This window comes from Salarias fasciatus, chromosome 11 (assembly GCF_902148845.1).
Source record: "Salarias fasciatus chromosome 11, fSalaFa1.1, whole genome shotgun sequence".
NCBI lineage: Eukaryota > Metazoa > Chordata > Actinopteri > Blenniiformes > Blenniidae > Salarias > Salarias fasciatus.
Window position 1 is genome coordinate 35,771,456 of NC_043755.1, and position 71,540 is coordinate 35,842,995.

Here is a 71,540-nt window from a genome sequence, read left to right on the forward strand (position 1 = left end):
TGTTGGCTGGGGTCAAAACGGGGAACCTGCTCACCAAAGAGGGTTATTCCCCGGCTGCCATAGTCCAAGCAGGCCTGCCCCTGGTGCAGGAATGGGTGACCCAGAATAACCGCGGTGCTTTCAGCAGTGTTGGCCATGATGAAATTCACCGGAATGGTTCTGCTACCAACATGCACAGGCAGGACGACTTCCCCGAGGACAGCCAGGCCGTCTGGCCCAATGCCCTGTAAAACCCGTGCCATGGATGGCAGGACTGGGGGTTTAAAATCTGGGGGAATGCGGTTGAAGTGGTGTTGAGGCAGTACGTTCCTCTGTGCTCCAGAGTCTAACAAAGCACATAATTCAAGTCCATGAATCCATATCCTAACACACATCTCACTTGCTGCAGACTTGGAGAGGATAACCACTGTACTGGCATCAGGAGCTGGATTTAGGCTTGTGTGGTAGGATGGGTGTGTCTGGTGTTGTTCTCCATCTATTGGCTGGGGGCGCTATAAAAACCCCTCGTACGTCTGTGTCGTCCTCTGGTTCTTGCACTTCTGGGTTGGTGCTGACTGGTGGCGGTGTTCCATGAGAGCAGTATCGCGATGGCTCCGGGGGAGCGTGCCAAGCGCATGCCGCAGCAGCTGTAGATCGGGCGCGTGGGTCCTGATGGTCCGGTGCTGGTCTGAGCATTTGCCCCGCTAACGGATGTAGGAAGCGGTTCTGCCCTGTTCGAACCCTGTTTCCAGCACAGGCACACCACGGCTGTCTTTGTCTTTGTTCGTCCTGGAGCTGCTGTCATGTTAAATGTTTTCCTGTGTCGTGTCCTCGGTACAGTGGCGTGTTGGTGTGGGCCAGCCCAACCACGCACAGGACTTTCGACTGAAATGAAGCACTCGTCTGTAAATTAAGGTTTTTTTGTAAAGATAATTTAACCGAATTCAACAAATAAGAGAATAAATTATTTTCAACTGGGAACCTCTGTACTCCTTTTGTCAACCGGTGAACCTGTGTGTCCTTCTGTGTCACTGGGAAAGCTGAGAGGAATAATTACAATCTTCCAAATTGACCAGACACACCACTCTGTTACACTTGCATTAGTGGGAGGTCATGCTGGTTGATGGGGTGAGGGGCAGGCTCTCTGCAGGTGTTCCACACCAGAGCAGTTGTGACATCTGACATCGTCTGTTTTTGACCTTCTGTACTTGTTTTTGTGTGGTTGGCCCCTCTGATAGAATTTCGGCACCCCTGGTGGTGAGTGGGCAAGTGTTCGGGGACCTCTTCCCTCTGTTCACTCACTGTAGCACATACAGGTTCATGGAGAGCAGCCACTCGGGTCCCTTGAGTCGTGGAGCCCCGTCCACCCGGACGCATCAGCTGTGTGACAGCCCTGGCAGCCCTCTTAGTGGTCTCATACCTGTGCGAGATCTCGTAGGCCCTGGCCAGGGTGCGGGGGCGATCTTCCAGCAGCTTTTGCACCACCTCAGCATCTGCCAAAGAATTAGTGAAGATTTCCACACCAATACGGTCCTGCTCCTGCTCAGACCGGTCAGCATATGCAATGGAGACTTTCTCATAGATGTCATCTCTGAGTGCGTGCAGGGCCTCACCTGGTCTCCGAACCCTCTGTCTCAGCTCAGTGCCTACGGCTGCTGCATGTTCAGAGCAGGGCCCGTAGGCAGCTTCTATCTCATCAACAATGCGCAGGTAACTCCACCTGGAAGACTGCGGGTTCTTATGAACAATTGCACCAGCTGCTCCAGTCAGGCTGAACCTCAGCTGGACGGCCGTAGTATTTTCAGTCCAGTGGTTAGCTTTAGCACAGGTTTCAAACTGATACAAAAAGTCTCTCCATGAACTTGATCCATCAAACTGGCCTGGCTGCAGCGTAGGGATTCTTTCTCTCACACACTGTTCATTATCACTGTCTTCTGTGTCATCAATGTAGTTTACTCTACGTGAAGGGCAGAGCCAGATTAAGACACTGACGTGCCCCTGGGCAAGTTCTTTCAAAGTGCCCCCTCTAAGCTAAAATTCTGATGCCTACAAAATCCTAAAGCACTTATTGCCCCCCAAAACACACATTTAGTGTTAGAACAGGAGCAAGTACCCTGGTCTAAGCTGATCTATGAGCCCTCCGGTTGCATAGAAAGTAACCCACTGTTTGACTCAAAGAAAGCAGCCACTCTGAAAACTTCAAATACCGTATAAAAATCTTGAATTTGGGTAAACATATAAAGGAGGCTAAATAACAGGGACAGTGATACTGAAGGCAGTTCAAAACTTTTTGCTTTAATTATTTCATTGCAGTCACAGTTCATGGACAAAAAAAAAGATAAAATCTGAAATAATCAGCAATTTGCCTGAAAATGCTCAAAGCATTTTCATTATCAAACAAACAGTCATTCTCACAACAAGAAAAAGGACTAGTTCAGAATTCTAAGAGCGACAGTTATTTTTAGATGTCCATGTTTCTTAAGTGCATTTTTTCAGTAGATAATAATAATAATGATAATAATAATAATCTAATCACGAGTTAACCAATTTATGGGAAACGCTCATAAGTGCAAACATAAAGCCCATGACATGTGGACCATTATTGTTGACAACCACTTTTTATCGGTTCAACCCGGTTACAAGAGGAACAATTTCACTTCTTTCTTTTACTGAAAAAACGGTGCATCGCATCATTGAACATATCACCACGTCTGGCTTTTTCTCACAAAATGCAGAGAGCCTGCACTTCAGGCGCCCTTCTTCTTCTGTGGTGTCTGTGTAAAATAAGGTTGAAGATGCAAACAGCACACCTAGTGGCATGAAGTGCAAATGCAGTCATGGCGTCGTACTATTGAATGCCGAATACTGACTGCATGTAAAGCATCACATTGATGCTAGCCGGGTAGTCGTGGGGCCCCATTAGGTAGGTTCCCGACGTGTCATTGTAAATTATCCGGGGATTTCAAGTTGTGTCGCTGATATCCGCCGTCTGTCGGGGCCCCCCTACCAGCAACTAACCGCTGAGCACTCGGAAAGGGCCCCATGAGGGGGGTTTTCGACACGCTGTCGTTGCAGCGTCTAGCTAGCGCCTTTAATTTGTCATTGAAATTGACTGATGTCAGCCGTCCCTCGGGACCCCCTTCAGCCAGTAGCGGCGCCTCTGGCTGGAGAGAAGCAGCTGCTGCTCATTCCGCCTCGGATTTAAACAAACAAACAAACAAACAAAAATCCTCGGCAGTGGATTTCACCAAAAGAGGGCCCGTGGGTTTTCATAACCCACCAACCCTATGTAAGTTACGCCTCTGCTCTGGTTATGCGGCTACTGCTGTTTGCCCCTGTAGGTCTCGGGCCCCTGGGCAATTGCCCAGTTGCCCTAATGGTTAATCCGGCCTTGGTGAAGGGGTGTATCTTGGCACAGAGCTGGCTCGCCCAGCCTCATGATGGCTGGCCTCCCACAGTCCATTAGCATTAATGGGCGACAGAGCTGTGCAGCGTGGTGGTGAGGTGTGGCTCTGCCTTACTGGTGCACAGCTGGCTTGTACAGGGCCTAGCACACACGGTGTTGAATGTGGCATATTTACATGAAGGGGCTGTGGTGATGGGGAGACAGGTGGCGAGCATGGGGCCCCGCAGTGAACGTTCCCAGGTGTGAGTGGAGGAGCAGGGTTGCTACCAGCAGCAATAGCAGTTTGTGTGTGATCATCTTCAATATCTCTCAACACTGCAGCGAATGGGGTAGATGTAACATAGTTGTGACGGGTGAAATGGGAGCAATGGGACGCACACTCACCGCCAGCAGCCGTCTCAGATGTTAGGAAAGGGTTGATGGATGGAGAGGTGGGGTTTGCGAACGGTCCTGCTGTCTTGCGTAGCGCCGTTGGAGCGTATCCCACCTGCTCACTAGATGCTAGCGTTAGCTCCATGCTAACGGCAAAAGGGTTAGTACTTTGTCCATATAGATGTACGTCTCCCAGCTGGGCGCTGTTCATGTCCGCTTGCATACTCCTTATTAAGTCCGGCAAAAATGGGTTGGTGATAGGGATGAGCCTAATACTCGTTTTAAACGAGTACTCGTTACGGATAATGCATTTTTTCTGAATCCGAGCACAGCCCGAGCATTGTCTGTCATTATTTGTAGTCGTGCTGATGGGAGATCCTCATTGGTCCTTCATTCTGCTCCGTGCTCCACCGAGACGGCAGGATCCTGATGAGAGAAGCCAGTCGGAGCTGATAAATTAAATATGCGGTATTTTATTTCTTTTTAGCTGCATTGTGCCTGAGGAAAACCTTATAAGGTCGAAGCGTCGAGCGATTGTGCACGCTCTGGGTTTTTTTTTCGGGGGTTTTTAAGTTTCGTTTTCCCTCGCGTTTTTTTCCCCCCCTTATTTCTCTTCTTTTTCATAATAATTTGGGCTTGTGCTCCACTGGGAGGCTGTGATCTGTGGGAGAGAGATGATAACTGGACCGAGGTCCACGTCCCGGTCATGTCCTGGCGCTGCAACCGCGGACAGGACCAGGAAGCTCAGCAGGGGGGATGAGAGGTTTCTCTGGACGCCGGGGAGATTCCGGTGGGGATCATGGGGGGGGGCATTCATACAATTAAAATATTCATGTTCTGACTCAATAAAAAACACTTGTTCTGTAAATAGTTCCTTTACTATTGTGACCAAAAATATTCAAATTTTATTTCTGAGGGTTTTGTGTGAATAAAAAATCATTTATATTACTTTAAAAATAGTCATGTTCTGACTAAAATAAAATAAAAAAAATCTGTACATTGTATCACTGAGACTGTTCTGTAAATAGTTTTCAAATGAAGAATCAATATAGCAACTTCTGAGCAAATATATCAATTTCAGACTTAAAATAGTGTACCAAATTCTGCCCCAGCCCGTTTCCAGTTAAACCACGCCCACTTCCGGTTTAGACCACGCCCCCTTCGAGTACAGATACGGATACAGATAATTTGGATGGGTAAACAGATACAGATACAGATAGTGGTGTACTCGCTCATCCCTAGTTGGTGATTGGATACGTCACTCCATAAACTGCGACTTCTGGGGTCGCGGTGATGCTGCCAGCTGTGCCTGTGGCCGCCATGTCCACTGCCGATTGCCGATTAGATTCCCCCCAAGCCGCCAAAACTTCGGTCCTCATAAAAACAAAGAAATATGATCCCGGACGAGCCCCCAGTGTTACCTCCTCAGCTTCTGTGGCTCCTAACCCGTGGTACGGAACCGCTGAAATAGACCGGGTCTCTGCACCCAGAATGGCTCGTGTTGGTAACTTGCTGTCCAGTTATTCCTGTCATATAAGGAGGCAGAAGTCTTGCTCCAAAAAGGACTTTATTGTCACAAAAACACCGCCGTCGCCAATTTAAATACAGAAAAACAGTGGGCCAATTTGGGCCAAAAACAAACAGTGCAGCTCTCATGAGACACCGCCGAACCTCCCATCTTTTTCCGGAATCCAACCACATTACCCACAATTCCCTCGCTCTTAAATAGCCAGATGCCCAGGCCAGTAACAATTGGTATTTGAAACTGATTCAGTGTAAATGTTTGTTTTTCATTGGAAAGTGGATTTTGACAACTTTCTGTGCTGTTGGATACCTCTTTTCCATTAATTGGAAAGAGGAGTTTATAGGATATCAGGCAACCCTGAAGGAATGGAAGAGGGAGGGGTGAAGGAAGTATTGAAATGGGGAAGAACTGATTAGATCCCTAAAAGAAAAAAGGCAATGTTGGGGAAAATATAAGAATATTATGAGATAGATGTATAACGACCAGCAGATGGCGGTAATACAACCAACGAGATGCAAGCTGTCGTAAGACATCACGGAAGAAGAAGGTCTGGCAACCCGAGCGTGATCTCGTCAACGTGTCCTCTCGCGATATTCGCGGCCGCTGCCTGGTAGAGTAATGGCGGCCTTCTTTGCGCTGGTCAGACCGGGAGAAAACTCATCATAGTAACAACCAAACCGCAAGCAGGACCTGGCATGGAGGAGCGGCTCAGCTGACCGGGACGAGCGCGGATCGCCGTGCGCCGCCTTCTGCCTCGAGTTCACCACCGGATCTACAAAGGACCCGAGAAAAAAGAGAAAAGGAAGAGGGAAGTGAAGGAAGCTAACGCTAACAGCTAGCTGCTAGCAGTCTGTCAACACGGCTGTCACAACGCCGAAGAACCCGGGCTAAGACACCCGAAGAACCCGGGGAAGAGGCGCGAGGAACCCGGGCTAACACACCCGACGAACCCGGAACCAGGGATAACACACCCAACGAACACGGGGAAGAGGCGCGAGGAACCCGGGATAACACACCCGAAGAACCTGGGGAAGTGGCGTGAGGGATCTGAGTGTCTGCGACCACCGAGGCCGGTGCGGGGTCAGTGGAGCTGAAGGTCGCAGAGCCGGTTCCTGGCCGTTGCTCATGATGAGCGGTCCGGGACAGGACAGTGAGCCAGAGGCCAAGGTTCTGCTCATCAAGCGGCTCTACAGGTAAGTGGAACACTGTCAGTGGGAGCTGAGAAGTCAGCAGTGGAGGGTTCTGGATCCTGGGGGGCCCTGGACTCCCTGTGAGCCTCATTTCCATTCAGTTTGTGGCTGTAGGGTTCGAATAGAGTTGCTTGGGGTTTCCCTGCAATTCCACTGTCTGATGTTCTGAATGGTTCTCAGAGAACCAGAAAGAGTGACTCCATCTCTGTAGAGAAACCAGACCCAACAGAACGTTCCTGAGAAGTTGTGTTCTTCCTCCAGATGAGGCCCACCAACGTTCAGCTGCTTGTGGTGTCATCCACAAAATGTTTTCCAGAAAGTCAAGGAGCGTCTGTACTGTACGGCTCTGTACTGTACGGCTCTGTACTGTACTGCTGTGTACTGTACGGCTCTGTACCGCTCTGTACTGTACGGCTCTGTACTGTACGGCTCTGTACTGTACGGCTCTGTACTGTACGGCTCTGTACTGTACGGCTCTGTACCGCTCTGTACTGTACGGCTCTGTACTGTACGGCTCTGTACCGCTCTGTACTGTACGGCTCTGTACTGCTCTGTACTGTACAGCTCTGTACTGCTCTGTACTGTACGGCTCTGTACCGCTCTGTACTGTACGGCTCTGTACTGTACGGCTCTGTACCGCTCTGTACTGTACAGCTCTGTACTGCTCTGTACTGTACGGCTCTGTACCGCTCTGTACTGTACGGCTCTGTACTGTACGGCTCTGTACCGCTCTGTACTGTACGGCTCTGTACTGTACGGCTCTGTACCGCTCTGTACTGTACGGCTCTGTACTGCTCTGTACTGTACAGCTCTGTACTGTACGGCTCTGTACTGTACGGCTCTGTACCGCTCTGTACTGTACGGCTCTGTACTGTACGGCTCTGTACCGCTCTGTACTGTACGGCTCTGTACCGCTCTGTACTGTACGGCTCTGTACCGCTCTGTACTGTACGGCTCTGTACTGCTCTGTACTGTACGGCTCTGTACTGCTCTGTACTGTACGGCTCTGTACTGTACGGCTCTGTACCGCTCTGTACTGTACGGCTCTGTACTGTACGGCTCTGTACCGCTCTGTACTGTACGGCTCTGTACTGTACGGCTCTGTACGGCTCTGTACTGTACGGCTCTGTACTGTACGGCTCTGTACTGTACGGCTCTGTACGGCTCTGTACTGTACGGCTCTGTACTGTACGGCTCTGTACTGTACGGCTCTGTACTGCTCTGTACTGTACGGCTCTGTACTGTACGGCTCTGTACTGTACGGCTCTGTACTGTACGGCTCTGTACTGTATGGCTCTGTACTGTACGGCTCTGTACTGTACGGCTCTGTACTGTACGGCTCTGTACTGTACGGCTCTGTACTGTACGGCTCTGTACTGTACGGCTCTGTACGGCTCTGTACTGTACGGCTCTGTACTGTACGGCTCTGTACGGCTCTGTACTGTACGGCTCTGTACTGCTCTGTACTGTACGGCTCTGTACTGTACGGCTCTGTACTGCTCTGTACTGTACGGCTCTGTACTGTACGGCTCTGTACGGCTCTGTACTGTACGGCTCTGTACTGTACGGCTCTGTACTGCTCTGTACTGTACGGCTCTGTACTGTACGGCTCTGTACTGTACGGCTCTGTACGGCTCTGTACTGTACGGCTCTGTACTGTACGGCTCTGTACTGCTCTGTACTGTACGGCTCTGTACTGTACGGCTCTGTACGGCTCTGTACTGTACGGCTCTGTACTGTACGGCTCTGTACTGCTCTGTACTGTACGGCTCTGTACTGTACGGCTCTGTACGGCTCTGTACTGTACGGCTCTGTACTGTACGGCTCTGTACTGTACGGCTCTGTACTGTACGGCTCTGTACTGCTCTGTACTGTACGGCTCTGTACTGTACGGCTCTGTACTGCTCTGTACTGTACGGCTCTGTACTGTACGGCTCTGTACGGCTCTGTACTGTACGGCTCTGTACTGTACGGCTCTGTACTGCTCTGTACTGTACGGCTCTGTACTGTACGGCTCTGTACGGCTCTGTACTGTACGGCTCTGTACTGTACGGCTCTGTACTGCTCTGTACTGTACGGCTCTATACTGTACGGCTCTGTACCGCTCTGTACTGTACGGCTCTGTACTGTACGGCTCTGTACTGTACGGCTCTGTACTGTACGGCTCTGTACTGTACGGCTCTGTACTGCTCTGTACTGTACGGCTCTGTACTGTACGGCTCTGTACGGCTCTGTACTGTACGGCTCTGTACTGTACCGCTCTGTACTGTACTGTACTGCTCTGTACCGCTCTGTACTGTACCATTAGAACCTGTGCAGTGGAACTGAGGTTCAACAGACAATGAAAAGAGTTTGATTCCAGGATGTCTGTTTGCACCGGTCTGATCTCTGTGCTCCCCCCCCCCCCCCCCACCCCCCCACCCCCCCCACCGAAGAGCCGTGGTGGAGTCTGTTCATAGGCTGGATGTCATCATCAGCAGCAAGTCGTCCTACAGAGAAGTCTTCAAGCCGGAGAACATCAGCCTTCGGAACAAGTAGGTTCTGTGTTTTCTTCCCCAGACCACATGGGCCAGTGGTCCGGACTGCCCTTGGGGGGTGGGGGCGGGGCGGGGGGGGGGGGGGTAATTAAGCAGAATTAAGAAAAGTGCTCCGAGAGAGTTTTGTCGCCTTCTTTCGACTGCTGCTGCTGCTGTGCGCCGGTATATCCTCCCCGGAACGCTGCCATGTGCCATCTGCCTGTGCATCAGAACGTTATTTTAACTGGTTGAAAAGAAACCCCACTTAGCGGGGCCACGGCAGGGGAGCTTCAGTGAAGGACATCATCTCTGCAAAATCGCTCTTTTGGGCTATATTTTTTCATCCATCGCCAGTGTTATCATAAAGTCAGCTCGTCTACCGTCTTCAGGCGAGTCAGCTGACGGTTTTCGCTAACTTAGCCACAATTAGCTCGGATGGGAACGTTGGAGCTCCTCTCCCCAGCAGAGAGGCACTTTGAGTCGGCCTCGGCTGTCACGGCGCCTCGGTGCCTGACTTCCAGGGGCCGAGTTGGGGCCGATTGGGTAAACGGCCCGGAGCTGCTCCACGGCGGCGACGGGAGAGCTCCGGCAGCCGCGGCCCGCTTCACGCGCCTCCGTGGTTATGCGGCGGGTCTCCGCGCGCTCCGCGGCCGGCACGGAGCGCGTCTCCGCCCGGGAGCGGAGATCCGGAGCTGCCGCGCCGCGGCTTGCTCCACGGAGGCGCGTGAAGCGGGCCGCGGCTTCCAGGGGCCGAGTGGAGCTGCCCACGGAGGCTGACGGGAGAGCTCCGGATCTCCGCTCCAGGGCGCAGACGCCGTGCCGGCCGCGGAGCGCGCGGGGACCCGCCGCATAACCACGAAGGCGGAGAGGAGCTCCGCAACGGATTTAAAAATCAATCGTTAGATTAATCGATGCATCGACGAACTATTTCCTAGATTAATCGATTGCAAAAATAATCATTTAACCCAGCCCTAAAAATGCTTTATAACCATTTGGATTTACTTCACGTGCTAACACGCCGTCCCCTGGACCACTGGAAGGAGGATTTTGTCCACTTTCGTCAGTCCGGCTCTGATTCCTCTTCACCTCCAGCAATTGTGTGTGTGTGTGTGTGTGTGTGTGTGTGTGTGTGTGTGTGTGTGTGTGTGTGGTGCATACTGTTTGATGGTGCGGTTTTTATTCTTTTTTTATGATAGTTTTTACTGGTCAGCACTTTGCGTTGTTTTTATAAATATGAAAAGTGCTGTACGAATAAAGTTTGATTTGCTGTGCTGTGTGTTCCAGGCTGAGGGAGCTGTGTGTGAAGCTGATGTTCCTCCACCCTGTGGACTACGGCCGCAAGGCGGAGGAGCTGCTGTGGAGGAAGGTTTACTACGAGGTGATCCAGGTGATCAAGACCAATAAGAAGGTAAATGAGCTGCAGATAGAGGCTGCTGCCCGCGGTCCCTTGGGCCTGGCCTCACCTGCGCTCTGCTTGCAGCACATCCACAGCCGCAGCGCTCTGGAGTGCGCCTACCGGACACACCTGATCGCCGGCGTGGGATTCTACCAGCACCTGCTGCTCTACATCCAGTCCCACTACCAGCTGCAGCTGCAGGACTGCATGGACTGGACCCACGTCACGGACCCCCTGATCGGTACCTGGACCCAGAACCAGACCCAGACCCAGATCCAGGCTCCCAGACCTCGACACTCGTACCCAGACCTCGATACCCAGACCCCGGCTCCCAGACCCAGAACCCGGCACCCAGACCCAGATCATGGCTTCTAGACCCAGACCCAGACCCTGACCCAGACCCCAGCCGCCCCCTGCTGCCTGCAAACCGGATCTGTTGTTGACTGTTTGGCTGTTCCCAACAGGCCGAAAGAAACCTGTGTCAGCGAGCCCGAAGGAGATGGAGTGGGCTCAGGTGGCCTGTCACCGCTGCCTGGTTTACCTGGGAGACCTGGGTAAGTGCGGCGGTCCCGCCTCCCGAAGAGCTCAGTAATCTGTCCTGGATTAATCCTCTTCCTTTTCTCCTCAGCTCGATACCAGAACGAGCTCGCCGGCGTGGAGGCGGAGCATCTGGCCGAGAGGTTTTACCACCAGGCTCTGTCCGTTGTGCCTCACGGAGGTCAGTGATCACTGTTTCACCTCCATCAACCTGCTGAGGAGTGTGGGTGGATCCGACTCATTCCTGGATGACGCTGTGTTTTCAGGAATGCCTTATAACCAGCTGGGAACGCTGGCAGGAAGCAAATTCTACAATGTGGAAGCCACATACTACTACCTGCGCTGGTGAGGCCGCCTGCCGCTCTTCAGGAGCGCTGCTGGGAAATGAAGCCGCGTGGGCAGCATTAACAGGTCTTTACTTCCTGCTCAGCATCCAATCAGATGCTCCATTTGAGGGCGCCTACGGAAACCTGAAGCGGCTGTTTGACAAAGCGGCCAAAATGTACCAGCAGGTCAAGAAGCAGGAGATGAAGAAGCTGTCTCCATCCAGACACAGGTCAGCATCACCAACACACTCGTAATCTGGATTAGACACACTCACACCTGTCATCTGGATTAGACACACTCCATGATCCAGATTAGATGCACTTCATGATCCAGATTAGACAAATTCATAATCTGGATTAGACATCCTCTGTGGTCTGGATTAGACACACTCATAATTAGAGGTCGACCGATATGGGTTTTTTGGGGGCCGATGCCGATATTTTCCAAATTTGGGCAGCCGATGCCGATATGCATAGCCGATTTTTCCAATTTGATATTTAGGCCGATTTTTAATAAATGTACATTTCACATTTTTGTGAAACGCAGCAATTTCTGAGCAACAAAAAAAAGTCTATTACAAGTGGTGTCCAGTCCTCTGAACTTTTATTCAGCTTTTGAAACAATGAAATATGTTGTCTGAGTAAACACACAATGCAACAAGCAGCAGGAAACATTCACACTCTTCTGAAAGTCTCAAAAAAGAAATTTAAACTTTAATATAATTTGAACAGAAGTCGTCAGAACCAAGGCTGTAAAAAAGTCATGCATACAAATAAAAACAGAACTCCGGTCATGCGTTATGTGGAGGAATTTGCGGGTGGCTGATACATGCTTCAGAAAAAGCCCCATGATTGATTATTTACTTTTTTTTTTACTCTCGCCATTTCCTCCTATTTACTTTGCTCTGCTGTTAACTCCAGTAGTGGTGTGTTTTCAGCAACAGGGTTGAACACGCACAAGTAAAGTCAGCTCAGACCAGCTGATCTCTTAATGCTAAAACTGATCACAAAGAAGCATTTGAAGTAAACAACATGCAGGGTTTCAGTCCGGGCGCCCTGCCCACGCTAAATTGTGCAGCGCCCGGACAACGGAGGAGAAGAAGAAAAAAAAAACTCTCAGACAGTCGACGGCAGCGTTAGCAACGTTAGCAGCGTTAGCACCGCGGCACGACGCGCTCCCCGGCCAAACTTTCTTTCTGCAGTAAACACTGATCTGCTGCAGACTGGAGCCACAGAGCCGCAAAAACGTTGAAACGTTCAACAAATCCATTCTTCACTGTAGCTGCAACAGATGCAGCTTTTCCCACAGCCTGGATTCCACCGAGCACGCTCCGCTCTGACGTAACTGAATGCAGCAGCGCCACAGGGGGCCTTTCTTGAGCGGCAGCTTTAGCTGCCCGCACATGCGCCTGATCAAAAATTGCGTCATTTTATACAACGGATCAAAAATTGGCTTTTTAAAAGAAAATATGGCCGATGGCCGATGGAGAAAAATGTCCAAATATCGGCCCGATATATTGGCCGGCCGATAAATCGGTCGACCTCTACTCATAATCTGGATTAGACATCATCTGTGATCTGGATTAGACATCCTCTGTGATCTGGATTAAACATCCTCTGTGATCTGGATTAGACACACTCATAATCTGGATTAGACATCCTCTGTGATCTGGATTAGACACACTCATAATCTGGATTAGACATCCTCTGTGATCTGGATTAGACATCCTCTGTGATCTGGATTAGACATCCTCTGTAATCTGGATTAGACATCCTCTGTGATCTGGATTAAACATCCTCTGTGATCTGGATTAGACACACTCATAATCTGGATTAGACATCCTCTGTGATCTGGATTAGACATCCTCTGTGATCTGGATTAGACACACTCATAATCTGGATTAGACATCCTCTGTGATCTGGATTAGACATCCTCTGTAATCTGGATTAAACATCCTCTGTGATCTGGATTAGACATCCTCTGTGATCTGGATTAGACACACTCATAATCTGGATTAGACACACTCATAATCTGGATTAGACATCCTCTGTGATCTGGATTAAACATCCTCTGTGATCTGGATTAGACACACTCATAATCTGGATTAGACATCCTCTGTAATCTGGATGAGACACACTCATAATCTGGATTAGACATCCTCTGTGATCTGGATTAGACATCCTCTGTGATCTGGATTAGACACACTCATAATCTGGATTAGACAGCCTTTGTGATCTGGATTAGACACACTCATAATCTGGATTAGACATCCTCTGTAATCTGGATTAGACACACTCATAATCTGGATTAGACATCCTTTGTGATCTGGATTAGACATAATCTGGATCACGTTTGTAATGAAGAGGGGGAAAAAGTGTTTAAGTCACAATTTTTGTGAACTTTATTTCACAAAATCCAAGACTAAGAAGGGTCATTTGATTTGAAAATGGTTAGCAAGTTTTTTTCAACTACACAAACACACAGAACAACAGGCTGAATCAGTGACTGGTGTGTCAACGTAACAGTAATGGTCATCCAGCGACACAATGGCATTAAAGCGACACTAATCCCCCTCTCCCACTGCAACTAGCGGGTCGACCCGTGTCTGCGACCCGCTAACTATCGCCTTTTTAGATGCCTTTCCCACCGCCTGCAGACCCGCCTCTCACTTCCTGCTGGCGAGCCGCGTCGCTGCATTTTCCCACACTGATGGTGTCCCACGTTGATGACATCATCAGCGCTACGGAGCAAAACGAAAGTAAACAATGCAGCGGGAAACAGTCCCTGTCACCTGTAGACGAATCTCCTCTTCCCCACGGATCAGGGGAAGCTCTCTGGTCTCGCTCTCTTGCCACTGCTGGGTCATGTTGACGAAGGAAATCTCACGCTGTGTCCAGAAACAACAATTAGCGCGCTAACTTAGCCGCGCTGCGTCGACGTCTTCATGTAAGTTCCCGGATGTGTCCCTCCCACTAAAAGCCGCTATAAACTCACCCGGGAATTTACCGGGTCGATTGCAGGGTCAACGACCCGGGTCGAAATCCCGGGTCAAACCTTTTCCCACTGCCATGACTTAGCGGGTTTAAATGGGTTTTCTGGCCAGTGGGAAAGGGGTATAAGGAACTTCTCAACCTTAATAAAACATTTTAATATCTTTTGTGACGATTCGTTGACCTCCAGCAGCTGAATGAGCCTCCGTCAGCTGAGGGCGTCGGCGTTGCTCCACCTGGACGGAGCAGCTGTGAGGAGGGCGGAGGAATCCTGCTCCCTGAACACTGCTGCTTCACGGCGTGCTCGCTTCATGATGGAACGTCGTTTCTCCATTAGATTCATCACCTCGTCGCTGTCCGTCCTTCACACACCCGCTGGAAACAAATGTAGGCGACTTCAGTCCGACAGCACGCCACCGGGAGCATTTTACCACGCCGCGCGCTCGGCCTCATGGGAACTGTAGTATTCCTTCAGGCAAAACACGACCGCTTTGTCCACTGGCGCCGCCAAAATCAACGAAAACTGAAAGTTCCTTAGTGTCGCTTTAAAGCAGCTAACAGCTGACTGACCCCATGGCTAAAGCCAACAGCTGACTGACCCCATGGCTAAAGCTAACAGCTGACTGACCCCATGGCTAAAGCTAACAGCTGACTGACCCCATGGCTAAAGCTAACAGCTGACTGACCCCATGGCTAAAGCCAACAGCTGACTGACCCCATGGGTAAAGCCAACAGCTGACTGACCCCATGGCTAAAGCTAACAGCTGACTGACCCCATGGCTAAAGCTAACAGCTGACTGACCCCATGGCTAAAGCTAACAGCTGACTGACCCCATGGCTAAAGCTAACAGCTGACTGACCCCATGGCTAAAGCCAACAGCTGACTGACCCCATGGCTAAAGCTAACAGCTGACTGACCCCATGGCTAAAGCCAACAGCTGACTGACCCTATGGCTAAAGCCAACAGCTGACTGACCCCATGGCTAAAGCTAACAGCTGACTGACCCCATGGCTAAAGCTAACAGCTGACTGACCCCATGGGTAAAGCTAACAACTGACTGACCCCATGGCTAAAGCTAACAGCTGACTGACCCCATGGCTAAAGCTAACAGCTGACTGACCCCATGGGTAAAGCTAACAACTGACTGACCCCATGGCTAAAGCTAACAGCTGACTGACCCCATGGCTAAAGCTAACAGCTGACTGACCCCATGGGTAAAGCTAACAACTGACTGACCCCATGGCTAAAGCTAACAGCTGACTGACCCCATGGCTAAAGCTATCAGCTGACTGACCCCATGGCTAAAGCTAACAGCTGACTGGCCCCATGGCTAAAGCTAACAAGCTAACAGTTTGAACTTGTTTTCACTTGTCTGAATGGGTTTCAACTGGTTTGAACCTGTTTGGACCTGTCTGAGCTGGTTTCCTGCAGGTCCAGGGTCATCAAGCGCCTCCTGGTGAGCTTCATGTACCTGCAGAGTCTGCTGCAGCCTAAAAGCAGGTGAGTGCAGCAGGAGTACTGCCTCTGATTTATCAGAACCCACAGTTCTGTTTATGTCTTGTTCTTAAAGACTCTTCATGTAACCTATATGTCCAGAAGTATTCGCTCACCTGCCACCCCCACTGTTACCTTAAAGGGGACATATTATGCTATTTTTCAGTCACGTCATGTCTGTCTCAGAAGCCCAAAAACAATATTTAAAGGGATAGCTTGGGATTTTTGACAAAAGTCTGTATAGCATCCCAGTCAGCAGTGTTGTGCATTCACACAGACTGACCCCTGACCCCTGACCCCTGACAGCGTCCAGTGAGCGGAGATCCTGTCCGGCTTAGGTCCAGAGGAAAGTAGTCCGGCAAGTTTGCTGGGGTCTCGAAAATAAAGCGTTTTTCTTCTCAAACCAATATGTGTTGGAAAGAGTGATATAATTGCATCACAAACCGTTGTCAGCGAAAAAGTCAGACCTCATAAACGCTTGGCACTATTTTCTCTCCCTTCATATCACTCCCCCGCCTCCAGCTGGAGGCAGCCATGCTGGTTTCACTTTCAATCAGTCAATCAATTTATTTTTGTATAGCCCAGTATCACAACAACAGCTGCCTCAGAGGCTTCAAGATGTTACATTGGTTGGTAAAAATAAAAACAGTGAATAAGCATAATGGTAATATGTCAGATTCACAGTAACGAGACAAAACGAAGCAACCACCGCCTTAGACCCTCACATCCGGCAAGAACAAACTCCAGAAACCCAGTGGGAAAAGAAGAGATCATTGGGGAGAACCACAGTATGGAGGGATCCCTCTCCCAGGGACAGACAGCTTTGGCAACAGCTAGCATGAGACAATAAGAAGTAAAGCCTAGGACTATGTTGAGGACAGTCTGTTGGACGGTCCAGCACAAGAACCACTGATCCCAGAAGTAGAACCGAAGCCAGTCCGCGGGCAGGACCGACAGGAGTGTCCTCCCGGTCCGGACGGAGCTTGTTCGTAGGCCCTCGTAATAGTGGAGTCAGCAACTGAAACTGGAGAAGACTCCCCCTCGAAGGGGGGGACAGCAGGTGAAAAGCAATGAACGGACTAAAGGGAAGAATATTCAGACATTAGAGGACAGGGCTCAGTGCACCGTACTTCCCACAGCATTCTAGCTCCTGGGGCAGCTTTGTGGATAGTTTAGTATTTAAACTAGTATTTAGTTAGTATAGTTTAGATGGTTTAGTTTAGTTTGGTTTAGTTTAGTTTGGTTTAGTTTAGTTAAAGCTGGTGTCTGGAGTTTCCGTTCGTTTCCAATGTATGTATCATTTTTCAACAGAGCTTCAATGTGTCAGTCTGGTTCGATACTACAATATAATATCAGCATAAAGCAATATAAAAATGTATTTATGAGCCCCGCCTTCCTCTCATAGACCCCCATGTTATCCGAAAAAGCGCCGGTCAGCGTCAGCCAATAGACTTCGAGCTTCAGCATTCTCGTGCCGTCAATCAAAGTGTGTAGCAGCCAGAGAGCACGCGCACTCTCCCAGGCAGAGGAGAGTTAGCTCCGCAGCAGCCGGCCCGCTCACCTCGGATATATCCACTGTCTGCTGAACATCCACCGTAAACAGCTCAACATGGAGGATGCTGCAGGACTCGGAGGCTCTCATTTTCACCCGACAGATAACTCGCGTGCACAATTAAAGGAGCGTGGCTTGGTCGCCCATGAAAGCAGGGGGAGGGCGGAACCTGAGACGTTGGATTAAAAAAAAACCCTCTCTCTTTCAAAACTCCGGACACGAGCTTTAAGTTTAGAATCCCTAGCTGACCTGATCATAGGCTGCATCGAAGAGAAACGTCTTGAGCCTCACCTTAAATGTGGAGACTGTGTCTGCCTCTTTGACACCACTTGGGAGCTGGTTCCATAAAAACGGTGCCTGATAGCTAAAGGCTCTTCCACCTAGTGTCCATTTAGAGACTCTAGGAGTCACCAGTAACCCTGCATTTTGAGAGCGGAGTGCTCTGATTGGTTGATAAGGCATTAAAGCATCTTGGAGATAGGTCGGAGCCATCCCATTTAGGATTTTGTAAGTGAGGAGAAGAATTTTAAATCTAACTCTAAACTGGACTGGAAGCCAGTGAAGAGATTTTAGAACGGGAGTAATGTGTTCACGTCTTCTAGTTCCGGTTAATAATCTGGCGGCCGCATTTTGAACCAACTGAAAGTTTTTTAATACACTTTTTGGGCAGGCTGCGAGAAGGGAGTTGCAGTAGTCCAGTCTAGTAGAAACAAATGCATGGATGAGTTTTTCTGCATCGCTTCTAGGTAGAATGTTTCTTATTTTAGCTATGTTGCACAAGTGGAAATATGCTGTTTTACAAGCCAGGTTGACGTGTGCTTTAAAGGAGATATCCTGATCAAATAAGACCCCGAGGTTCCTGACAGTAGAGGAGGAGGATACACTGACGTTATCTAAGGTGATAATGTGTTCAGATAGACACTCTCTCAGTTTATGGGGGCCTAGTATAATGACCTCTGTTTTGCCAGGATTCAGACGGAGATAGTTCGTAGTCATCCAGGTTTTAATTTCTCTGATACAGTCACTGAGTCTGTCTATTTGATTAGTTTGATCAGGTTTCATAGATAAATACAATTGTGTGTCATCTGCATAGCAATGAAAATTGATATCGTGACTTCTAATTATGTTCCCTAAAGGAAGCATATATAACAGAAATAAAATTGGCCCGAGCACGGACCCTTGAGGAACCCCATAACTGACCTGGGAGCACAGTGAGGACTGTTGGTTAACGTGAACAAATTGGTACCGATTAGATAAATAGGATTTGAACCAGCAGAGGGCTTTTCCTCTGATGCCGACCTCACATTCTAACCTCTGCAGGAGAATATTGTGGTCGATTGTATCAAAAGCTGCACTGAGGTCTAAGAGAACCAGGACTGAGACTAGACCTGCGTCAGCCGCCAATAGCAAGTCATTAGTGACTTTAACTAACGCAGTCTCAGTGCTGTGATAAGCTCTATATCCTGACTGAAATTTCTCAAATAAACTATTGTCCTGTAGGTGGCGGCAAAGCTGTTTAACCACAACTTTTTCCAGGACTTTTGAAATAAAAGGCAGATTTGATATTGGTCTGTAGTTGGCTAGAATATCAGGATCAAGATTAGGTTTTTTCAGCAGTGGTTTGATTACTGCGAATTTAAATGACTGTGGCACATAGCCATTTTCTAGAGACGTATTTATTATAGTTATGATCGTATTTAAGATAACTGGAAGAATATCTTTGAAAAGCTTAGTTGGAATTGGATCTAGGAGACAGGTCGAAGTTTTAGAAGACATTACAATCAAAGTGATCTCAGCCCCATTTACTGATGAGAAACTATCTAGTATTTCAGGTATTTCAGGTGGAGGCAGTGGCTGGATTCCCTGAGCTTGATCTGAGGAAAGCGCTTCACTGATTTTACCTCTAATGGTTATGATTTTGTCATTAAAGAATTTAAGAAAGTCATGGCAGTTTAAAGATTCTGGGATTACTGGTTCCACTACAGTATGACTGTTTGTCAGTCTGGCTACAGTGTTGAATAGAAACCGAGGGTTATTTTTGTTTATTTCTATTAAACAAGAGTAATATAATGTCTTGGCTTTAAAAAGAATTTGTTTATAGCTTAGCAAGCTACATTTCCAGGCCTTCAGAGATTGTTCCCATTTAGATTTACGCCACAGTCTTTCTAATGGCCGAGTTTTTTGTTTGAGAACACGGGTTTCAGAATTAAACCATGGAGCAACGCGCCTGGGTCGATTGGTTTTCAGCTGCAACAGAGCCACTACGTCAAGGGCAGATTTTAGTGAGTGCATAGCACTGTCAACAAACTGATCATTATTACCACCACTGGTCAATAAGCTCATTTCTGTGAGTTCACAAGATAATGCAGCAAATGCAGGCTGGATCAGTTCTTTGTACCGAGCCACAGATTTTTCAGATAATGTCCGTATCAGCTGAATTTTATCTTTTTGAGCAGAGTAGTCTTCAATCAAAACCTGAAAAGTAATTAAAAAATGGTCTGAGAGTATGGGGTTCAGAGGGAGAACATTTAGGTCCCTGACCTCTATCCCATATGTTAAGACCAGATCCAGGGTGTGCTTGTGACTATGAGTGGATTCATCAACATTTTGAGTGAAACCGATACTATCTAATACTGCAATAAACGCATTACTCAAACTGTCACCAGAATCATCCACATGGATGTTAAAGTCACCTATTATAAGGATCTTGTTATGAGTCAATACTATATTGCTTAAAAACTCTGAGAACTCAGTTAAAAAGTCAGAGTAAGGACCAGGAGGTCGATACACAATAATTAATAGCACAGCTTTTTGATTCTTCCAATTTGGACAAGTAAGCGTTAGTATTAAGCTTTCAAAAGAGTTGAATTTAACATTAGTTTTGGGTTTAAGAAGAAGACTGGAGTGGGAAATCACTGCCACACCTCCACCTCCACCTGTTGATCTAGCTGTTTGGAAATTAACATAGGTTGGAGGGGTACATTCATTGAGCCTCACATAGTCATCTTGCTGGAGCCAAGTTTCTGTTAGAGCAAGGAGATCAATGTTATTGTCACCGATAATCAATCAATCAATCAATCAATGTATTTTTGTACAGCCCAGTATCACAACAACAGCTGCCTCAGAGGCTTCAAGATGTTACATTGGTCGGTAAAAGTAAAAACAGTGAATAAGCATAATGTTAATATGTCAATATTCACAGTAACGAGACAAAACGAAGCAACCACCGCCTTAGACCCTCACATCCGGCAAGAAAAAACTCCAGAAACCCAGTGGGAGAAGAAGAGATCTTGGGGAGAACCACAGTATGGAGGGATCCCTCTCCCAGGGACGGACAGCTTTGGCAACAGCTAGCATGAGACAATAAGAAGTAAAGCCTAGGACAATGTTGAGGACAGTCTGTTGGACGGTCCAACTAACTAACAGGTCATTAACTAACAGAGATTTAGTGGAGATTGCTCTGGCACTTTGTTTATAGCTAGTAAAGCGCTAGCTAGTTCTAGCTCTAGCTGTTAGCATCTCCACGCTGCTTCCAGCTGGAGGCGGCACGGACTGATATGAAGGGAGAGAAAATAGTGCCAAGCATTTACGAGGTCTGACTTTCTCACCGACAACGGTTTGTGATGCAATTATATCACTCTTTCCAACACATATTGGTTTGAGAAGAAAAACGCTTTATTTTCGGGACCCCAGCAAACTTGCCGGACTACTTTCTTCTGGACCTAAACCGGACAGGATCTCCACTCACTGGATGCTGTCAGGGGTCAGGGGTCAGGGGTCAGTCTGTGTGAATGCACAACACTGCTGACTGGGATGCCAGACAGATTCATGTCAAAAATCCCAAACTATCCCTTTAAGTTTGATCGCCCCAAATTCCTCCTTTGTTCAGAGTGTCAGTGGTGTAAAAAGTGGCTCTGAGGAGCCCTCCTCAGAACAGGCTGTTTCAGAGCCTGCTTCCTGGTATGCACATGAACACATCTGGCCTCGCCCACTCTCACATTCACACACACACACACACACACACACACACACACACACACACACACACACACACACACACACACACACACACACGCAGGGTGGGGGCACAGTCAGGAGGAGTTAATTCCGCTTATTTCAGTATAAGCGGGCCAAACTCAAACTCGACTGGTTCAGCAGGCATTTTCACAAAATGTGGTGCAGCATGACAGGGAGGAAACCAGAGCGTTTTCAAATTTGAATGTAACAGTGAGGCCACGGCAACACACACTACTGTAAGAAACCCTTCACAAAGTGAAGAAGACTTAATATGTTCCCTTTAAACTGCCAGTGTTTCCACAGACTCATGAAAGTGGAGAAACTGAAGTCTGTTCATCAGGTGAACTGGTGAACTGGCGTCCAGTGAACCAGACTACACCAGTTCACCAGACACCAGATCACCTGACACCAATTAAAGGGGCTGTATCCTGCTTTTTCAGCTCGTCCAAACCCTATTATTGGCATTAACATGGTAATAGTTTATTTTTGGCGCTAAGGAAAAGTCATTTTGTGTGAAATAAAAGATTTTCTGGGGCTAATTCTGAAACCCGGAAGAGAAAACGCTCCGTTTCACTGAAATCCCGCCTCTCCCCCTGTGGACTTTGACTGACAGCTACTTCAACCAATCAGAGCTTCAAAACAAATACGCTAGCTAGCTTTAGCTCTTTAGCTCTAGCTAGCTTCTCTACATACAAAGACACACGAAAACGTCTTTTCCTGTTAGAAACTCACCAAGCGCAGACCCTTCAGACCCTTCAGACCCTTCAGACCCTTCAGACCCTTCAGACCCTTCAGACCCTTCAGACCCTTCAGACCCTTCAGACCCTTCAGACCCTCCAGACCCTCCAGACTCTTCAGACCCTTCAGACCCTCCAGACCCTCCAGACCCTTCAGACCCTTCAGACCCTTCAGACTCTTCAGACCCTTCAGACCCTCCAGACCCTCCAGACCCTTCAGACCCTTCAGACTCTTCAGACTCTTCAGACTCTTCAGACTCTTCAGACCCTTCAGACTCTTCAGACCCTTCAGACCCTTCAGACCCTTCAGACTCTTCAGACCCTTCAGACCCTTCAGACCCTTCAGACTCTTCAGACTCTTCAGACCCTTCAGACCCTTCAGACCCTCCAGACCCTCCAGACCCTCCAGACCCTCCAGACCCTTCAGACCCTTCAGACCCTTCAGACCCTTCAGACTCTTCAGACTCTTCAGACTCTTGCTCCTGCTTGATTGTCGCTTTCAGACGATGGTTAAAGTTTATCTCCGTAATCAGAGTTAGAAAAAAGCGGCAGCGCTGATTGCCGAGGGCCTGGGGGGGGGGGGGGGGGGGGGGCTCAGGGGAGCCATCTTCACCGTGTGACGTGAACGTGGGAAACAGAGCGTTTTCACGGTGGGAGGGGCTGCCTCTCTGAGCAGCAGAAACACGAGGAAAGCTCAAACACGCAGGCACGAAGGAAAAAAATGCTTTGGGGTGTTTTTGGTGAGAACATAACTATATAACAAGGTTAAAACATACAAAAAGTGAAGTTTGCATGATACAGCCCCTTTAATTTGAGGCCGGTTCACCAGACGTCATCACGCCAACAGCTCTTTGAAACAATGAAAAGACTTTCACAGCCGAAAAGCTAGAAGGTGGTAAACAGCAGAGCAGGACCTGTTTCTTCAGGACATGGCGGACTGGAGGCGGTGCCACAAGGATGGGTGGGGCGGTGGCGGTGGGGGGAGGGGCTACCAGAGGCCAAAGGGCAGAGATGCAGCGGTGTGTTTGGGCAGCCAGGCTCTGTTTCGGTGAAGTGACGACTTTCTTTGTGCCGTTGTGTGACGGAGCAGCCTGATGGAGACGGAGCTCACGTCGCTCTGCCAGGCGGTGCTGGATGACTTCAACCTGGTGCTTTTCTACCTGCCGCCGCCGCCCGGCGCTCTGCCGCCGCCGCCCGGCGACGAGGACGAGGAGCAGCCACAGCACGCCGACGTCTCCTGCGGCGTGCTGCCCGACACGCTGGTCTTCAAGATGGTGGTGACCTGTCTGATGGTGGTGCACAGCCTGAAGAGAGGAGGTGAGGGGCTGCTTGTCCAGGGGCTGTCCAGACAGTACCTCCATAGTGTTCACTCTGGCTCTGTTCTCAGGGTCTAAGCAGTACAGTACCTCCATAGCGTTCACTCTGGCTCTGTTCTCAGGGTCTAAGCAGTACAGTACCTCCATAGTGTTCACTCTGGCTCTGTTCTCAGGGTCTAAGCAGTACAGTACCTCCATAGCGTTCACTCTGGCTCTGTTCTCAGGGTCTAAGCAGTACAGTACCTCCATAGCGTTCACTCTCTCCTCTGTTCTCAGGGTCTAAGCAGTACAGTACCTCCATAGCGTTCACTCTCTCCTCTGTTCTCAGGGTCTAAGCAGTACAGTACCTCCATAGCGTTCACTCTCTCCTCTGTTCTCAGGGTCTAAGCAGTACAGTACCTCCATAGCGTTCACTCTCTCCTCTGTTCTCAGGGTCTAAGCAGCACAGTACCTCCATAGCGTTCACTCTCTCCTCTGTTCTCAGGGTCTAAGCAGTACAGTACCTCCATAGCGTTCACTCTCTCCTCTGTTCTCAGGGTCTAAGAAGTACAGTACCTCCATAGTGTTCACTCTCTCCTCTGTTCTCAGGGTCTAAGCAGTACAGTACCTCCATAGCGTTCACTCTCTCCTCTGTTCTCAGGGTCTAAGCAGTACAGTACCTCCATAGCGTTCACTCTCTCCTCTGTTCTCAGGGTCTAAGCAGTACAGTACCTCCATAGCGTTCACTCTGGCTCTGTTCTCAGGATCTAAGCAGTACAGTACCTCCATAGCGTTCACTCTCTCCTCTGTTCTCAGGGTCTAAGCAGCACAGTACCTCCATAGCGTTCACTCTGGCTCTGTTCTCAGGGTCTAAGCAGTACAGTACCTCCATAGCGTTCACTCTGGCTCTGTTCTCAGGGTCTAAGCAGTACAGTACCTCCACAGCGTTCACTCTCTCCTCTGTTCTCAGGGTCTAAGCAGCACAGTACCTCCATAGCGTTCACTCTGGCTCTGTTCTCAGGGTCTAAACAGTACAGTACCTCCATAGCGTTCACTCTGGCTCTGTTCTCAGGGTCTAAGCAGTACAGTACCTCCATAGCGTTCACTCTCTCCTCTGTTCTCAGGGTCTAAGCAGTACAGTACCTCCATAGCGTTCACTCTCTCCTCTGTTCTCAGGGTCTAAGCAGTACAGTACCTCCATAGCGTTCACTCTCTCCTCTGTTCTCAGGGTCTAAGCAGTACAGTACCTCCATAGTGTTCACTCTCTCCTCTGTTCTCAGGGTCTAAGCAGTACAGTACCTCCATAGCGTTCACTCTGGCTCTGTTCTCAGGGTCTAAGCAGTACAGTACCTCCATAGCGTTCACTCTGGCTCTGTTCTCAGGATCTAAGCAGTACAGTACCTCCATAGCGTTCACTCTCTCCTCTGTTCTCAGGGTCTAAGCAGTACAGTACCTCCATAGCGTTCACTCTCTCCTCTGTTCTCAGGGTCTAAGCAGTACAGTACCTCCATAGCGTTCACTCTCTCCTCTGTTCTCAGGGTCTAAGCAGTACAGTACCTCCATAGTGTTCACTCTCTCCTCTGTTCTCAGGGTCTAAGCAGTACAGTACCTCCATAGTGTTCACTCTCTCCTCTGTTCTCAGGGTCTAAGCAGTACAGTACCTCCATAGCGTTCACTGTCTCCTCTGTTCTCAGGGTCTAAGCAGTACAGTACCTCCATAGCGTTCACTCTCTCCTCTGTTCTCAGGGTCTAAGCAGTACAGTACCTCCATAGCGTTCACTCTCTCCTCTGTTCTCAGGGTCTAAGCAGTACAGTACCTCCATAGCGTTCACTCTCTCCTCTGTTCTCAGGGTCTAAGCAGTACAGTACCTCCATAGCGTTCACTCTCTCCTCTGTTCTCAGGGTCTAAGCAGTACAGTACCTCCATAGCGTTCACTCTGGCTCTGTTCTCTGAGCTGGTGAACCACGTCAACATCAGGCTGCAGGCTGAGCTGGAGGAGGCGGAGAGCCAGGTCCCTCCTCTTCAAACCGACGCTGCAGGTGAGCTGACCGACAGTCTGGGCTGGACGGGTTCTGTCTCCATGGCGTCTCCGTCGTGTCTCCGTCGTGTTTCTGTCGTGTCTCTTTCGTGTCTCCGTCGTCTCTCCCTCGTGTCTCTGTCATGTGTCTGTCCTGTCTCTGTCGTGTCTCTGTCATGTCTCTGTCGTGTCTCTGTCGTGTCTCTGTCGTGTCGTCCCTCCGTCGTGTCTTTGTCGTCTCTCCGTTGTGTCTCTGTCGTGTCTCTTTCGTGTCTGACGTGTCGTGGCTTTGTCTTGTCTCCGTCGTGTCTCTGTTGTGTCTCTTTCGTGTCTCTGTCGTCTCTCCGTCGTCTTTGTCGTGTCTCTGTCGTGTCTCTGTCGTGTCTTTGTAGTCTCTCCGTCATGTCTTTGTCGTGTTTCCGTCGTGTGTCTTTCGTGTCTTTGTCGTCTCTCCGTCGTGTCTCTGTTGTGTCTGTCATGTCTTTGTTGTCTCTCTGTTGTCTCTCCGTCGTCTCTCTGTCATCTTTGTCATGTCTTTGTCGTCTCTCCGTCGTCTCTCCGTCGTCTCTCTGTCGTGTCTCTGTCATGTCTTTGTCGTCTCTCCGTCGTCTCTCTGTCGTGTCTCTGTCATGTCTTTGTCGTCTCTCCGTCGTCTCTCCGTCGTCTCTCTGTCGTGTCTCTGTCATGTCTTTGTCGTCTCTCCGTCGTCTCTCTGTCGTGTCTCTGTCATGTCTTTGTCGTCTCTCCGTCGTCTCTCCGTCGTCTCTCTGTCGTGTCTCTGTCATGTCTTTGTCGTCTCTCCGTCGTCTCTCCGTCGTCTCTCTGTAGTGTGTCTGTCGTCTCTCCGTCGTCTCTTCGTCATGTCTCCGTCGTCTCTCCGTCGTCTCTCTGTCGTGTCTCTGTCATGTCTCCGTCGTCTCTCCGTCGTCTCTCCGTCGTCTCTCTGTAGTGTCTCTGTCATGTCTTTGTCGTCTCTCCGTCGTCTCTCTGTTGTGTCTCTGTTGTGTCTCTGTCATGTCTTTGTCGTCTCTCCGTCGTCTCTCCGTCGTCTCTCCGTCGTCTCTCTGTCGTCTCTCTGTTGTGTCTCTGTCATGTCTTTGTCGTCTCTCCGTCGTCTCTCCGTCGTCTCTCTGTAGTGTCTCTGTCATGTCTTTGTCGTCTCTCCGTCGTCTCTCTGTTGTGTCTCTGTCATGTCTTTGTCGTCTCTCCGTCGTCTCTCCGTCGTCTCTCCGTCGTCTCTCCGTCGTCTCTCCGTCGTCTCTCTGTCGTCTCTCTGTTGTGTCTCTGTCATGTCTTTGTCGTCTCTCCGTCGTCTCTCCGTCGTCTCTCTGTAGTGTCTCTGTCATGTCTTTGTCGTCTCTCCGTCGTCTCTCTGTTGTGTCTCTGTCATGTCTTTGTCGTCTCTCCGTCGTCTCTCCGTCGTCTCTCCGTCGTCTCTCCGTCGTCTCTCTGTCGTGTCTCTGTCGTGTCTCTTGTGTCTCGGGTAAAGGACCTCCTCCTCAGGCTCTCCTTAGGACCTGTAAGCTGGATTTTCTCTGTTTAACTGAGACGTGAGACTTCCTGGTCGTCTCCCAGCTGAATGGCGCTCCTCCACCGGGTTTGTTTACATCAGCAAACCTGGCGGCTCGGGTCGCGGAGGCGGTCTCACGAAACTGCACCGCGAGAAGTGGAAGGTCCTCCCCGTCTCTCTGTCTGCTTTCTCCTCACTGGAATGCCTTGCTCATCAGACCTCCGGCCTCACTCCCACAATCATCGCCTCTGTCTGCCGTCCCTCCAGGCCTCACACTGACTTTCTAAACGGGTTCTCGGCCCTTCTCGGCGTCCTCTCCACTCTGTCTCGCCTGTCTGTCAATGTAACCCTGCTGGGTGACTTCAGCAGACACATGGACAGTCCTGCTGTCCCCTCACCAAGGACTTCTCCTCAGCACTTAACCGTTTTGGTAGATGTGGGCCAATATGAACTTTTTTCACAAAATTTCACAAAAAAGACATGTCTCCTGCTCCTCTGTCTCTCCATAAGGACTCCATGTCTCCTGCTCCTCTGTCTCTCCATAAGGACTCCATGTCTCCTGCTCCTCTGTCTCTCCATAAGGACTCCATGTCTCCTGCTCCTCTGTCTCTCCATAAGGACTCCATGTCTCCTGCTCCTCTGTCTCTCCATAAGGACTCCATGTCTCCTGCTCCTCTGTCTCTCCATAAGGACTCCATGTCTCCTGCTCCTCTGTCTCTCCATAAGGACTCCATGTCTCCTGCTCCTCTGTCTCTCCATAAGGACTCCATGTCTCCTGCTCCTCTGTCTCTCCATAAGGACTCCATGTCTCCTGCTCCTCTGTCTCTCCATAAGGACTCCATGTCTCACGCTCAGTCACAATATTACTCTGGTCTTTTCTGCTCCAATGCAGCGGCAGTAAGAACCTCTGTTCTGTTTTAAAAAGCATCACCCCCCCCCACCTGACTCTGACTCTCTACCCCCCCCTTCCCACCTGACTCTCTACCCCCCCCCACTGGACTGTGACTGTCTGCCCCCCCACTGGACTCTGACTCTCTGCCCCCCCCCCCCCCCCCCCTCACATCTGACTCGCTACCCCCCCCACTGGACTGTGACTCTCTAACCCCCCCCACTGGACTGTGACTCTCTAACCCCCCCACTGGACTGTGACTCTCTACCCCCCCACTGGACTGTGACTCTCTGCCCCCCCACTGGACTCTGACTCTCTGCCCCCCCACTCGACTCTGACTCTCTACCCCCCCACTGGACTGTGACTCTCTACCCCCCACTGGACTGTGACTCTCTGGCCCCCCCACTGGACTCTGACTCTCTACCCCCCCACTGGACTGTGACTGTCTGCCCCCCCACTGGACTGTGACTCTCTGCCCCCCCACTGGACTCTGACTCTCTGCCCCCCCCCCCCCCCCCCCACATCTGACTCGCTACCCCCCCACTGGACTGTGACTCTCTGCCCCCCCACTGGACTCTGACTCTCTGCCCCCCCACTCGACTCTGACTCTCTACCCCCCCACTGGACTGTGACTCTCTGCCCCCCCCCACCTGGACTCTGCAGAGTCCTGTAACTCTCTCCTCCAGTTCTTTAATGACAAGGTCTTGAAAATCCACCAGCACCTCGGCTCCACTGCCTCCTCTCCCCTCCTCTGAACCTCTCCCGCCATCTCATTTATTTTCCACCTTTGACCTCCCTTCTCCTCCCTCATCCTGCCAGCTGGACCCCCTCCCCACAGTCCTGGTCAGATCCTGCCCCCCCTCTCTGCTGCCCCTCATATCAGCCATCATTCACTCCTCGCTGCCCTCTGGAACTGCTCCCGCTCCCCAGCCCCGTCCTGAAGGAACCTGGTCCAGATCCTGACAGCTCCAATAAGCTCCGCCCCATTTCCCACCTTCCCTTCATCTCCAGAATCCTCTCAGCTCCGCCCCTCCTCACCCACAACAGTCTTCATGAAGGATTGCAGTCCTGCCACAGCACCGAGACCGCTCTGATAAAGATCCCTGACGACCCTCTAATGGCGGCTGACTGCGGCTTCATCACCATCCTCATCCTCCTCCGTCCGAGTGCGACCTTCAGCACCGTTTCTCACTCCAGCCTGCTCTATAGAGTATCTGCAGTCATGTGACCTGGGAGCTGGCAACCGGAGAACCGCCGCCATGTTGGAGTGAAAACAACCAGTGATACGGTTTCACTCAGAGAGAGTAGTGCTCGTTCGGTGTTCTGTAACGGGGAAAATATGGACTGATGAGGAGAGCAGGGATGTTGTTGTGTTGTCAGATCAAGTGGACAATCTGGATGTAACACAAAGACCGGTACCGCGAGAAACTACGGCTTTCAGGCTGCAGCAGGACCCGTAAGCACGGCCAATCTGGAGAATGCCGACGTTTACTGTTCTCTCATGACAGTTCTTCAGCGAACAAGACCCTGGATTCATACCAGCATTCTGTTTCTGGCTTTGTGGAGCGCTGGGACAACACGGACAACGTTCTGGTCAAGTCTGCAGTGGTAGATCTGCTAGCTTAAATGTTAGAGTTAAACTCCAGCCGGAACGGACTTGTTCATCATGGAAGTCATTTAACCCGTTCAGTCCGACGGACCCGGTCCCAGTCCCGGGTCCAGCCGTCTGCTCCACTTCAACAGGTGTAAAAAGAGACTAAAATGCTGTGAGGATGATTTCTTTCAACAATGTCTCAATCAAGAAGACTGAATCTCACTAACTGAATGCTCCATGTTTCACAGCAGCAGCTCAGACCATGTTTCTCACACTTCTTCACCAAACCTCACAGCTGTTCAACCAAACGCGTTTCATGTCCTCACCGTTCTGTGGTCAGTGTCCATCTATCCAGCTCCTCTGACCAGGACTAACCTCTTAATCCTCTCGAATAGTGAAAGAGCGTCATGCGCCTGAATGTTTTCACTCCAACATGGCGGCAACTACCCAGCATGCATTGCGAGGCCGGGTGTGTCACGTCAGCTGCAAATAGTTTCCTCCATCGGCATCTCACAAACCCCCCTTCACTGGTTTCACTCCGCCCTCGCTGGCCGCACTCAGCTCATCCAGCTCAAGTCCTTCACCTCTCAGCCTCCCCGTCACTTCTGGCGTGCCCCAGGGCTCCGTCCTGGCGCCCCTCCTCTTCATTATATACCTCCTTCCCCTCTGTAACATTTTCCATAAAGATGGTATTAATTTTCATTGCTTCACCGATGACACCCAGCTCTATCTCTCAGTAAACCTGACTCCACTCCCCCCCTCCTCCCTCACCCTCTGCATCTCTGAAATCAAATCCTGGTTCACCTCAAATTCCCTGAAATTCAACAGTGATAAAACTGAACTTCATGTTGGCACCAAGTCCACAGTGTCCAGATCTACCAGGCTGTCCCTCACAGTGGACAGGTCCTCAGTGTCCAGATCTACCAGGCTGTCCCTCACAGTGGACAGGTCCTCAGTGTCCCCGTCCCCTCAGGTCTGGGTGTCGTCCTCCAGCTCACTCTCTTTACACTCCACATTAATAACATCACTCGGTCTGCACACTTCCATCTACGTAACATAAACCGTCTTCACCCCTCTCTCGCCCCTCTCTCGCCCCTCTTTGCTCCCCTCTCTCACCCTCTCTTGCCCTTCTCTCACCCCTCTCTCGCCCCTCTCGCGCCCCTCTCTCACCCTCTCTCGCCCTCTCTCGCCCTTCTCTCATCCCTCTCTCGCCCCTCTCTCGCCCTTCTCTCATCCCTCTCTCGCCCCCTCTCACCCTTCTCTCACCCCTCTCGCCCCTCTCTCACCCCTCTTGCTCCCCTCTCTCGCCCCTCTCTCGCCCTTCTCTCTCCCCTCCCACCCCTCTTGCTCCCCTCTCTCGCCCCTCTCTCACCCTTCTCTCACCCCTCTCACCCCTCTTGCTCCCCTCTCTCGCCCTTCTCTCACCCCTCTTGCTCCCCTCTCTCACCTTCTCTCACCCTCTCACCCCTCTTGCTCCCTCTCCCTCTCGCCCCTCTCTCGCCCTTCTCTCACCCCTCTTGCTCCCCTCTCTCGCCCTTCTCTCACCCCTCTCTCGCCCCTCTCTCACCCCTCTTGCTCCCCTCTCTCGCCCCTCTCTCGCCCTTCTCTCACCCCTCTTGCTCCCCTCTCTCGCCCTTCTCTCACCCCTCTCTCGCCCCTCTCTCACCCCTCTTGCTCCCCTCTCTCACTCCTCTCTCACCCTCTCTCGCCCCTCACACCACTGCCATCCTGGTCCACAGCCTGGTCACCTCCCGTCTGCACCACTGCACCTCCCTCCTCTCTGGTGTCCCCTACAAATCCCTCCAGAAGCTCCAGCTCCACGCCTCCACGGTAAACGGTGGAGATGAAGACCTGGTTTTACCTTCTTGAGGCGCCGGACGGTTTGCTGATCGGTCGCCCTGCTCCATGAACTCCCCAAACTCCTCCCAGACCCGAGTTTTTGCCTCCACAGCCACTCGGGCTGCAGTTCTCTTGTTTTGCCAGTTCCTGTCAGCTGCTTCTGGAGTCTCCTTCTTCAGCTTGACGGCAGCCCTTACTTCCTGTCTCCACCACCGGGTTGGATGGTTTCCGTTACGGCAGCACTGGAGGCCTCAGGACCACAGCTCCCAGCAGCTGCCTCCACACGGACAACATGGTCTACTGGTACTCAAATGTCCCCAGCCTCCCTCGGGACATGAGAGAAGCTCTCCTGGAGGTGCTAGTTAAAAACCCTGCTGACAGAGGGTTCCGTCAGACGTTCCCAGCAGACCCTCACTACATGTTTTTTCTGCCAAGTCTGTCCTGTTTCCTCCTCCGCCAGTGAATCCAACTCACCACCAGGTGGTGATCGGTTGACAGCTCTGCCTCTCTCTTCACCTGAGTCTCCAAAGCACGATGTCAGATGACACAACGTCAATCATCGACCTCTGACCTTGGGTGTCCTTGGGTGCTCTTATACCTGATGCACACTGGATGTGGTCCAGCTGCGGAACGACTGCGGGACAGACACCACAGCTAATCCATAGTCATAAAAATCAATGCCGTAGTTCACACCGGCTCCGGTCCAGCTCCGGTCTGGTCACGTTCCGGCCGCGGTCCGGCTACGGAGACCTTGCGGAGCTCCAGAATCTTTCCGCAAGGATCCTATTTATCCGCATGCCAGAGCGCTACTGCATCAGTTCAGACAGAAGGAAGTCGGTGCCGGAAGGAAACGCGATACGTGTTCAAAAATAAGTGATTTCAAAATAAAATCTGTCTTATTTTTTACTTAATATTCTATTTTTTTTTTTTTTTTTTTTGTTACTTCTTCTGGTAGAAAACAGAACAAACAGCATGATTTAGTCATACGCTTTAGAATAATGAACAGTTTTGTTCTGCTGCAGGAGAGTCAAATGACAGCAAAATGGCACAAAACAGCTCTGTGACCGGAGCAGCTCTATGTTGCCAGATTGGGCGGGCTTCTGCCAAATCAAGCTTCTTTTTGAACACGTCGGACGGGTTGATGAAATTATGTGTTTATGACGTGTTTTTTATTATGCAAAAACGGGATGGCGGTTTGGGCTGCTTTCTATTGAGTTAATATTGAGTTAAACGGGTTTCATATTGTTTACGGGGGCGAGCGACAGATCTGGCAACCTCTTCCAGCGGACTGCAGAGGCACCGCAAGCGGTGTGAATCGCAGTGCTTTTGTGAACGCGGTGATTTCGTTCCGTAGACGGACCGCAGCCGGAACCCATCCAGTGTGCGTCAGGCCTTATGGCCCCCTGTGCTCCAACATGGTGTTCCTTATGGACAAGCCGTGGCTGAACAGAAGTCCACTGACAGAGCACCGCTCGGTTCAGATGAGGAGGCCGTGCATCCCGACTCCCCCTCCAGGCCTCACTGTCGCTGCCCACGTGGGCGTCTCAGTCCCCAGTAGAACCATGGAGTACCACATGGAGCACTGTTCGGCCCCCCTCTCAAGGACTCCAGGAAGGCCGGGTACTCTGTACTGCTGTTTGACCTGTAAGCCGAGACACCAGTGAGGGGGGAATCTTTGTTGTGTCTCTGTCGGTTCTCCATTGTGTCTCTGTCTTGTCTTCTGTGTTTCATGTCTTCATCGTGTCTGCGTCTGTTATGTCTCTCTCTGTTGTATCTGTCGTCTCTTTCTCTCTGTCTCCCGTTAAGTGAGCCTGTCTGTCTCCTCCAGATGAGCTGGACATTAGGGACTTGTCCTCGGCGCCGGCTGACGCCCCCCCTCCCCTGCAGAATGGCTCCCTGGAACAGGAGGACGAGGAAGACAAGGACGACGACGAGACAACCCACGGTGCCGAGAAGGCAGGACGACCGGAGGAGGACAAGCAGAAGAAGAAGTACAGCCGTCTTTCTCGGCTCCGCCGCCGGCGCTGTGCGCGGAGTGCTGTCCGGGGGGGGGACGAGAGCGACCTCAGCGAAGGCTTCGAGAGCGAGGAGGAGGAGGAGGAGGAGGAGGAGGAGGAAGAGGAGCAGGGGACGGGGGCGGTTCACTCCGACGCCCCTCCAGCTCCAGCTCAGCTCCAACCTGCAGCTGGCCGGACGGAGGCGCTGGTGGAGGGCGGCCACTGGGGGAGTGGCTCCGAGGAGGAGGAGGGGGGGACGGCCTTCGACGTGGAGACGGACTCAGACATGAACAGCCAGGAGTCCCGCTCCGACCTGGAGGACATGGAGGACACGGACCACCTGGAGGGCCCGGTCCGGGAGCAGCAGCAGGACGAGGAGAGAGAGGAGGAGGGGGTCGGGGACGGGGACGACCCCCCCGCCACCAACGGGCCCCTCCTGCCACCAGACTCCAGCAGCATCAGTAGCAACCTGCAGGCCGTGTCGTCGCAGCTCTTCCAGGCCAAACGCTGCTTCCGCCTGGCCCCCACCTTCAGCAACATGCTGCTCCGGCCTCCACCCTCCTCCACCTCCTCAGGGATCCCCACACCCACAGACTGCTCCGCTCCCCCCTCCCAGGAGACCCCTCCTCCGCCCGGGGACTCCACCTCTGACCGCATTGTTATTGTTGGCACTGCCAACGGCAACACGCAGAACGGTAATCTGTTAACGAGCCTCTCCCTACTCTAATCTGCGCTTCCTTCATGTTAACGAGCCTCTCCCTGCTCTAATCTAAGGTACCTTCATGTTAACGAGCCTCTCCCTTCTCTAATCTGAGCTACTTTGTAATTAACGAGCCTCTCCCTGCTCTAATCTGAGCTACCTTGTAATTAACGAGCCTCTCCCTGCTCTAATCTGAGATACCTTGTAATTAACGAGCCTCTCCCTGCTCTAATCTGAGATACCTTGTAATAACAAGCCTCTCCCTGCTATAATCTGAGCTACCTTGTAATTAACGAGCCTCTACCTGCTCTAATCCTGAGCTACCTTGTAATTAACGAGCCTCTACCTGCTCTAATCTGAGCTACCTTGTAATTAACGAGCCTCTACCTGCTCTAATCTGAGCTACCTTGTAATTAACGAGCCTCTACCTGCTCTAATCTGAGCTACTTTCTAATTAACGAGCCTCTACTTACCCTAATCTGAGCTTCCTTCATGTTAACAAGCCTCTTCCTGCTCTAATCTGAGCTTCCGTCATGTTAGTGAGCCTCTCCCTGCTCTAATCTGAGCTTCCTTCATGTTAACGAGCCTCTCCCTGCTCTAATCTGAGCTACCTTGTAATAAACGAGCCTCCCCCTGCTCTAATCTGAGCTACCTTCTAATTAACGAGCCTCTCCCTGCTCTAATCTGAGCTTCCTTCTAATTAACGAGCCTCTCCCTGCTCTAATCTGAGCTTCCTTCATGTTAACAAGCGTCTTCCTGCTCTAATCTGAGCTTCCTTCATGTTAACGAGCCTCTCCCTGCTCTAATCTGAGCTTCCTTCATGTTAACGAGCCTCTCCCTGCGCTAATCTGAGCTACCTTGTAATTAACGAGCCTCTACCTGCTCTAATCTGAGCTACCTTGTAATTAACGAGCCTCCCCGAGCTCTAATCTGAGCTACCTTCTAATTAACGAGCCTCTCCCTGCTCTAATCTGAGCTTCCTTCATGTTAACGAGCCTCTCCCTACTCTAATCTGAGCTTCCTTCATGTTAACGAGCCTCTCCCTACTCTAATCTGCGCTTCCTTAATGTTAACGAGCCTCTCCCTGCTCTAATCTAAGGTACCTTCATGTTAACGAGCCTCTCCCTTCTCTAATCTGAGCTACCTTGTAATTAACGAGCCTCTCCCTGCTCTAATCTGAGATACCTTGTAATTAACGAGCCTCTCCCTGCTCTAATTTGAGATACCTTGTAATTAACAAGCCTCTCCCTGCTATAATCTGAGCTACCTTGTAATTAACGAGCCTCTACCTGCTCTAATCTGAGCTACCTTGTAATTAACGAGCCTCTACCTGCTCTAATCTGAGCTTCCTTGTAATTAACAAGCCTCTACCTGCTCTAATCTGAGCTACCTTGTAATTAACGAGCCTCTACCTGCTCTAATCTGAGCTACTTTCTAATTAACGAGCCTCTCCTTGCCCTAATCTGAGCTTCCTTCATGTTAACAAGCCTCTTCCTGCTCTAATCTGAGCTTCCGTCATGTTAGCGAGCCTCTCCCTGCTCTAATCTGAGCTTCCTTCATGTTAACGAGCCTCTCCCTGCTGTAATCTGAGCTACCTTGTAATTAACGAGCCTCCCCCTGCTCTAATCTGAGCTACCTTCTAATTAACGAGCCTCTCCCTGCTCTAATCTGAGCTTCCTTCTAATTAACGAGCCTCTCCCTGCTCTAATCTGAGCTTCCTTCATGTTAACAAGCCTCTTCCTGCTCTAATCTGAGCTTCCTTCATGTTAACGAGCCTCTCCCTGCTCTAATCTGAGTTTCCTTCATGTTAACGAGCCTCTCCCTGCGCTAATCTGAGCTACCTTGTAATTAACGAGCCTCTACCTGCTCTAATCTGAGCTACCTTGTAATTAACGAGCCTCCCCCTGCTCTAATCTGAGCTACCTTCTAATTAACGAGCCTCTCCCTGCTCTAATCTGAACTTCCTTCGAATTCATGAGCCTCTCCCTGCTCTAATCTGAACTTCCTTCATGATAACAAGCCTCTCCCCGCTCTAATCTGAGCTTCCTCCATGTTAACAAGCCTCTCCTTGCTCTAATCTGAGCTACCTTCAAGTTAACAAGCCTCTCCCTGCTCTAATCTGAGCTTCCTTCAAGTTAATAAGCCTCTCCCTGCTCGAATCTGAGCTACCTTCTAATTAACGAGCCTCTCCCTGTTCTAATCTGAGCTACCTTCTAATTAACGAGCCTCTCCCTGCTCTAATCTGAGTTTCCTTCTAATTAACGGGCCTCTCCCTGCTCTAATCTGAGCTTCCTTCATATGAACGAGCCTCTCCCTGCTCTAATCTGAGCTTCCTTAATATGAACGAGCCCCTCCCTGCTCTAATCTGAGCTTCCTTTATATGAACGAGCCCCTCCCTGCTCTAATCTGAGCTTCCTTTATATGAACGAGCCTCTCCCTGCTCTAATCTGAGCTTCCTTTATATGAACGAGCCTCTCCCTGCTCTAATCTGAGCTTCCTTTATATGAACGAGCCTCTCCCTGCTCTAATCTGAGCTTCTTTCATGTTAATGAGCCTCTCCCTGCTCTAATCCGAGCTACCTTCTAATTAACGAGCCTCTCTCTCCCTGCTCTAATCTGAGCTTCTTTCATATGAACGAGCCTCTCCCTGCTCTAATCTGAGCTTCCTTCATGTTAATGAGCCTCTCCCTGCTCTAATCTGAGCTTTTCTGGTAGTCTGCAGTTCATCCTTGTTTGTTGTCGTCGTCTTTCTCTTAACGCTCTACTCGTTTCCTCCCTCTTCAGACTTGGACTCAGACTCAGACATCAGTCATCACAGCTGTCATTCAGTCCATAGTGAGAAAACTCTCTTGGAGAAGCTGGAGATTCTGACCAATCAGGGCTTAATCCAGGTGGTCAAGATCTTTGTTGATTGGCTGAGAACAAACACCGACATCATCCTGATGTGTGCTCAGGTGAGGCCTCTTCCTGCTGCTCTGTGCGAACCTGGAGTCTCACAGTGTTTTCCTCCTGCAGAGCTCTCAGTCTCTCTGGGACCGACTGTCGGTGCTGCTCAACCTGCTCCCAGACGGCAGCAAGATGCTGGAGGCCGGTGAGTGAGGGTGGGTGGAGATGCTAGGTGGAGCCGCTGATGCACGTTCGCTTTATTTCTTTGAATGCATTGGGGCTTTTTTAAAGCTCCCATGTTATGCTATTTTCCAGTCACGTCATATAGGTCATAGAAGCCCAAAAACATAGCATATAAGTAGGGATGCACAATAATTATTGGTCCGATAAATTATTGGCCGATATGGGGCAAAAATGACGTCATTTTTATCGATCCGATAATTTAATTTAATCCGATAAATTAAACCGATAAATTAATGGGTTCAGAAAATTGCATGTCGGCATGCTGCACCTTTAACTGGCTCGAGGAGACGGCAGGTTTGTTCTGCGGGTTCATTGCTGCCCTGCATCTTGACTGCTAAGCTTCCAAAAGCTGCCACAGCCAGTGTTGCATTCCAAGGTGACTCGGGGACGCGAATACAGATGACAGCGAGCGGCGCAGTGTGGCAACTTTTCAAAACGGAACCTACTGTTGGGTGTACGCTGTGTCAGACAAAGCTGGTTTACAACAGCAGTATGGGATCTACGAGAGATCAGCCGCCACTGAAACACACCGACAAGCTGGAGGGAGAGATGCTGCAGCTAGCGCTCGCTAGCTAGCGAGCTAACGCTAGCATGAGGGATTTTATATACAACAAATTAAAGAAATGTGACAAGACACTTAGTGAACATATCATCAAGCTAACAGCTGAAATGGCCCTTTTGTCTGATAACTAGTAGAATGTCTTTGATTTAATGGAATTATGAGATCGTGTATTGCAAAGGCGACAGAGCCATCTTGTGGTCATTTAGTACAACTGCAATAGAAAAAGATAAATCTGACGTCATGTGTAGGAAAAAAATTGTAAATGTTGACATCCCTAGCTTTTAGATTTGAGGCTGTCATGTCAATGCATTTAATTTATTTCATAGTTGAAAAATATTTCACTTCATTTTTTGCCAGACGAACAATCACAGTTCTGTGAAACCCTTTTCTTAAAGGATACACTTTTTGCTTTAGTTGGGATTTGATGTCATTATATTTGATACACTGAGTTTTGAGAAGTTTGACAGTCTGTAAACGATTACAAGAGATTTTATTTGGATTTTTTTTTTGTTAGGAAAAAATAGACTGTTAAAGGTGCATTAAGGAGTTTGCACGTTTTATGTGAAACAGCGCCCCCTACAGACCTTGGGCGTAATGCAGCTTATTGAAAAACTCCTGCCTGTGGCTCGCTTGCACGGAAGAGCGGAACTCCTTCCTCACTCGTTTAGCAGCGCTCCAGTAAGATGTCAGTGTCTTCTCCCTGGTGGAGTCTGTGTGGAGCTGCAGTGCTAGAAGCCAGTCTGTTCTGACTTCCTGGAAGATCCTGCTCAGCTGTTGCTCACTAAGCATCTGGCGGAGTAATGGCGGACAAAACGAAACTTAACTAATCAGGCGAGCCGGAGTGTGCATTATGTCATTCCTCTCAAATTCTCCCCAAAAAAAAACTCTGGTGCCGGACCGGCACTGTGACTTTCAAGTGACAATTTAGCGCTGTTAGAGGTTCTTACAATGAATATGTCAGGGCACATAGTGCACATCATTGAAAATGTGTAACATATTTATGGTGGAAAATAAGTATTTTTAAAGTTGGAAAACTCCTTAATGCACCTTTAATCATTGTAACTGTTTGATATTTCCAAACAAAAATAAATGAACATGTGAAGAGTCTCTACTGTTGTTAGCTGTTCTCGTCAGGCCAGAGCTACTGAAGTAATATTTTTTTTAATCACTGCATCTTCAATGTTTTTATTCTCCTTTGTACACAACTTCAGATTATTTTAAGATTATATTGAAGATGAAATTGTGAACTTATCGGTTATCGGTATCGGTCACGAGAAGTAGTTAATTATCGGTATCGGTTGAAATTTTCCATATCGTGCATCCAGTGCATACAAGTTTGTTTGCCCCAAATTCATCCTATGTTCAGAGTTTGAGCGGTCTTAAAAGTGGCTCTGAGGAGCCCTCCTCAGAACAGGCTGTTTTTCACAGTCTATTTTCCGGGATGCACTTGATCGCATCCCAGCTGAAGTTTCAGTTTCATTTTCAAAAATGTAGTGTAGCGAGACAAGGAGGAAGAAGACAATTTTCAAATTTGAACGTCTTAATGAGGCTACGGCAACAATACTACTATAAGAAACTCTTCACAAAGTGAACAAAGTGTCATATGTCCCTTAATCAGAGCAGCGTTTGCAAGCAGAAACACACAGGGACTTTTCTGGGGACTGTCTGTCACTCGTCTGGGGCGGCGTCACCACCCCGGAGGAGCAGCGGTTTGGGTTTTTGATGTCACAAACCAGGGAATTTCAAAATGGAGTGTTTGAGCACACATGAAAGGTGAAAGGTGGAGCAAGCAAGGGAAGGAGAGAATAGACTTTTCTCATTTTGGGGGGGGGGGGGGGGGGGGGGGGGGGTTTGTGGACAGGCTCAGGATGCATATTATTGTTACAAAACCATTGTGAAGTGAATTTTGGGTAATATGGGACCTTTAAAATCTGTTTCAACTGCCAATGATCAGACACCAATGCAGCAGCGACCGACCAGCTGAGACAAGCTAATGCTAAGCTGATGTCAATGCATTGGTAATCAACCACGCAATGTGGCGTGAAGCAGATCACCCGGTTTGATCAGGAGGGGTCCGTGTCGATGCTCCTCAGTTCTCCAGCCTGTCCTGATGAAGCAGAGCAGGAACATGAGGATGGTCCTGTAGTAATAATGATGGTAATAGTACATTGTGGCTGTCGCAGAAAGAGCGCTTTTCAAAACAAGGACACTTTACAATGAATTAAAAACACCCTGTGGACTGTCCACTGTGAGGGACAGCCTGTTCGATCTGGACAGTGTGGACTTGGTGCCAACAAGAAAAACTTCAGTTTTATCACCGTTTGTGTGATAGATCTGGATCTGGACTCTCAGCTGACCCACCTGCTGACGGAGTGTGAGAATCCTGCTCTGGTTCAGACTCTGCTGCTGCCTGAGGATCTGGCTCTCAGACACCTCCCTGCTCTGAACACGGCCCACCGCCGGCTGGACTTCACCCAGAGGACCCGCCCCCTCAGCCCCCTGCAGGAGGTACACACACACACACACACACACACACACACACACACTGGAGAGAGTTGTAGTGGAGGGTGCTGCTCACTCTGCTGAAGGAGCTCATAGAATTTAAGAGTCTCTTCTGGATTTTAATCATTAGAGGTCTGGTCCTGGTTCTGGGTGGTCTTGGTTCTGGTTGGTCCTGGTTCTGGTTGGTCCTGGTTCTGGGTTGTCTTGGTTCTGGGTGGTCCTGCTCCTGGTTGGTCCTGGTCCTGGTTGGTCCTGGTTCTGGGTTGTCTTGGTTCTGGGTGGTCCTGCTCCTGGTTGGTCCTGGTTCTGGTTGGTCCTGGTCCTGGTTGGTCCTGGTTCTGGGTTGTCTTGGTTCTGGGTGGTCCTGCTCCTGGTTGGTCCTGGTCCTGGTTGGTCCTGGTTCTGGTTGGTCCTGGTCCTGGTTGGTCCTGGTTCTGGGTGGTCCTGGTTCTGGGTGGTCCTGGTTGTGCTCTGCAGCATTGTTTGGTGTTTGGTGTTGAACACAGGAACAGGATCAGCAGAGTTCTGCTCAGAGTCTCAGGTTGGTCTTTGTCCCGGTCTGGATAATCCTGGTTGGTGATTGGACCCAGACTTCACGACCATAATGAGAAGCTGGTTCTATAACCGAGTCCTGGACTCTGGTCCAGTCTGGTTTCATGTTCTGTTGATGCAGAAAGCCGTCCTGGCCTCGGCCCAGATCCTTACAGCTGGTCTGAGTCTCCGGTGGAGCCGGTGTGAGGCCCAGAAGTGTGTAGTTTGTAGTGTGTAGTTTGTAGTGTGTCCAGGAGGAGTGTGTGTGGAGTGCAGGCTGGGCCACTGTTCTAGTTCTGGACTGGTTTCCTGTCAGGACCAGGTCTGGAGAACTGCTGCAGGAGATCCAGCTGTTGGAACCTTCTCTGGCCGGAGACAGGGGGGGGGGGGGGAGGGGGAGGGGGTGGGGGGGGGGGGGGGGGTTGGGGGAGCGGAGGGGCGCTGCAGAATTTAGTGCGGGCGGCGCCCGGACTGAAAAGGTCTGGTGGAAACCCTGAGGTTTTCCCTCCTGTTGCTCTCTGCAGCAGTCGGTCCAGCAGAGCCTGGTCCAGCAGAGCCTGGTCCAGCAGAGCCTGGTCCAGCAGAGCCTGGTCCAGCAGAACCTGGTCCAGCAGAGCCTGGTCCAGCAGAGCCTGGTCCAGCAGAGCCTGGTCCAGACTGAATCGATGCTGTCTGAAGTCCAGGAAGCAGAACAGTTTCTCTTGTCCTGGTTTGTGGTCCTCTCAGGGACTGAGGGGGACGTGATCCGCCGTGCAGTGGTCTGGTCAGAAGCCAGTCTGGGACTGGTCAGGACGGAGGAGCAGCCGGTGGTTTTACCGAGGCTGCTGCTGACACAGGGTCCACCGTGGCTGTTGGGTCCAGTTTGTCTCGGGTCTGGTGAAGGGGGCTTATTAGTCCTTGGTTCCAAACGTCCAGGAAGATCCCGGTGTTGAGGACAGTCAGTCTCTCGGAGCGTTTCTCCGCCACCCCCCCATCCATCACAGAAGAAATTCAACAATAAATTACCACTTTGGTGTTTTTTTAATCCCCGCGGAAGATTAACTTTCAAGCTGCGGAATCAAGAATTCCTCCTGCAGACTCAGGATTACGCTTCGCGGAATCTGGACTGTTTCTCTGCAGAGTCCTTGCGGGTCTCACCATCGACTCCGGAGACATCGCCGGTGGCAGAGACACAGAAAAGAGCTCTGATATCTGAAATGTCCAACCAGAAGAGGCTGGACATCCTGTTCCTCCCCCTCTGATGAGACTGACTGGACTTTATGGTGGGGGGGCTCCTGCACCTTCACCTCAGGGACCACCTCCAGTGCTGGACTCGCTGTGCTGGTTCTCGGTTCTGTCCCGGGAGGAGGTGGTGCTCGGCAGGCTGCTGGTGGTCAGGGCAGAAATCATCAACACCATTTTTTGTTTTGCTAACGTCTTCGCTCCGACCATCGGAGCTGAGAGAAGTTATTTTTTCAGCACTTTAAAGACCGGCTAGCGATCCAGCAGCTGGACCAGCTGCTGATCAGAGGGACTTTAACCCAACAGGACCGGTGTGGAGCCCCGCCCTGACCTCCGTCCTCTCCCGGCTGGACCTCGTGGACACTGACAGGGTGAAGCAGCAGGTCCAGACGGTCCAGCTGGCCCGGGTCAGCAGCAGGGTCAGAGCAGCCAGACGGGACAGGATCCACACCTCCACCTGGTCCACTGCTCCATCAGTCCAGCTGGCTACACAGACCCCCACCTCCTCGCCTCAGCTGATCCCACCAGCGCCCCCTGCTGCGGGAGAAGAGGATGGACCTGAGCTCCTTCCTGCAGGAGGGGGACAGGAGCCCTGGGGAGGTCCCGGGGAGGTCCCGGGGAGGTCCCGGTGAGGTCCCGGTGTCTCCAGCTGGAGGACATGGACGCCCCGAGCTCTTTCTTCTGTCCTGCTTCAGGTTCCAGGTGGGAGGACCACATCAGATCCAGCTGAGATGAGGAGCCTCGCCATGGACTTTTATTCAGAGCTGTTTGGGGCAGAGGACTGGGACCTGGAGGGTCTGGAGGACCTGGAGGGTCTGGAGGAGCTTCTGGAGGGTCTGGAGGACCTGGAGGGTCTGGAGGAGCTTCTGGAGGGTCTGGAGGAGCTTCTGGAGGGTCTGGAGGAGCTTCTGGAGGGTCTGGAGGACCTGGAGGGTCTGGAGGAGCTTCTGGAGGGTCTGGAGGAGCTTCTGGAGGGTCTGGAGGAGCTTCTGGAGGGTCTGGAGGACCTGGAGGGTCTGGAGGAGCTTCTGGAGGGTCTGGAGGAGCTTCTGGAGGGTCTGGAGGAGCTTCTGGAGGGTCTGGAGGAGCTTCTGGAGGGTCGGGAGGACCTGGAGGGTCGGGAGGACCTGGAGGGTCTGGAGGAGCTTCTGGAGGGTCTCCACGGCTCAGTCAGGACCAGAGACGTCTCTGGAGGAGCTGAATGAAGCTGTGGGTCAGATGTCCTCAGGACGAGCCCCGGGGATGGACGGGCTCTCCATGACTACTTTAAAAGGTCCTGGAGGGTCCCGGGACAGGACCGTCACGGCGTCCTGCTGGAGGGTCTGCGGTCTGGATCTGTCCCAGTGTCCTGCAGGACAGCTGTACTGTCCCTGCTCCAGAAAGGACACTGGACTCTTCTAAAACCTGGAGACCTGTGTCTCTGCTCTGTCCAACAGGCTACGGGACGTCCTGGGCAGGACTGTGGACCCTGATCAGAGCTACTGCATTCCAGGGAGGACTATCAGGACAGAGACGGGATGGACGTGTCCACATGGTTTACTCTGGACTGTGGCATCGTGTCTCTGGATCAGGAGAAGCTTTTGATCGGGTCCATCACTCTGATTGGTTCTCTGCACTCCGGGCTTCTGGTTCTGGTCAGGGATGTGCGAGTACCGATACCAGATATCGGTATCGGGCCGATACTGGCCTTATTTCAAAGTATCGAGCACTCGTGAAGGCCGCCGATACCAGCCGCCGATACTCAAGGCGAGAAAATCTGAGGCGTAGTGAGCCCTCCTCACCAGCAGATGGCGGTAGTGCAACCGAATGGGATGCAGGCTGCCATTAAACATGACAGAGGAAGAAGCCCTCCTCTCCGGGAGCTGGTGCTGACAGGCGCTGGGCGGCGGGCGCTGCACCGCAGGGGGCTGACTTCTCCATGAGCGTCACGTCCAGAGCGGAGACGACAGGATGAATCCAGAGCGGCTGCTCGTCTCACCAGAACTTCGCCGGAGTGGAAATTCTTTTATATCAGCGAAAACCAGCCGAGCTTTGCAGAATGCTAGTCCAAAAAAGTTCATTTGGTCCTCAAAAAGTTATAATCCAAAGGCGAAAGTTCTTCTAAATAGACAAATAACACCACATTGGTCTGTTTAGAAGAACTTTCGCCTTTGCAGAATGCTAACTCTGCAATGCTAAAACTGCTAGAGCAGGTGCACAATCTTGATCATTTACCATTAGTAATTTGTTGAAACACCTCAGAGCGAAGCATGTGGACGAGAGTCTGACGAGAGGCTGACGCTGTTGTGCTGGAAGAAAAAACCTCCTGCAGCAACTCGACGGCAAACTCTGCAGAAGACCGAGAAGCTGAAGAGCAGCGATCCGAGAGCAGCACAGAGAACAGCAGCAGCTCCTGGTGCAACTCTTAAAGGAACACTCCGAAGATTTTGGACCCACGCCCTGTCCCGATCATCTACACAGTGAGACAAGCTCATAAATGCCTTTCTTGTGTCCGTTCGTCCAGCGGCTGGCTCCCAGCTGTTAGCATCGTAGTTAGCTTAGCTCAACTGCTGGAGGTGAAGAGGAAACAGAGCCGGACTGACGAAAGTGGACAAAATCCTCCTTCCAGTGGTCCAGGGGACGGCGTATTAGCACGTGAATTAAATCCCAGTGGTTATAAAACATTTTAAAAGACGTGTTTTCTTTTCAGTCCGTTGAAATAGCGTTTTGATTCACAGACCTGCGCATGGCAGCGCTCCACGGAAGGATATACCGGAGCACAGCGGCCGAGTCCACGGCTTCTGCTGCTGTGCTCTGAGGTGCTGAAACAATATGAGAACAGTAACTGTACAGCTGCATACCAAATGGTGTAGTTACACTCCACTAATTAACATCGGATCAAATGATTAACAGAGGATCCACAGGGTGCAAAATCTGCTATAACTGCAAGATTAACGAAATCATTTATGGACAGCAGGGACAAAGCATTTGTGTATTACTGAAGAATGACAACTGATATAATGTCTACTGAACAATCGCTGGGATATTTTTCTTTTTCTGTTTCCATTCTCTGCTTATGGCAGATTTTTATGAAGGAAAACAAGCATGTTCAGTTTATCAGGTTTCAAGCTGGAGCGAAACACTGAATGTTCCCTGAAGAACTGAGAAGTCTTTCAGATGAAAAACTGGTGGCAGGAACACAGAGGGCAGTGGTGTGACCCCCTTTCGCAGATACCTTAGCTCGGTATTTCTTGTAAATTGGCGTGTCGTCAAGCTTGTTCGCTTCCACCTTTAGGGACCAAAAAACTCCCACACCACCAACTTCACTTTCTTCGGGGAGGATAGAGCGTCTCGCTGTCGTGGCCGGCCACCGCCGACATGTTTAGTTCACTCGTGACGCTCGCTAACTGGGAGCCACGCTAGCTAGGAGCTGTGCTGCTACCGCTGCTCTGCTGTGTGTGTGTGTGTGTGTGTGTGTGTGTGTGTGTGTGTGTGTGTGTGTGTGTGTGTGTGTGTGTGTGTGTGTGTGTGTGGGGGGGGTTGCTGCTGCAGGAGGGAGACGAAGCAGGGCGGAAGAACAGGCGCGGATTTTGAAAATACGCTTCAACACGTTTCAAGTGGCTCTAGATCCTCTGTGCGATATTATCATGTGCACATTTTGAACACGATATTGAAATTTCATTTTTCAGTACCACGATTATCGTCAATACCGGTTTACCGCGACAGCCCTATTTCATAAAAACTCGTTAAAATTAGTACATTTCAAAACTTTAGTTCATATAAAATGTAAAACTCAGAGAAAACTGTTTTATCTTGTATTTTAGTTCTTTTTTAATTTTTTTTTAAAATAAGTTCATTTTAAAAAGTGTATAACTCAGAGTTTTGTTTACATCTTGTACTTCAGTTAATTTAAAAAAAAAAAACTTAATACTCAAGTTGTTTTCTCTTGCACTTAAAGCTGGTGTCCGGAGTTTCTGTTCGTTTCCAACGTATGAATCATTTTTCAGCAGCTTCAGTGTGTCAGTCTGGTTCATACTACAATATAATATCAGCATAAAGCAATATAAAAATGTATTTATGAGCCCCGCCTTCCTCTCATAGACCCCCATGTTATCTGAAAAAGCGCCGGTCAGCTTCAGCCAATAGATTTCGAGCTTCCTCATTCTCGTGTTGTCAGTCAGTGTGGAGCAGCCAGAGAGCACGGCGCTCGCCCAGCAGAGGAGAGTTAGCTCTGCAGCAGATATATCCACCGTCTGCTGAACATCCAGGAAACAGCTCAACATGGAGGATGCTGCAGGACTGGAGGCTCTCATTTTCACCCGACGGATAATAGCGTGCACAATTAAAGGGGCGTGGCTTGGTCGCTCATGAAAGCAGAGGGAGGGCGGAGCCTGAGACGTGGATTAAAAAAAAAAACTCTCTCTTTCAAAACTCCGGACACGAGCTTTAGGGCCAATCCCAATTCTACCCCTTACCCCTCCCCCTATGATATGCGCGTTCACGAGGCTTCAGGGCGATCCCAGTTCTACTTTTTGAAAAGGGGTAGGGCAAAGGGGAGGGGCTATTTCACCCCTTTCAGCGAAGTCTGCATCGATGCTCCCTATTCTCTATAGAGGTAGGCGGAGTTTCACATTGGCCAGAAAAAAAACATGGCGCCCACCGAGGAGTCGCACAGATGTAAGATTGCTTTCTGTATACTATTTAAAAAGCTATAAAAAGTGTATTTGCTTCACTGAATTTATAGATATACTAGTGTGACAGTGTCCCAGTCATGGATTAACGTTTTAGCGCTGCGTAGCTCCGTTTCCAGTCGTAAATTTGTAACTTCTGAAGAGCGCTAATCACTGTATTAACGTCAGCTTTTATCACGTTTTTAACGTAATATGTTTGACACAGGGACCCCGATGAAACCCGACTGCTGATTCAGTTTAGAGGTGAAAATGAAGGAAAGTTTTTTAAATCAAAATACAGCGCCGAAACACAGTGGGAGTAAATTGTATTATTCGTCTGAGCTCTAATATGTCAGTAATAAAAGGTGTTTATATAAACATGTATTACTTTAGGAAATTCATAAAAGAAAATGGCTTGGAAGGGGAAGTTACAGCCCAGCAAGCTCCAAAAAAGTGGGAGAACCTCAAAAATAAATATAAGGTAAATAATAATACCATTATTAAAAAATAAAAGTAATTTCTAATATCCATAATTTGTTGTTGTCATAGGAGCGCGGCGGGGCTTAAAGGGCCGAGGGGGATCCCAGTTCATAGTGCTGCAAAGAGCCCCGGCCCTCAGCCCTGTTCTGAAGGGGGGGGAGAGTGAGAGGGGGAGGGCCCAGGGCTGAGGGGGAGGGGGAAGGGGAGAATTGGGATTGGCCCTTAATGTCATTTAAATAAGTGTAAAACTCAAAGAGTTGTTTGTTTTATTTTTAGACTATTATTTTGGACTTAAACTTAGTGGCTGTGCTGCCTCTTTCAGAAATAAGTCATTTTTCAAAAATGATCTGTCATTGCATTATTTTAAATTTTATGTATCAAAAGTATCGGTATGAGTATCAGTATCGGTGAGTACTGAAGATTAAGTACTTGTACTCGGTATTGGTCTGAAAAAAAGTGGTATGGAGCATTCCTGGTTCTGGTGAGGGTTCTGTATCATGGATCGGTCTCTTGTATCACGTTGCACAGTGTTTGGTGAAGGAGGGGGCGGGGCTGAGTCGCCAGTCCCCGTCCAGGGACCAGGCAGGGCTGTCCCCGTCCAGGGACCAGACAGTGCCCAGTCTTCCTGGGGGGTTGCAGTGGGGGAGGGGGGGGGGCTGAAGCTGTTGGGGGTTTCTGGGCTCAGACCAGTTCCTCACGAAGACCTGGGACGGAGTGTGTGTTCAGGACGAGGTGTGTGAGGCTGTCTGGAGACGGCTGCTGCCCCGGTTGTCCTCTGGGGGGACAGTTCTGGTCGCTGGACTCTCTGGGACAGGCTGGTTGCTGTGACTCCACCCAGAGGCCTGGTGGAGGACTGGAGGACTTCCAGAGGACTGTCCTGGACTTCTTCTGGTCAGGACACCACTGGATCAGAGCGGTGGCCCTCACTGGCTGAGGGAGGCCAGGGTCTGGTCCACATCCAGTCGAAGATCAGCGGATTTGGACTCCAGACCGCTCACAGACCTGCCAACCTGTACGCATGTTGCGTAGCAGGTTTGCAATCTGACATCAACATCCGCCGGTCCGCTCCGCCTCGTGAAACGACGCAAAAAGCTGCAGACGTCTGTGAGCGCTGTTAGAAGTGTGGACGTGCAGTACTCATGTCTGACACCAGGAGGCAGCAGCAGGGCTCTCAAGTGTCACGCATTTTGGTGTGTTGTCTCGCAGTCACGCCACGCCACACATTGTGTTTGTCCCGCTGTTAAAATACCGGTAAATTTGCGTGCTGCTATGTGACCGGGAGGAAACGCGTGTCGACCCTGCTACCTACCTGTCAATCAAAACAGAAAAGGGGCGGGCTAAGAGAGCGCGATAACCAATGACGAAAAGCAGCCTTTGAGGCCCTCCTCAGCCTCTGAGGGGTTTTCTCAAGGACCGGACTGGGATCCAGCTCTGGAGTGAGGGGGTCTGGTTTCCCACGCTGTCTGTCAGCCCTGCGGTGGGCGGATGGCGGGTGGAGGAGGGACAAACCTGGACAGGTTCAAGGAGGCAACCAAGAAAGACCTGTTCCCCGAGACCTGTACTGGGCCAAGTTGGCTGTGTGGTTGACCCAAAAGAACCAGTCCCGAGGGTCTGGCAGCACAGACCTGGTTCTGGTTCTGAAAGGCCTGATCCGGATCCTCATTTGGTCCAGGCTGAAAGTGGAGTTTGCGTTCTTCCATCTGATGGACGATGTGACGGGTCTTCAGTGGACTGTGGGCCATGAGGACGTTCTGTGGACAGCAGGACGGAAAGCTAGACGGACAGCTGGACTGGGCGGACAGCTGGACGGACAGCTGGGCGGACAACTGGGCGGACAGGTGGACTGACAGCTGGACGGACAGCTGGGCAGACAGCTGGGCGGACAGGTGGACTGACAGCTGGACGGACAGCTGGACTGGACGGACAGCTGGGCGGACAGGTGGACCGACAGCTGGACGGACAGCTGGACAGACAGCTGGGCGGACAGGTGGACTGACAGCTGGGCGGACAGCTGGGCGGACAGGTGGACGGACAGCTGGACAGACAGCTGGGCGGACAGCTGGGCGGACAGGTGGACTGACACCTGGACGGACAGCTGGACTGGACGGACAGCTGGGCGGACAGGTGGACCGACAGCTGGACGGACAGCTGGACGGACAGCTGGACTGGGCGGACAGCTGGACGGACAGCTGGGCAGACAGCTGGGCGGACAGGTGGACTGACAGCTGGACGGACAGCTGGGCAGACAGCTGGGCGGACAGGTGGACTGACAGCTGGACGGACAGCTGGACTGGACGGACAGCTGGGCGGACAGGTGGACCGACAGCTGGACGGACAGCTGGACAGACAGCTGGGCGGACAGGTGGACTGACAGCTGGACAGACAGCTGGGCGGACAGCTGGGCGGACAGGTGGACTGACAGCTGGGCGGACAGCTGGGCGGACAGGTGGACGGACAGCTGGACAGACAGCTGGGCGGACAGCTGGGCGGACAGGTGGACTGACAGCTGGACGGACAGCTGGACTGGACGGACAGCTGGGCGGACAGGTGGACCGACAGCTGGACGGACAGCTGGACAGACAGCTGGGCGGACAGGTGGACTGACAGCTGGGCGGACAGCTGGGCGGACAGGTGGACGGACAGCTGGACAGACAGCTGGGCGGACAGCTGGGCGGACAGGTGGACTGACACCTGGATGGACAGGTGGAGGGACAGCTGGACATTCTTTGAGGATTTGTTGGCTGTTCCTGTGTTTCATGAGGTTTCTCTGCTTTTTGGGTTGAAGGATAAAGTACTGCAGCGTAACACTGAGCCTCTCTCTCTCTTTCTCTCTCTTTCTCTCTCTTTCTCTCTCTCTCCCCAGTGTGTAGTTCGAGTGTCTTGTATCCGTAGTTTCGGTCACTTCCTGTCGAATCTCCAAGGCAACGTGCTGCGGTTCAACAGGGAGGCGGGAATCTTCACCAGCATCAGCCAATCAGAGCCGGAGAATCTGGTGCAGCAGGCCAAGGCTCAGTTCAGGATGGTGAGAAATAGACGGACCACGTGTGGGATCCGGGCTGGACCCTTCATCTGGACCTGCTGACTGGTGTGTGTGTGTGTGTGTGTGTGTGTGTGTGTGGTGTGTGTGTGTGTGTGTGTGTGTGTGTGTGTGTGTGTGGTGTGTGTAGGCTGAGGAGGAGGCCCGTCAGAACCGCCTCATGAGGGACATGGCTCAGCTCCGCCTGCAGGTGTGTCCATCACTCTTGTAAATGTCCAGACGTTCTGCAGAAGCTCCGCCTCTGGAGCCAATCAAACGCTTTGATCTGCTGGATGGAGAGAAGACACCTGTCCTCCTAGAACCCTGCCACCCATCCTCACTGTCCTCTCTGCCCCCCCGTCTCAGCTGGAGGTGTCTCAGTTAGAGGGTAGTCTCCAGCACCCCAAGGCTCAGTCCTCCATGTCTCCGTACCTCGTCCCCGACTGCTCCGCCTTCTGTCAACACCTGAGTCTCATCAGACAGCTGTCAGCCAGCGGCTGCTTCATCATCATCGTCCCCCGGACAGGTGGGTGTCCTCCTCCTCCTCCTCCTCCTCTTCATCACGTTGCTGTTTTGACATGAATTAATTCAAGGCTCCCGATTAGGATCTACTGGCCAGAAACTGTAAAATCCAGTAGAGTGCAATAGAGTCCTATAGAAAGCAGACGAATACAGTAGAGTCCAGGAGAGACCAGTACAATGCAGTAGAGACCAGTAGAGTCCAGGAGAGACCAGTACAATGCAGTAGAGACCAGTAGAGTCCAGGAGAGACCAGTACAATGCAGTAGAGACCAGTAGAGTCCAGGAGAGACCAGTACAATGCAGTAGAGACCAGTAGAGTCCAGGAGAGACCAGTACAATGCAGTAGAGACCAGTAGAGTCCAGGAGAGACCAGTACAATGCAGTAGAGACCAGTAGAGTCCAGGAGAGACCAGTACAATGCAGTAGAGACCAGTAGAGTCCAGGAGAGACCAGTACAATGCAGTAGAGACCAGTAGAGTCCAGGAGAATGCAGACTGGTCCTGTGCGAATGCTTGTGGAGGGTAGCTGACTGAGCAGAGGTCTCTGGGGACATCAGTCCTGTGACAGTCGTCCATTGAACTCTTTCCAGAGGAGGAGTTGGAGAAGTTCTTGTCTTGGTGGTCTACTTGGTATTGATCTGTGTGGTTGCAGTGATTGACGGACTGGACCGGTTAAAGAAGGAGAACCCCGGAGCGAGGGATGGGATCCGTTTCCTAGAATCTGAGTTCCGTAAAGGCAACAGGTGGGCGGAGTCCAGATTACAGGTGCTCCCCACCAGTCCGGATCTGCTTCAGTGCTCGTCTCTCTGCAGGTACATCCGCTGTCAGAAGGAGTCCGGGCGCAGCCTTGAGCGAGACAAAGTGAAACGGCAGGACATCGAAGCCTGGTATGTGAATGATTTACTGTAGGACACGCCCGCTGCACTGTAGGACACGCCCACTGCACTGTAGGACACGCCCACTGCACTGTAGGACACGCCCGCTGCACTGTAGGACACGCCCACTGCACTGTAGGACACGCCCGCTGCACTGTAGGACACGCCCACTGCACTGTAGGACACGCCCAGTGCACTGTAGGACACGCCCACTGCACTGTAGGGCGCGGACACTGCACTGTAGGACACGCCCACTGCACTGTAGGACACGCCCGCTGCACTGTAGGACACGCCCACTGCACTGTAGGGCGCGGACACTGCACTGTAGGACACGCCCACTGCACTGTAGGACACGCCCAGTGCACTGTAGGACACGCCCGCTGCACTGTAGGACACGCCCACTGCACTGTAGGGCGCGGACACTGCACTGTAGGACACGCCCACTGCACTGTAGGACACGCCCACTGCACTGTAGGACACGCCCAGTGCACTGTAGGACGCGCCCACTGCACTGTAGGACACGCCCACTGCACTGTAGGACACGCCCACTGCACTGTAGGACACGCCCAGTGCACTGTAGGACACGCCCAGTGCACTGTAGGACACGCCCACTGCACTGTAGGACACGCCCAGTGCACTGTAGGACACGCCCAGTGCACTGTAGGACACGCCCACTGCACTGTAGGACGCGGACACTGCACTGTAGGACACGCCCACTGCACTGTAGGACACGCCCAGTGCACTGTAGGACACGCCCAGTGCACTGTAGGACACGCCCACTGCACTGTAGGACACGCCCAGTGCACTGTAGGACGCGGACACTGCACTGTAGGACACGCCCACTGCACTGTAGGACGCGGACACTGCACTGTAGGACGCGGACACTGCACTGTAGGACACGCCCACTGCACTGTAGGACGCGGACACTGCACTGTAGGACACGCCCAGTGCACTGTAGGACACGCCCAGTGCACTGTAGGACGCGGACACTGCACTGTAGGACACGCCCACTGCACTGTAGGACACGCCCACTGCACTGTAGGACACGCCCAGTGCACTGTAGGACGCGGACACTGTAAGGAAGTAAAGTTTATTTATACAGCACATTTAACAGACAAAAAAGCTACAAAGTGTTTCACAGCATATATAAATAAGACAACAATTAAATACACAGATAAATAAACAACACTAAAAAAGAGATCAAAAGTGCACTGCAGGACATGAGGAAATGAGTGGTGAACTCTTCAAACTCCCTCAGATTGGGTTTCCCCTTCGTATCGGTCAAACCGGTGACGACAACTCGTCTTTGTTTCTGGTTTTCAGGCACCTGTTCAAGATGGTGGACAGCTGCCGCCAGCTGACTGTCTCCCAGAGCAATGGGGACGAGGACACCGCCGGCATGGTGACCATCCTGACGGGTCAGCAGCTGGAGGAGCTCTGCACTCGCTCAGCGGCCATGAAGGTCAGTCTGGAGACGAGAGGGACACTAAGTTTTAATCCTCATTCCAATCGGTGTTTGTCAACTGGTGGGTCGAGCCACCTGTTGTGAAACCCCCTTTTAAACGACAGCTTTAGAAGTCATCAGCAATTAAACAGTATGCAAAGCAGAATGAAATGAGCAGCTCTGCAGAGGCTCCAAAGCGACTCTACAGCAGGGGTCTCAAACTGGGATTCTGGAGCGCCGCAGCCCTGCGTGTTGTCCGCTGCTTCCTGTTTCAGCAGGAAGCCTGCTAACCAGCCTGAATGCAATCAGCCGCGTTGAAGCAGGGAGAACATGCAGACATGCAGGATGCTGGCCCTGGAGGCCCTGCTGTAGAGGCCCCGCAGTGGCTCTGAGCTGGACACGGTGTGGTCTGGAGGCGGGGCGATGCGGCGGCCGCCTGCGTGTCACTAAACGAGCGTCACTCCCCAGGCGGCGCTGGCGGCTGCTGGATCGGCGGGAATGGAGCTGAAGAACATGGTGGAATTCTACCGGCAGTGGAAGGAGATGGGCTGAGAGGAAGAGGAGGAGGAGGAAGAGCTGTCACCACTCTCTCTCTCTCTTCTTTCTCTCTCTCTCTCTCTCTCTCTCTCCCCCTCTCCTGCTCTCTCTTGCTATCGCTCGCTTTCGCACTCTCTCTCTCTCCCTCTCTCCCTCCCTCCCTCTGCCACTCTCTTGCTCTCTCTCTCTCTCTCTCTCCTCCTCTCACCCTCTCAGGCTCTCTCTCCCTCCCTCTGCCACTCTCTTGCTCGCTCTCTCTCTCTCTCTCTCTCTCTCTGCATATACAAAGGAAATTAAGCAGGATTCTGTCAAAGGAGGCGGAGTTTCTAAAACTGCCAGAGAATCTGAAAATACTGAAGACGAGAGAAGAACAAGCTGCAGATGGTGAAGAGGTGACGAGCCCCGCCGATGGAGGAGAGGAGCTCCATCACCAAGTGCTCTGGGTTACTGTTGCAGCCAGGATGACACTGTACCGGACAACACACACACACACACACACACACACACACAGGGTGTGTCAGTGGGAGGATCTGGCCTGCGGCTCCACGGTGGAACCTGCCTGGACTTCTAGGGTTCCTGTCTTTGCAGTGTTCTTTCTCTGTGACTTGGTTTTGTTCTGTACCAGAAAACTAATAAAACGTTTCAATCTGCTGTCAGAACAACTGCAGGTTCTTCAGTCGGGTTCTCCTCACAGGGGTTCTGCTTCCTTTGAGAGATGAATTTCTCAGTAAAGGGAATGCCAGTGTGTGCGTGTGCTTGTGCGCTCGCTCGTCCCGACCCTGTGGAGACAGCAGCTCTCGCTCGGCACCAAACTGTCGACCTTGAGTTAAAAGAAAAAAAGCTCCGCCTATCTCTGGGTCCAGGCTCTGCCCACAGGAAGCAAAGCTGTCGGGATGAGAGGAGCACTGGATCAAGAGATCCACGGTTCAGATCAGCGCCACTTTGGTGGGGGGGACTCTGTGGGGGGGTGTTGCTGTGTGACTCTGGTGGGGGGGCCCAGTGACTGGTGGGGGAGGTGCTGAGTGACGGGGAGAACGCACTGGACGCCGAAGCGCCGCGCACGGAGTTTCTGATGGTCTCCATGTTCACCCATCTGCCTGCCGCACACAACGAGCAGGGGGCGCCGCTCGCGCTCTGCAGCGCCCGCTCCGCTTCGTTCTACTTTTCACGGGAGCAGCGAGAGCGCCATTTGTCAAGCTGGATCAAGCAGATCGGACCAGACAGGAAGTCAGAAACAGAAAAGGCAAGAGAATCCGGTCAGTTTTAAAAATAAAATCAATTAAATGACGATTAGTTACGGTGCTGCTCGTCCGTCTATAGTTTGTCACTTGGGTCTAATCACAAGAGAGATGGACACACACAGACATACGCACGTACACACCCAATCAAACACACACACACACACGCACACACTCAGCGACAGATTCACGTGATGCAGAAAAGAGGAGGACAGGAGGAGAAAAAGTCTTTCCACAGGTCACCAAAACACACAGCGAGACAGAGGAAAACCGAGAGCGGCCGGATCCAGCCGAGAGCGGCCGGATGGATCCAGCCGAGAGCGGCCGGATCCAGCCGAGAGCGGCCGGATCCCGCCGAGAGCGGCCGGATGGATCCAGCCGAGAGCGGCCGGATCCAGCTGAGAGCGGCCGGATCCAGCCGAGAGCGGCCGGATGGATCCAGCCGAGAGCGGCCGGATCCAGCTGAGAGCGGCCGGATCCAGCCGAGAGCGGCCGGATGGATCCAGCCGAGAGCGGCCGGATCCAGCCGAGAGCGGCCGGATCCCGCCGAGAGCGGCCGGATGGATCCAGCCGAGAGCGGCCGGATCCCGCCGAGAGCGGCCGGATGGATCCAGCCGAGAGCGGCCGGATGGATCCCGCCGAGAGCGGCCGGATCCAGCCGAGAGCAGCCGGATCCAGCCGAGAGCGGCCGGATGGATCCAGCCGAGAGCGGCCGGATGGATCCCGCCGAGAGCGGCCGGATCCAGCCGAGAGCAGCCGGATCCAGCCGAGAGCGGCCGGATCCCGCCGAGAGCGGCCGGATGGATCCAGCCGAGAGCGGCCGGATGGATCCAGCCGAGAGCGGCCGGATCCAGCCGAGAGCGGCCGGATCCCGCCGAGAGCGGCCGGATGGATCCAGCCGAGAGCGGCCGGATCCCGCCGAGAGCAGCCGATGTGACCAGTCGGAGAGCACAGGCAGCAGATACCTCCAATACCAACAGCCAAGCGCCGGCGCCGAGACGTTCGCGGCACGCTTCGCTTCCGCGTTTAGTGCGTTCCTGGCGTGACTCTGGTGGGGGGCTAAGTGACTCCGTGAACCCCGTGTTTTGCTCAGTGGAGCATGGCCCCCAATGGCTTTGAAACATTTTCGTCCCGGTCGGGTTCTCCAGTAAAGAGCTGCTGAAACACCGCCAGGGGCGGATCCACATTAATTTCGGTACAGGGGTACAACAGCTATTTTGTGGGGGGCCCATCGAAAAGTTATTAAAAGAAATGAAAGCTGCTGCTGATCTCTCGGTATTACAAAGTATGGTAACGCTTCCTTTTACAGTACGGTAATTACCATGTATTAACATGGTAATTGCAAAGTAAGTACCATGTAATAAGGAGAAGTTACTGTAAAATTACCATGTAATTACAGGGTAACTATGTTGCTAATTACCTAGCCAATTCCAGGCAAATACCAAGTAACTACCTGGTAGTAAGTATTAATTACTGGGTAATTATAATGTATATAGCAACAATGTTGTTAATTGCCAAGTACTTACTAAGTAATTGCTAGTAATTACCATGTAATCATTGGGAAATGTAGACTTTTTACTAGGTATTACTAGGTACTGCTAGGTGTGTACGCTATGTATTTCCCTATTAGTCAAGTGTTTTTTACTACTTACCTGGTAACTTCTTAGTATTTCCCAGTAACTACAACATTTACCTGATAATTACGGTTGAACTGTAGACTACTGCAAAAGGAAGTGAGGCCTGTTTACACACTATTACCTGGTAACTACTTATTCGTTACCCAGGAACTGCAAAAATACCTACCTCGAAATTACATAGTTATTAAAGTGGATTTGTACTGTAAAAGGAAGTGGTCTGACCCACCTGAAGATGGTCGGACGGCCAGGGGCGGCCGGCGCATGGGTCCGGTCGCCCGCCTGCGGAGGCTGACCGGGCCGGGAGGCTGGGCCGCTGGGCGCCGTGCCGGGCGGGGGCCCCCGTGGCGCCCCGGGTTGCCTTTCGGTCCGGGGTTGGATGCTCAAAGCTCCGCTCTGCTCTGCTCTGATGGGATCTGCTGCGCTTAGCTCTTCTCTAACACCATGCTAACTTAGCCACGATTAGCTCGGATGCTGGAGCCTCTCCTGTCAGTCGCCCCGCGGCCCGCGCACAGCGCTCCTCGCCCGGCTTGGAGACCTCCAGAGACTCTCGGTGAGGAGAGACTTCCAGGAGTGCCCCACAGCCCACGCGCAGTGCGCCTCCGCTGGGCACCGGAGCTCCGCAGCCTCCCGGCGAGTCAGACGCCCGGGCGCCGTGACAGCCGAGGCCGACTCAGAGTGCCTCTCTGCTGGGGAGAGCAGCTCCAACGTTCCCATCCGAGCTAATTGTGACTAAGTTAGCGACAACTGTCAGCTGACCCACCTGAAGACGGTAGACGAGCTGACTTTATAACACTGGCGATGGATGAAGAAATATAGCCGAAATGAGCGATTTTGCAGAGATTATCTCCCACGCTGAAGCTCCATTGCCGTGGCCCCCGCTAAATCGGTTGGATCTAAATAACTTCTGGAGGACTCCGAGCTGCACCATGTTTGAGTGAGGGAGTATATGAGCATGACACACCTAGAAATAAGGTCAAGGTGTCAAAAAGCCGGAGTTGCCCTTTAATCTGTGATTTAAAAAAAAAAAAAAAATCTTAAAATTTCTGTGCGGTAAGTTTTTAATAAGAAAAACAGAGTACAATAAGCAGCACTATACATTGTATAGTAAATCTGAGAACAATTATAAACTGACAATACTCCATAGTGCAGTGTTTCTCAAACTTTTTACCACCTCAGAAAATATTAGCCTTTCCAAGTACCACCGTTATCAACAAAGTAAAAAAAAAAAAAAAAATACAGAATCAGTCTGCTCTGTTCAACTAAAGACAACACATGCAGGAAGCAGGCGTATTTCTAATATTCCTGGTCTCTTTGTTTTTGTTTAATTCTGTCAGTCACAGTTACCAAAGAACTGGCATCCCAACCACACAACTGTCAAACACAAACAGGCAACCTTCCGTCTCACTTTTTACTCACACCCTCTCTCTCTCTCCCTCTCTCTCTCTCGCACACGCACATGCACGCAGCGTAGTTTGTAGAGATGTTCCGATACAATTTTTTGCCTCCCGATTCCGATACTTTTACTGTGGATATCGGCCGATACTAAGTACCGATCCGATACCAGTATATTATAAAATAATCCCATGCCACGCCTGCAAGGCTGTCACATGATCATCACTGTGGTGAGGCCTGGCTCAGGTTAAACCCTCTAACATGAATCAATACAGCAAAGTCAAGCCATTTATTTTTAAATAGAAAAGTATAAAAAACAGCAGTGCAAATACAACTGAACTAAATCAATCTCAGAAGAATTATTTTCAATAACTTAAAGTGCAGCCCCAATATGTTTAAATTAAAGGGAATTTAAAAAGAACAATATAAAACAGTGGTGCAACAACTTAAATAAATCTAGGAATATATGTTGTTGCATTTTTAAATTGAAGTGCAGACACAATATTGTAAAATGAAGTCATTTAGAATAAACAGTATAAATAACAGTAGTGCAACAGTAACTTCATAAACAAATTTAGGGTTTTTATTTAATCTGGGTGCAAAAATAACACAGTAAAATGAACAGGGAGTTTAAATAGAACAGTAAAAAATAGTTCAACAGCAATTTAAAAGATTACTTTCCAAAATGTTATCGTCCAAAACCAACCTATGAAGTTACATTCAAAAAATAAAAATCCAAAGAGCAGAAGCTGCTCTCCAAACAAAAAAAATAGGCTTCTTTAACGGCGCTGTACGTCAGTCACCTGATCCATTCTTCTTCCTCTCAAGAACAGCAAGTTGCAGCACAGCAGCAAAGAACTGTGTCAGAGCTAACGACCAGCAGGTGGCGGTAGTGCAGCCAACGGGATGCAGGCTGCCGTAAAACATTACAGAAGAAGAAGTGTCAGTGCTAAAGGAGCTAACAGAGCTGACCAGTAAATAGATTACTAATTTAATGAATGACGTGGTCTCGGATCGGTGCCTGGACTCCAGGACTCGCCAATACCGATGCAGCATTTTCGGCACTATCGGCGCAATTTCCGATCCTGGTATCGGAATCGGAACATCTCTAGTAGTTTGTTGCTAACGCTAGCAGATGCAGCAGCTACCGCTGCTTGAATAGCCACTAGCACTCGCTTCACTGTCGTCAACTTCAGTTTCAACAGCGCTGCTGGTTGTATTGTCCTCCTGTTCTGCACTTCTGCTCCTAATAGCTCCTGTTCGGAGCCACGTTTGTGGAGTTTTTGGACCTCTCATCACACCTCTGCATGCCAGCTTGACATGACAGTGAAGCTAAGCTAGTTTTGACATATGTGCGCTCTACTACGTGACTGAACGTGACCACGTCGCAGTCCAACGTGATATATTAGAAAAGAAAAACTGAATGTGGATTACAATTGATGTGATGCATTTTAATTTTAAATTATTATGCATTTTTGTGGTAATAATTGTTTCTGAATGTTTGGACTTAACTAATTTTCAGAGAATATATATATTTCTGTGATTCCCCCGGGTACCACTAGAGGGAGCTCACGTGCCACCAGTGGTACGCATACCACAGTTTGAGAACAGAGGCCATAGTGCACAGCTCAGTAAACATAGTGTTCTGCATAGAAATCAGAAAAAGCAGTTCACAATATACTTTCACAGCGAGCAATATTATTTACTCTGAAGTACCTCGGCTTCAGCATCTCAACATTTTCAAAGTGCGACTTCAAAGTTCTCTTCTTCAGAGGCCAAAAAACATTTCAAAACAAAGGAATTTTGCGATTTCCATGGTGGTTACGAAACAACCTTATGAATTCATCCATCCATTTGAGATAAGATGCAATAAATAATAAATATATATGTATGTGTGTGTATATATATATATATATATATATATATATACACACATATATACCTTTATTTGATTTAGTTGGAGTATTTGTGGGCTAACTATAAAGAGATTACTCAGATTTAGCATCGACTAAACCTCACAGAATCACACTGGAGCTTCAGACGAGGAGAGACGGAGACGGGCTCACGAGGAGAGATACAGTCAACGCCCAGTGAAAAGATAAGTAAAGGAAAGTGAACACCAAGATCACCCGTGTGCGTGTCGTTCATCCCCGACTCTGTGGGCGAAGGCCTGAGGGTGCTCTCCTCTCCTCTTCTCTTACAGCAGCTTCACGTTTCGCGCCAAGGGAGCTACGCCGACCCGGAAGACGCTCCCCGGTTCACCGCCGTCACCTGCCGGTACACCACCGCCGCTAGCCTGGGACGCTTACGGGCTTCCCGGATCGCTGCTCACGCTCCGCAGATCACCGCCGTCACCAGCGGGTACTCCACTGCTGTTAGCCGCTGTTAGCTGCTGCTAGCCGCCGCTAGCCAGGGACGCTAACGGGGCTTGTCAGATCATCGCCAACGATCACCGCCATACGAGCAACAACTACAGCAGCTCGGCATCAGCCAGCCCAGGGACTGGTGCCAGTCACCAGGTCAAGCTCAAGCTCCAACTCTGGTGAGTTGTCTGCAAGATGCCACCGAAAAGAAGTACCGTCAATGATGAGGAAATGGAGGAGATAAAGAAGTCACTAAACTTCATGTCGGATGAAATATCAACAATCTCTAAACAGCAGAAAATGATTATGGACTTAATGGGTGAAATCAAAGACCTTAGAAGGCAAAACGAGGAAAAAGACAAGAAAATTGCAGCCTTGGAATCCCGGATGTCAGACCTAGAGCAGTACTCCAGAAGAAATGATGTAATAGTCAATGGATTAGAAACTACACACCTTTCATATGCGAGGGCAACAGCAGCAGATGGCGAACCACCTGAGCAAGAGCTCCTCTCCTTAGAGTGCCAGGTTCTTGCCTTCTTTCAAAGCAGGGATATCAATGTGGAGAGCAGGGATATAGAGGGGTGTCACCTTCTCCCAAGGAGAAATAGAAATGAGAAACCTGCCATAGTCATTCGATTTGTCAACAGGAAACAAAAGAAAGAACTACTTAAACAGGGACGAAAGCTGAAAGGGACAAATGTTTATATCAATGAGCACCTCATTAAGAAAAATGCAGACATTGCACGGCAGGCTCGGCTGCTAAGGGAGCAGAAAAAAAATACAATCAACATGGACGTCAAATTGTAAAGTATTCATCAAGCTAAACGGCACACCAGAACAAGCAAAAGTTTTAGTTATTAGAGAGCTAGTCGAACTAGAAAAATATCAGTAATGCCTTGATCTGCGAGATCAGTGGCGGTCACCAACGATATTGGATCATGTTAAGTAAAGAGTATATTTTGACAACTTTGAAAGTATACATACTACAACCTATGGAGACTCAGACCACTGGATAATGGATCACGAAAATAACACTGACCCAGACAAAAATCTATTTAACAAACTGATACATGACTGCACATATTACACAGATGATCAATTTGTCACAAATGTAAAGCTTGAAGATAGTATAACAATGATTCATTTCAATAGTAGAAGTTTATATTCAAACTTTGAAGCCATCAAGGAATATCTTAGACAGTTTAAAAGACCGTTCAGTGTAATACTGTATCCGAGACATGGATAACCCCTGAAAAGACCGGAGATTTCGGATTAAATGGCTATGAATTCCTTCATTTGGATAGAACAAATAAAAAGGGAGGTGGGGTTGGTCTGTTCATTGATAAAGACTTGCACTTTAAAAAAGTTGAAAGCATGACAACTTTAATTGATGATGTGATGGAGTGTCTTACTATTGAAATTTGTATGGGAAAAGAGAAAAACTTAATTTTTAGTTGCATATATAGAACACCAGGATCTAATATTGACTTTTTTGTTAACAGTATGGAAGGATTATTTACCACCTTATATCAGAAAAGGGTGTTTATTTGTGGAGACTTCAACATAGACCTGCTAAATCCAAATCACAACAAAAGCGGATGAATTTATTGATACCATGTACAGCATCGGGCTAATTCCCCTCATAACAAGGCCAAGTAGAATAACCACACATTGTGCCACCTTAATAGATAATATATTTACAAATGTAATGGATAATAATATAAAAAGTGGGCTAGAGGTCGACCGATTTATCGGCCGGCCGATATATTAGGCCGATATTTGGACATTTTTCTCCATCGGCCATCGGCCGTATTTTCTTTTAAAAAGCCGATTTTTGATCCGTTGTACAAAATGACGCAATTTTTGATCAGGCACATGTGCGGGCAGCTAAAGCTGCCGCTCAAGAAAGGCCCCCTGTGGCGCTGCTGCATTCAGTTACGTCAGAGCGGAGCGTGCCCGGTGGAATCCAGGCTGTGGGAAAAACCTGCATCTGTTGCATCTGCAGTGAAGAATGGATTTGTTGAACGTTTCAACGTTTTTGCGGCTCTGTGGCTCCAGTCTGCAGCAGATCAGTGTTTACTGCAGAAAGAAAGTTTGGGGAGCGCGTCGTGCCGCGGTGCTAACGCTGCTAATGCTGCCGTGTTCCACCGTCGGAGAGTTATTTTTTTCTTCTTTTTCTCCGTTGTCCGGTCGCTGCACAATTTATCGCGGGCAGGGCGCCCGGACTGAACAGGTCTGGCAGAAACCCTGCATGTCGTTAACTTCAGATGCTACTTTGTGATCAGTTTCAGCAGTAGAGATCAGCTGGTCTGAGCTGACTTTACTTGTGCGTGTTCAACCCTGTTGCTGAAAACACACCACTACTGGAGTTAACAACAGAACAAAGTAAATAGGAGGAAATGGCGAGAGTAAATAAAAGAGTAAATAATCAATCATGGGGCTTTTTCTGAAGCATGTATCAGCCACCCGCAAATTCCTCCACACAATGCATGACCAGAGTTATGTTTTTATTTGTATGTATGGCTTTTTTTTTTTACAGCCTTGTTTCTGACTGCTTTTGTTCAAATTACATTAAAGTTTAAATTTCTTTTTTGACACTTTAAGAAGAGTGTGAATGTTTACTACTGCTTGTTGCATTGTGTGTTTACTCAGACAACATATTTCATTGTTTTGAAAGCTGAATAAATGTTCAGAGGACTGGACACGAATTGTGGTAATAGATTTCTTTTAGTTGCCCAGAAATTGCTGCATTTCACAAAAATGTGATAAATATATATATTTTTATTAAAAAATCAGCCTAAATATCAAATTGGAAAAATCGGCTATGCATATCGGCATCGGCTGCCCAAATTTGGAAAACATCGGCATCGGCCCCCAAAAAACCCATATCGGTCGACCTCTAAAGTGGGCTATTAATCAACGATATTAGCGACCATTTACCCATTTTTGCAATTTATGAGTGTAAAAACAAGAACAACAAAAACGAGAGAACTACTATGTATAGAAGAATTAGAACAGAGAAGACATTAAATATTTTCAGAAATGAGTTAGTAAAGCAAGACTGGAAAGCTGTATATGATGAGAATGATGTTCACAAATCATATGAAACATACTTACAAATATTTAAAATATTATATGATAAACACTTTCCAGTAACACTTTGTAAAATAAATAAAATTTATGCAGGACGGCCGTGGATGACAAAAGGCCTACAAAATGCCTGCAAAAAAAAAGAATACCCTTTATCGAGAATTTATAAAACATAGAACTATTGAAGCTGAAAAGAAGTATAAAACATATAAAAATAAACTAACTAATATCATGAGAACTTGTAAAAAAGAATACTTTTGTAAAAAGCTAGAAAATAATAAAAACAACACAAAAGGTTTATGGAGTACACTAAACAGTGTAATTAAAAATGGAACAACAAATAATCAATATCCTCAGTATTTCATAGACAAAGGTAGCAGTGTTAAAGAAATGAAGGAGGTAGCCAATGGATTCAATTCATTTTTTGTAAATATAGGACCAAAACTGGCCGAGGAAATAAAAGTGGATGGGACAGAAATAGATCCAACTAATTACGTAGAAGGGAATAGAAGCTCAATGTTCTTAAAGGCTGTGGAAGAAAGAGAAATTTATGAAATAGTCAAAGGATTTAAGAACAAACCAGTACAGACGGGGATGATATTGACATGGTAACTGTGAAGAAAGTCATTGATGGTATTGCAAAACCACTAACGTATGTTTTCAACCTGTCTTTCCAAAAAGGAATATTCCCACATAAGATGAAAATTGCAAAAGTTATTCCGATATTCAAAGAAGGCGACAAACATAACTTCAGTAATTACAGACCAATTTCAATACTCTCCCAGTTTTCCAAAATACTAGAGAAATTATTCATAAAACGATTTGATGGGTTTGTTGAGAAATACAAGTTGCTAACTGATAGTCAGTATGGTTTCAGAAACAATAGATCAACAGCAATGGCCCTTATAGAACTGGTAGAAGAAATAACAGATTCTATTGACACAAAGAGGTACGCACTGGGAGTGTTCTTAGATCTCAAGAAAGCATTTCATACAGTTAATCACGATATACTAATAAGAAAATTAGAGAAATATGGTATCCGAGGTCATGTTTTGCATTGGTTGAAGAGCTATCTACAAAACCGTCAACAATTTGTACATATTAATCAGATTACATCGAATCTTATGGACATCACTTGTGGGGTCCCTCAAGTATCAGTCTTGGGATCAAAACTATTTATAATGTACATAAATGACATTTGCCGTGTGTCCAAGGTATTAAAATTTGTGTTATTTGCAGATGACACAAATATTTTTTACTGTGGTGTGGAAGTACAGCAGCTTTTGGAGGTAATTACAATGGAAATGAATAATGTTAATAGATGGTTTAAAGCAAATAAGCTGTCTTTAAATCTGAACAAAACAAATTTTATGTTATTTGGACATAAAAGTATAAATGTAAATGTAAAATTAAACGTTGACAATGTTAACATAGAAAGAGTTAATGAAATCAAATTCCTTGGTGTAATTCTAGACCACAAAATCTGCTGGAAGCCACATATCAAATACGTTCAGAGGAAGTTGGCACGGAGCATTGCCGTCCTGGGAAAAACAAGGCAAATTTTCAGCCAGAGAGCACTTTATATTTTATATTGTGCATTAACTTTGCCATACTTGTCATACTGCCTAGAGGTATGGGGAAGCACAGATAAAAGTCATCTCCAAACACTGATTAAAATGCAGAAAAGGGCCATCAGATTCATCCATAATGCAGGATTCAGAGAACACACAAACAGATTTTTTCTAGAATTACAAACTCTGAAACTTCAAGATATGATCCAGTTTAAAACAGCACAAATAATATTCAAAGCGAGAAATAATTTACTTCCAGACAACATAAGAAATCTGTTTACGGAAAGAGAAGGAGGTTATAGTTTAAGAGGGAGCTGAACTTTAAAATACATCATGCCAGAACAACACTAAAAAGTATGTGTTTGTCAATATCAGGAGTTAAAATATGGAACAGTTTAGCAGATGAATTAAAGAAAAGTAAAACCATAGGCATATTTAAAAGAATATTAAAAACACAACTTTTAAATAAATATAGGGATGAAGAGCAGCAGTTTGACCAGGGCGGGAATGAAAGCCAATTAAAAATAAACAAACAAGCAAACAAATGTGTATGACTGTGTATATACATATGTGTGTGTGTCTGTGTCTGTGTGTGTGTGTGTGTGTGTGTGTGTGTGTGCGTGTGTGCGTGTGTGTGTCCATGTATGTATGTATGTAAGCATATGTATGTATGTATGTATATATATATATATATGGATGTGTATGGGGGAGTGTGTATGTGTGTTAAGTTAAGTTCTAATATCACTGCAGGGGGTGTGGATATAAGGGGTAGGATTAAATAAGTTTAACTTCTTCCTACTCCTTTTCGAACATGCAGATCTGTAACACATGTAGGGCGTTGATGCAGTCTTTATTTTCTTTTAATTTTATTATGCATGTGTTTTTTTGTTTTTGGTGATAACCTATTTTCCATTTTCCTTTGCATGTTCGAAATAAATTCATTCATTCATTCATTCATTCATTCATTCAAATGTTGAACTGCTACAGGGAGACAATAGAATGTTTGTCCAGAAGTCATGGGAGGTATTGAATGTCTTATGAAGTCAGTGAATGATTCAGTGATGTTTAGTACCGACTCTTTCTACACCAAGACGAGGAGGACCTGATGGGTGGACATTTTTCCAAGATCTTATAGAAATCAGCTGAACTGTACTATCTGCTACTCCACAATCTGCTGATTATGAAATCATTTTGTCTGTTGGACCTCTGACTCATGCTACTGTCCAGTCGCTGACCTGTCTGACCTGTCTGCTGCATTATTTTCACTCAGATTGGATCCTGAAAGGCAATATTTGCCTGCATTCACCTAAAAAGGTAAATACTGCTTCACCTTTGGCCCAGGACTTTGTCTCTGGTCTGGGAGTTTGTGCATCGGCAGTGAGGGGATCTGGATCTGGACCCGTCAGGTGGAACTCTGATACAGTATGAGGTTGATGTTTTCAGACCAAAAGGTTGAAGGAAGCTTGAAGAGCCTGACACTGTTCTCCTCCTGAACCGTCTTCCTGAGGGAGGCCGCCGAGCATCCTGAGCCCAGCTGCAGCTGAAAGTGACGTTTCTTGGACACGTTCTGGAGGAGAAGAACCGGTCCTGGTCTTTGGGAAGACCTGGACTGTGGTCTAATCTGCCGCTACAGACTAAGGGGAGGAGACGTTGTCTTTTCTAGGTCTGGCAGAATGCTGTCGTCACTGGATTTCTGGTTTGCGGCTGTAGACTCTGTGTTAGGAACAACCACACAAGGATGTTTCTGCAGGACTGGAGTGAACAGAGACCAGGTCACAGGAGGGTCAACATCTGGAGGAAGACTAAACATCAGCCTCTGGTCTGGGATTACCTGGCTACAGACCGCCCTGTCATCTCTATTCCAGGAGAAGGGACGGTTCTCTACAGGTATTCTGGTTGGGATCATGGATCACGGTTTCACCCTGATGCTTGTTTCTCTTGCAGACTCCTGACTGGGTTCCTGGGCTCCTAAACAGTCTGAGAGCAGCTGATGTTCCAGCAGAGGTTATCACTGCAGCAGGTTTTGGTGCAGGACGGCGGATGCTTGGTACATGTGTCACATTCTGCTGCTGGTGAATAAAGCACAGAGTGCCTGTCAGCAGGGGGTCGGGGTGTGAAGCCATGTTCTGTGGTTTTACTTTCACCTTGGAAATATCTGCTCAACTGAATCTGGGTGAATGTGACTGTGACTATGTTACGGCTGACTAACTAACTTACTAACAAGCTAACACTGACACTGATGACTGACTTTGAGAACGACCAGACATTCAGTGTTTTATTGTTGTGTTCAATGTTTTTGCTGATTTTAATGGTTTTTCTTTCTTTTCTTGGTTTAGCTTGATTGGACACATCGCGGCCACTGATTGTCTTTTGCCTTCCTGGTTGATCGGCCTGGACCAGGATTGTTGTTTGGCATGAAGGTATTTCCAGCTGTCACTGTCCCATGGTGCTGATTGGTTTAAATTGTGCATCCATGACTGAGAGCTGCTTGGTGTTTTTGTGACAGTGGATCAGTTGGAAATGGTCGTTGAAACATCGGTAACTTAGGACATATGAAATAAAAATGACGATGCACTTGGAGGAACTGATCTTATTGATGTTTATGGGAAACATTAATATTAACGTGTGACACAAATGAAAAGTGGTTTTACTTTGTCTGGCTTTACTGTCACCGATAGTGAGTTAGATTATTGTTAAAATTCAAATTTATTTTGTGTCTGGTTTTGTTTAAATTGAAATTTAACAACAGGAGGGATTGATGTGGAATAAAGCTTTGTTTTCAAAGTTCTCAGGAACTCAGTGTGAAGCCGCTCTGTTTGTCTGGAGTCACTTGGAAACAGCGTCTGCTGGTCTGGTGAGATCTTGCTATATGAGATGGCGTGGCCGGAAGTCCTGCAGAGTCGGGTTGGATTCTCCCCGGAGCAGCAGCCTTGCTCTCAATCAGCTGATTTGTGTGTGCTTCCTCTGCAATCCTCAATAAATCCTCCTTGTGCAGCGTCAACACCTGGACTCCTCATCTTTGGCTCTGATTCACCAAAAATTCCACAACACACACACATATATATATACTGTATATATATATACTGTATATATATATATATATATATATATATATATATATATATATATATATATATATATATAATGTTTATATGTATATATTACATTATTTTGTCCTTAATTTTAATTGTCATTTATAACACTGTGTAATTGTAACATTGTAACCCCCAGGATCCCCTTAAAAAAGAAATTTTTAATCCCAATGGGACATTCCCGGTTAAACAACAGTTAGATAAATAAAATAGTATCCAAGGCCTTGGCTCTGTTGGACTCCACACTTACCCCCAAATTCTGCTGTGTCCGCTCGGCTCCGGTCCGACCGCCACAGCAAATACGTTGCTATTTCAATGACAGTAGCTGATTCCACAGCCTCCACTCCGCTCTGTCAGTACAAAATAGAGCCAAGCATAGGCGTCAGTTTAGGGGGGGACGGGATCTCGGGGTGCGTGGCCGGAGCGCTGGGGGGGGTACTGGCCTGGGGTGGGTAGCCGCCCGTGTGGGCTGGTTCTCCCGGGGGGGTCATGGCCCTCCGCCTGGGTGGGGGGTCAGCTCTTGGGCTCTTGGGCCTTGGGCTCTCGGCCCTGCCGGCTCCTGCCGGTCGTGGCTCTGCGGGGCCCGGGCCCCGGGGCCGCCGGGGTCCCCGGCCAGGGCTTTCCTCTGCCCCATTTCTGAACCGGAGCGGGGGCGTCTGCCTGGGGGGGCGGCTTGGATCCGGACTCTGTGATGACCGCCGGCTGTCTGGGCTCTGAGGGCCTCTCTGGCCTGCTTCTGGCCTTCTCAGGGGTCAGAGGTCATATATGCATGATCACTGTCACCATCATATTCACATGATCACGCTGATCTTTAATCACTCTTCACATACTGGGTCACCTTGTCTTCTTGTGGTGGTTAGAATAATGGTGATCTGTAGTGGACCTCTCTTGATGCACGCCCCGAGTTTACTACTAGTTACTACTAGTTACTAGTCTGTTCACTACTATGGTTCGTCAGGGGGGAAAAAAAAAAAAAATTATATAAATGTATGGTTCTGTCAGTTCTTGTGTTGGTTGTCGGCTGTTTTGCTGTTGTCTAGATTGGGGGTTTGGGATGGTTCTTGGTTGCGTGTCGTGCGTCGATAACACTGTTTTGCATTTGTTGCGAATTTGTTCATAGGTTGCCCCCCCCACCGTTCTTCCTCTCTTTATCTTTCTCTCTGTCTCTCGCTCTCTGAGCGTCTCCGTCCCGGTCCTGTCCTCAGCCATGCTGGATGCCAGCTTTAAATAAAGGCAGCAGCAGGAGGAGACTCAGTCTCGTCCTGCTGCTAACATTAAAATCTGTTCGGATAGTAAAAGGCTACAATCATACAATATTGCACGCCTCAGAGAGAGCCCCCCCCGGTCTCAGAGGGAGAACGGGGCGGCACAACCTATGTACAAAGTCACAATACAAAACAGTGTTGTCGACGCACCACACGCAACCTCGAACAATCCCAAACCCCCAATCTAGACAACACCAAAACAGAGCCGACAACCAACACAGAAAATTACAGAACCATACATACATTTTTTTTTTTTTTTCCGAACCATATTAGTGAACAGACCAGGCCACAGAAATAAAAGGAGGTGTAGGGGAGGAAGGAAATGCAAGGACACCACAAATCCTTTTTTTTTTTTTTTGAATATAACTAGTCATAACTAGTAGTAAACTCGGGGCGTGCATCAAGAGAGGGCTACTACAGATCACCATTAGTCTAACCACCACAAGAAGACAAGGTAACCGAGTATGTGAAGATTGATTAAAGATCAACGTGATCATGTGAATATGATGGTGACAGTGATGGTGATAGTGATCATGCATATATGACCTCTGACCTCTGAGAAGGCCAGAAGCAGGCCAGAGAGGCCCTCAGAGCCCAGACAGCCGGCGGTCATCACAGAGCCTGGATCCAAGCCGCCCCCCCAGGCAGACGCCCACGCTCCGGTCCAGAAACGGGGCAGAGGAAAGCCCCGGCAGCCCCGGGGCCCGGGCCCCGCGGAGCCACGACCGGCAGGAGCTGTAGAAAGTTATTAGCCATCCAGTTTTTTATCGCTGTCACACAGTCACTTAGAACTGCCAGTGAGGCAATGTTACGGGGTGTGAAAGAAAAATAGAACTGGATATCATCAGCATAGCAGTGATAAGAGACACCTTTAAACTGATTAATTATTTGCCCAAGAGGACGCAAATGCAAGGCAAATAGAACTGGACCAAGGACTGAGCCTTGGGGCACACCACAGCAGACAGGTTCAGATGAGGAGGCGAAGTTGCCAACTGAAACAGCACAGCTCCTGTCAGAGAGGTAGGAGGAGAACCACTGCAGGGCTGTCCCTGTTCCCCCCCCCCCCCCCCCCCCCCCCCCCCACACTGACCAAGTCTCTCTATCAGTATGCCGTGGTCCACTGTATCAAATGCTGAGCTGAGATCCAACAGCACCACCACCGAACAGTCTCCGGCGTCACTGCGCATCAGGAGGTCATTTGAGACTCTAAGAAGGGCCGTTTCAGCAGAGTGCAGCCTTCGAAAACCTGACTGAAACTTATCAAAGATACCGTGCTCATCTAGAGCAGTTGTGAGGTGGATCGTGACCACTTTCTCCAAGATTTTTGACAAAAAAGGCAGCTTGGAGATGGGCCTGTAGTTTTGAGGCAGAGAAGAGTCCAGATTTGATTTCTTGAGCAGGGGCTGAATGACTGCATGTTTGAAACTCGCAGGAACACAACCAGATAACAGAGAGGTGTTGATTATAGAAAGCACTGCAGGACCAATTGACCCAAGAACATCTTTAAACAAAAACGTTGGAAGGACATCGAGAGAGCAAGAAGAGGTTTTCATGTGATTAACCACATCAGAGAGTTCACAATATTTGATCTAATATCATTAATCTTGCCCAAGAAAAAAGAAAGAAAATTGTCACAATCCTCATTAGAGAATATTGGTACCGAGGATAAAGCTGGGGTAACAATATTACCAATAGTCTCAAATAACACTTTGGGATTACGCCGGTTATTTGAGACAAGCCTGGAGAAATACGCAGCTCTGGCATCCTTCACAGCATTATTAAAAGACATTAAAAGTTATTTTATAGAAAGATAGTGATTATGCAGTTGAGTGGATTTCCATAGACGCTCAACCCTTCGACAGTCTCTCTTCAGCGAGCGAATACTGTCATTAATCCAGGGGGCGGGCTTGGTTGTGGAGGGCCATCTTGTTTTGAACGGGGCCACGTCATCCAGAACAGTACGGCAATATTCATTAAAAGAGTGTACCAAGGTGTCAGCATCACAGTTCACATCTGGATAGTGTCTCGCTGTCGTTGTCGGCCACCGCCGACATGTTTAGTTCACTCGTGACACTCGCTAACTGGGAGCCACGCTAGCTAGGAGCCGTGCCGCTACGGCTGCTCCTGCTGTGTTTACATGTAAGGGGGAGGGGGAGGGGCTGGGGTGCTGCAGGAGGGAGACGACGCAGGGCGGAAGAACAAGAGCGGATTTTGAAAATACACTTCAACACGTTTCAAGTGGCACTAGATCCTCTATGCGATATTATCATATGCGGATCTTGAACACGATATTGAAATTAAATTTTTTAATACCACAATTATTGTCAATAACGGTATACCATGACAGCCCTAATACATACATATATGTGTGTGTGTTTGGTTTTGCTTTATAATAAAATAATAATAATACATTTTATTTATAGGCGCCTTTCAAGACACTCAAGGTCACCGCACAACAAAACAAGATAAAAACAGTTTCAAATTCATAGGTTAAAACATAAAAAAGTGTTAAAAGGAATTTACGAATACAGGTTTACCAGATTAA

The 71,540-nt window shown here is 49.4% G+C and overlaps 1 protein-coding gene across 1 annotated transcript; it reads left to right on the top strand.

The window, feature by feature from the left end:
- The first annotated feature begins 5,891 nt into the window (after window positions 1-5,891).
- smg5 (SMG5 nonsense mediated mRNA decay factor) lies at window positions 5,892-53,494 on the top strand. The gene is made up of 22 exons (XM_030102853.1): window positions 5,892-6,475; window positions 8,908-9,006; window positions 10,273-10,396; window positions 10,469-10,625; window positions 10,849-10,938; window positions 11,013-11,102; window positions 11,188-11,266; window positions 11,352-11,477; window positions 15,671-15,739; window positions 23,130-23,356; window positions 25,237-25,374; window positions 33,013-33,876; window positions 36,665-36,834; window positions 36,896-36,971; window positions 39,904-40,079; window positions 49,818-49,976; window positions 50,122-50,181; window positions 50,337-50,496; window positions 51,144-51,234; window positions 51,304-51,378; window positions 52,690-52,828; window positions 53,279-53,494. The coding sequence occupies exons 1-22, from the start codon at window positions 6,408-6,410 to the stop codon at window positions 53,360-53,362; spliced, it is 3,321 nt and encodes a 1,106-aa protein (XP_029958713.1). The 5' UTR covers window positions 5,892-6,407; the 3' UTR covers window positions 53,363-53,494.
- The last annotated feature ends 18,046 nt before the right edge of the window (window positions 53,495-71,540 follow it).

Excerpts from the sequence above, each read along its gene's own strand:
- smg5 (XM_030102853.1), top strand. The coding sequence starts at position 6,408 with ATGATGAGCGGTCCGGGACAGGACAGTGAGCCAGAGGCCAAGGTTCTG. Across the intron at positions 36,835-36,895 it reads TCATCCTGATGTGTGCTCAG|AGCTCTCAGTCTCTCTGGGA; the intron begins GTGAGGCCTCTT and ends TTCCTCCTGCAG. Across the intron at positions 51,235-51,303 it reads GAGTTCCGTAAAGGCAACAG|GTACATCCGCTGTCAGAAGG; the intron begins GTGGGCGGAGTC and ends GTCTCTCTGCAG.